General features: G+C 39.3%; 1 protein-coding gene and 1 long non-coding RNA gene across 4 annotated transcripts; one reads left to right on the forward strand and one right to left on the reverse strand.

Moving 5' to 3' along the window:
* Positions 1-9931: 9931 nt before the first annotated feature.
* Positions 9932-29615, forward strand: LOC138157168 (zinc finger protein 184-like). 2 transcript variants are annotated; one of them, XM_069082686.1, is made up of 6 exons: positions 9932-10021; positions 10391-10581; positions 12819-12907; positions 21536-21662; positions 21991-22086; positions 27206-29615. In XM_069082686.1, the coding sequence occupies exons 3-6, from the start codon at positions 12860-12862 to the stop codon at positions 28543-28545; spliced, it is 1611 nt and encodes a 536-aa protein (XP_068938787.1). In that variant the 5' UTR covers positions 9932-10021; positions 10391-10581; positions 12819-12859; the 3' UTR covers positions 28546-29615. The 2 variants fall into 2 exon arrangements, with proteins under 2 accessions (XP_068938787.1, XP_068938786.1); XM_069082685.1 differs by having other exon boundaries at positions 10391-10792; positions 27206-29614.
* A 6839-nt stretch (positions 29616-36454) lies between these two features.
* On the reverse strand, positions 36455-44844 carry LOC138157172 (uncharacterized). 2 transcript variants are annotated; one of them, XR_011167326.1, is made up of 3 exons: positions 44550-44844; positions 37502-37706; positions 36455-37302 (listed from the first exon to the last, which is right to left on the reverse strand). It is a non-coding gene; the product is annotated as an uncharacterized lncRNA (long non-coding RNA). The 2 variants fall into 2 exon arrangements; XR_011167325.1 differs by having other exon boundaries at positions 44624-44838.
* Positions 44845-54480: the final 9636 nt, after the last annotated feature.

The raw sequence follows: 54480 nt of genomic DNA on the forward strand, positions 1-54480 counted from the left end.
GGAGGGGGTGGAGTGCGTGGGTGGTGGGGGGGGGGGGGGGGGGGGGAGGTTGAGAAAGAATGCTAATTGGAGAGAATGAGTGTTTTGGGTTGGGGGGGGGGGGGGGGGGGGGGGGGGGGCCGGAATGACCAACCAATCAACTGGAGATCCTGAGGGATAAGGAGAAGCTGTGTAATGTAAAAATTCCCAAAAGCAGCCAAAATAATCTCCCTTAAATACAGGTCTAATTTTGTCACTCTCCTAAAGAAATACTTAGAATAAAACATAAATTCCTCAGCAATCCAGGCACCATGCTAAGCACTGAGGATACAAAGAAATGTCAAAAACATTCACTACTCTCAAGGTCCTTCCTTCCCTTTCCTGATTTTTTTTCCTTCTATTGCTCTTCTTGTACTCTACATTCCAACCAAAGTGGATTTCAGCTGTTTCTCCAAACTCGGTACTCCAAATTTCCTTGCCATATGAGTGTCTTTTTCCACTCACAGCAACAACACAGTAGGCTTGTAATCCCCTGCCTGGAATTCACTCTCTTCATAGCTCCACCTCCCAGAATCCTTGTCCTTTGCCAAAGTTCAGCTCAAATTCCACTTTCTTTGTGAAATCTTCCCTCTTCCTCTCCCCCACCCCTTAGTGTTCTCTATTTACCTTGTATTATATTTGTTTCTGTATATGTTGAAATATGCAGAAATATTAGCATCTAAGATGCCAATTTGTACCAATAGAATTTTCTAAACCAATGAAATCACAGGCAAGGTTTAAAAAATGGTGGATAATAATGGGGGTAGGAATGTTAGCAACAATTGTGTTGTTAGCAACAATTATTTCAGTAGCTGTTACTAGACAACAAGGAAGTCCCTTCCCCCCCCCTCCAATATCCCAGCTTCCTCATATGTCTCACTAGAACAGTAGACATGTCCATGCCCTTAACCACATCAATCTAGTTTTAGACATAGACCTAAACCAAACCTTCTGGTATTAGACATCCCATAAGAGGCAGTCAAAAGAAAGCAGCACCAACAGGATACTGAGCAGGATGTTTGACCACAAAAAAATAGAAGAGACTTTCTTTCCCTAAGTGGATGCCTGTGTTTTAATAGCAAAAACTGTCCTTTAGGTGAACTTATGATATAGAGAGGCTTATTATAATATCATTGTCATATATTAATGCCTCCCAATGGTCTTTTCTTTATGCATTCTGGGTAGCCACATGCACAGTTCCACCAAGGCTAGGACCCCTCTCTGTAAGTAGAAGCAAGGTGGGATTTTTGGAGTTGTTTTCCAGGCTAAATTGTAAACATGAAGGATTAATCTCCTTTGAACCCTGGTAATTCACAGCTACAGCTGTGCTGAGTCTTGGAGGTTTGTGCCTTCTGGCTCTGATCCAATCAGGGACTGAGTCTTTTTTATATATTCTGGAAGGTTGGCATTTTGCTTTAGGGGCTCAAACATGAGAAGGACCTTTTGATTCCCTTGATAGGGCTCTGAATAGTCGAATTAAGAACTCCTCCTACCCTCCCCCCCACTATTCAGATGTTGGTGTTCTCTAGTCTGGTAATATATGTACATGGTTATATTACTTTGTTCACACAGTTGGAGCCCTGTCTATTGGATCCCTGTACTAATTTCTCAGCTAGTATTTTCTGTTTATATATGTTTAATTAAATTAAGATTGTTGACCCCTTTAAAGGTATCTTTCCTTTAGAAAAACAGACCAAAGAACCTGTACCATCAAGCCATCCTGGGTGTGCTAGGGTGTGTGCTAATGTACTCCCCAATTAGCAAAATTCTCCTATGTTTTAATATTCATATACTCTGTTATGCTAGTAGGATAACTTATTCTATAAAAATCCCCATTTTTCTTTGCTAATTTCTGGTTCTTCTAAGGAACTCAATCCTCTATTGAGAGTGTAATCCTCAATAAATGCCTTTACTTGGATTGGAGATGATCTGAGTCTGTGAATTCTTTTGAGATATTACCTTGCCACCTCAACAGATTTAGGAACTAATTCAGAGACAGGAAACAAAGGATTAGTGGGAAAAGAGATATCTCTTAGAATAGGAAGGTGGAAAATGCTGGGGTATACAGGATTCAGGGTTAAACTTGATGTCTAATATTTTTATAAATTATCTTGAAGAAAGAATAAACAGTGAAATCTCCAAGTCTGAAGCAGTGATAGAGATGCCAAATAATGGAGAATAAAATTCAGGAGAGTATATAGTCTGTGAGTGAACAGAAAGGTAGAAATTGAGTTTTGAAGTGGGTGAGTTGGTTAGTCAACAAGCATTTATTAAGCACCTACTATGAGCCAATCACTATCTTAAGTCCTGGGATACAAAGAAAGGCAAAAACAAACAAACAGCACCAACAACAAAAAACCCAGTTCCTGCTGCCATGGAATTCAAGTCTAATGGGAGAAACAAAATAATGCAAATGTAAATTTTGAAGATCTTCCCTGCCCCTAGGCTAAAGTGCACCTGAAGCCTGGGGTGGGAGGCTGTAGCAGCAAGCACCCCAAGCACGTCCTCAGGGTTTGCTGCTACCACAGGTTCTTGGATCTGCTTTGTTAAAGGAAAGCAACTCAAAATGGGTGAACAACCTTACTTTAATCAGTCAGACACATATCGTTTACCTTGTTCAGGGGAAAAAGGTCAGCACCCTGAACTTCAAAGCATACAGGCAGAATTATCAAGACAGAAACAGATCAAGTAGACAGATTTCCAAACTGTCCAACCATTACATCCATACCCAATCAGCATCTGGGTTTTTCAAAGCCGGGGAACTCTCAACAACAGCTTCCCAGAATCCAGATCAAATCACAGAACACTTCTCAAAGTGAGCCCCCAAAACAAAGCCTCACATCAGGGCTTCTCCTGGCTCAGAAAATGTAACAACCTTTTGGACCCATTGGCCAATCAAAAAGTATCTACTGAAAAACAAGCCTCCCACGCCAGGCTTCAGGTGCACTTTAACCTAGGGGCAGGGAAGATCTTCCAAATTCGCATTCCCATTACAGAGGCTTGTTTTTCAGTAGATACTTTTTGATTGGCCAGTGGGTCAATAAGGTTGTTACATTCTCTGAGCCAGGAGAAGGCTATATAAGCCCTGATGTGAGGCTTTGTTTTGGGGGCTCACTTTGAGAAGTGTTCTGTGATTTGATCTGGATTCTGGGAAGCTGTTGTCCAGGGCCCCCCCCGGCTTTGAAAAACCCAGATGTGGAAACCCAGATGTTGACTGGGTATGGATGTAATGGTTGGACAGTTTGAAATCTGTCCACTTGATCTGTTTCTGTCTTGATAATTCTGCCTGTATACTTTGAAGTTCGGGGTGCTGACCTTTTTCCCCTGAACAAGGTAAAAGATATATGTCTGACTGATTAAAGTAAGCTTGTTAACCCATTTTGAGTTGCTTTCCTTTATCAAAGCAGATCCAAGAACCTGTGCTGGCAGCAAACCCTGAGGACACTTGGGGTGCTTGCTGCTACACTGTACAAAAAAAAGACATATATACAGGATAAACTGGAGATAATTGCAGAAGAAAGGCACTAAGATTGATGACTTGGAAAGGCTTCTTAAAAGAAAGTAGGGCTTTAGCTGGAATTTGAAAGAACCTAGGGAAACTAAGAGGCAGAAAAAAGGGGAGAGAAGATTGGTTCCAGGTATGGGGGATAGCCAGTTGGGAGATTGTAGTGTCTTCTTCAAAGAACAGCAAGAAGCCCAGTGTCACTGGATCACAGAATAGCTGTAGAAGAGTAAGACATAAAAAGACCAAGAAGGTTGGAAAGGCTTTAAGGGCCTTTTAAAGCAAAACAGAGGATTTTATATTTGATTCTAGTGGCAATTAAGAGCCACTGTACTTTATTGAATGGAGTGTGAGGGGAGAATGGCATGGTTAGACATATGTTGAGGAAGAGTAATCTGTCAGATTAATGGAGGAAATACTGGAGTGAGAAGATATACAAAGCTGTGATACCAGCAGACTATTGCAATAGTTCAGGCATGAGATGTTGAGAGCCTGAAGCAGGATGGAGGTAGTGTCAAAGGAGAGAAGGGAGTGAGTATGCAAGAGATCTTCATAGTACCAGATATTGATTACATTGAGGGGAAAATAAACTCTCATAATAGGGTAATAGTTCTCTGGTGCAACCTGAGGAAAGGACCAAGTAGTTATGGTGAATGCTGTCTGAAGACATTGACCGCCAAATCCTATATCTTTTGGTAAGGCATGGAAATAAAACAAAATATCTCACTACAATTATACAAATATTTGGACTGTGTCAAGATGTTAAGAGAAACCCTGTTTTCCACAGCTAAGGCCCAGCAAACAAGCTGTGCCCTGAGCTTGGCATAACAACAATCCTTTATACTCATCCTCTGAATGAGCTCATACTCTGGCAAAATCATATAATTATTGTATTGCTTTGACCAGCACCAGGTGTTCTCTGAGCTCTGACAAGCATCGAACAAGCTCAGATAAGTATTACACAAGCTCAGATAAGTATCAAACAAGCTTAGATAAGTACCCATTTTCCAGTCATGAAGCTATGAATCAAACTCGTCTCATTGATGCTGTTACCACTCACTGTCAGGGCTCACTGCATAGCCATTGATGTAAGTATTGAGATCTACCAACAATGCTTTGGGTCCCCCACTAGGGGAAGAGCCCTAGCACATGTGTCTAATCTGCCTCCTTGTTTGCAAGCTGTTTCCCTCACTTAAATCAAACTTCTGTTTGATTCCGGACTCTCCAATCTTTAGCCTGCTCTGTTTGGCTCTGGCCATCCTTATGTTAGAGGCCAGTTCAGTCCCAGTTGACAACAGAGTATAAAACTACAAACAACTTATTAGAGTCCTTCATCATGGAAAGACATGTGGCTGAGAAAGGTGTGTGTTAATGTCAATAAGCTTTTGTGATAGGTTATGGATATATCAAAAATTAACTTGTTCATATTATACAATAGCATTGTAAAGAAAAACAATGTTAGGGGTGGCCAGGTGGCTCATCGAGTAAGAGCAGCGGTTCCAGTGTTGGGATGACCTGGGGATCAAATCCAGGCTCCAACACTTAGCACCTCACCCAGAAATAACTGGCCATGTAATCTTTAGCAAGTTACTTAACCCTGATTGCTTTTAAAAAAAAAGAAAAACAATGTTGAAAGACTTGAAGATTATGATTAATGAAATTACTAACCATAATTCCAGATATCAATACTCCTCCTGAGAATGAGATATATAAATTTTATGTGTAAATAAATATAATATTAATTATACATAAATTAAAATATAAATTTTTTTGATGAGGCCAATGTAGGACTTTGCATTGCTTTGTGATGCATATTTTTATAAAGGTTTTGCTTTTCTTTTTTTCCTACCTTTTTTGAAGGGAAAATATCAATAAGGTTGGCCAAAAAAAGGGGGAAGAAAAAGAGGGTCACTGAAAGTCTTTAAAATGAATGAAAGAAAATAGAAGAAAGCACAAAAAGGACAGCTTTATAAGTCATGTGTTTAATTTATTATATACTTGAAAAGCAAAAATTTTGTACATAAAAGAGACTTGCAGTTTTGTATATAATCTTGTCCCATTTTACTTTGCATAAAGAAACACTCAATTTGTTTATGGTTGGTTAAATTCTGAATAAAAAATAAAAATAAAGATATGATGGAGGGAATGAAAAGAACTTGTTCATTGAACCTTGGTGAGCTAAGGGTTCTTTGAAAGAGAGAGAAAAGTCTTTTTTGAGCAAATAAAAAGTCCTAATTCATAAAACATCTATTACTTTTAAAAGATTGAAGATAGCTGTAGTGTCAAGACAGATTTGGATAAAATGTACAGTTTTTACATACCAACATATACTCAATTTTTATATTCTTATAAACCCAAACTTCAGCAAATCCCTTAAGATCATCAGAACAATTTTATTTCATAGATTGGGTTTGTGGTTTTATTAAAGTTTGGATAAATTTTGATGAAAGAACAAGGATTAATTCATCTTTCCTTCATAGAAACACAATTTTTAAAAACATGTTTGTTGTTCCACAGTTTCAGAGTATTTCAAATTATATGGAGAAAGATACTAAGGTGCTACTTCAGTTATTAGAAGCTATCAGCACCATGGTCAGGGGCAGCAGCACCACAAAACAGCAACTGGCTAAGTGAAACCTTAAGGCTTAAGGAAAAGCAACGGAACTGGCATAGCTGAACTTAATTGAATTGAACCGTCATTTCTTCAAGATATATGAGACATTTTCAATTTTTTTTGGAGGGGGGAGGGCAGGGCAATTGGGGTTAAGTGACTTGCCCAAGGTCACACAGCTAGTTTTTTGTGTGTGTGTTAAGAGTCTGAGGCCGAATTTAAACTCAGGTCCTCCTGACTCCAGGGCCGGTGTTCTATTCACTGCGACACCTAGCCGCCTCTATTTTCAATGATTTTTAAGAATGGGAAGAGCTGTCACTGGTTGTGAATATACTAATCAAGTTCACTGATTATGGCTACTTCAGGCATTTTGGATTATTTGCAGAGTGAGATGCAGAACCAGATAACACTATAGACTCACAGGGGTGTGGTTCCATCATTTGGATTTACTGAGAAGAAAATTCCCACATGTAGTCATTTCTCTACTTGACTCTCCAGGTATACTAATTGATATGGAAACAACAGGGAGAGGGGGAATGTATGTGTATATCACTTCCCCAGATGCCTAGTGTTCATATGTCAATGCATGGCACTTTCCTTGGATGGCAAGGGTTTAATTTTTATGTAAGGTTTGATGCTGCTATGAGATGTCTTTCAGAGACAGATTCAAGTACATTTTTTTATATGACACTTATTCTGAGACTCTGCTTCATCACCCTAAGATTGTGTTAGCAAGCCAACATGAAACACAAGTGCAGGATATAAAGGTAGAGTGGATCAAGGGATGACATAATCATAGCATTGTACACTTCAATTCCATCTAGTCCAGCTCCATTTTCAGTGATGTCATATAATTGACCTCCCATCTCAAAACCCACAAACACAACCTGTGAGAGTAGCTATAAAGGACCGGGAATTATATGGACTGAACTTAACATTGCTCTGTTTTACCTTGGAGTCCTAAAGTTCTTTCACAGTCTTTATGCTTGGCATTTAATATTTACTTAGTACCTATACTATGCTAATTTCAGAATTTAATGTGTCCCTGACTCTTCCTCCTATTCTCTTTTTTTCTTTGTATAGAACCACTTAATTGATTTTTTCATCCAGTGATCAAAAATACTTATGATTAGCCATAGAGTAATAATAATAATAATAATAATAACTGTTATGTAATAATTTAAGATAGCTCTCAAACTTTTTGTTCTCCAAATTCCTTTATACACTCAAAATTAAAATATATAAAAAACCTTTTGGTTATGTCAATTATATCAACTGATATTTACTACATTAAAAAATTTCAGTATTTTTATGGAAATAGTTCTGATCTTCTGGATTCCCTTAAAGAGGAGTTCCTAAACCCAGTGGTGATATTGTAAATGTTTAACAGCTGGCACTCCAAAATGGCTATTACCAGAAAGAAGGAAAAAAGAGCCTTATCAAACAAATATCTGACTTATTTGCTAGATGCCTAGCAAAGGCAACTAGGCCAGAATATGAACTCATGTAAAACCTTATGAAGAAGGATGAAGGGTGCTTGTAATCAATGTCATCTTATAAAATAGAGCAGCAGTGGAGAATAAAACCTTTGAAAAGGAAATTTGGCAAGATAGCCAAGTAAGTAAAGTTATCCCAAGGTCATTTAATGATGAAATAGTAAGAGGATTACAGAAGAAGAAAAATGAAAAAGATTCACCAAAAAAAGTAATTATAACAAATTTTTCACCATGAATAACAATGAAATCATTTGATGAAGTTTGTTATTATTTCAATCATTTTTAGTTGACTCTTTAGAGTGCCTTTCTAGGGTATATCATCATATCAGTTGTAAAAGTGATAGTTTTCTTTCTTCTTTACCTATACTTATTCCCTTCATTTCTTTTTCTTATCCCTATAGATAATATTTCTAGAGTTATGTTAAATAAAAGTGTCAACAACTGATATCATTGTTTTATCTTTGATCTTATAGGAAAGGATTCTGGTTTTTCTCCATTACATAAAATTCTGGCTCTTGGTTTTAGATAAATACTATTTGCCATGTTAAGAAAATGTTCATTTATTCCTATGTTTTCTAGTGGGTTGTTTGTTTAAGTAAAAATAGGTATTGTATTTTATCAAAAGCTTTTTCTGCATCTATTTATACAATCATATAGTTTATTTTGTTATTGTTAATAATATGATCGATTATGTTTATAGTTTTCTTAATATTAAACTAACACTGCATTCCTGTTATAAATCCAACTTGGTTATAATGTATAATCTTTTATTTTTTGCTATAGCCTTTGTACTAATATTTCATTTAAAATTTTTGTGTCAATGTTCATCAAAACTGTTGATTAATAGTTTTCTTTCTGTATTTTGATTCTCCCTAGTTTAGGTATCAGAAGAATATTTGTGTGATAGAAGAAATTTGATAGAATACATAATTTTTTTTTTCAGTTTGTGTAATATTGGATTTAATTCTGCTTTGAACTTTTGATAGTTCTTGCAAATCCATCTGGTCTTGGCTTTTTTTTTCTTTTAGAGTTCATTAACAACTTGTTCAATATCTTTTTCTGGGATTGAGATAGCTTCTATTTTTTCTTGTTATTTGGGGGTATTTTTGCTTTTGTAAAATATTCCTTTATTATACTTGTTTTTTTATTTTATTGGCATTGAGTTGGGCAAAATGATTACTAACAATATGCCCTTTTTTGTCTTCATTTGTTGTGAATTCAATTTTTTCATTTTTGATCTAGGTGATTTGGATTTCTTTTTCATCAAATTAGCTAATAGTTAATTTTTAAAGAGCTTTATTAATGGTTTGTTTTTTTTTTTGCTTTCGCTTTTGTTAATCTCTTCTTCGATTTTCAGGATTTCTATTTTAGTGTTTAATTGGGATTTTAAAATTTGTTGACTTTTTAGGGTTTTTAAATGCATGCCCAATTCATCGACCTGTTCTGTCTTTTGTTGATCAAAGTGTTTAGAGATAGAAAATTTCTCCTCACTACTGCTTTGACTTCATCACAAAATTTTGGTATATTTTCCATTATCTGTTGTTTCTACGTTTTGTTCTTTGACTCAACAAAGCTTCTTTAGCTGAAAAGTTAGCTTTTCACTCTTAACTCCTGACGCCAGAGTGCACTCTACTGCACTCACATCCTCCCTCCCATCGCCTACCTTCCCCCCACAGTACTGCTTACTGAATCTTTCCGAAGCTGGAGATAAACCAACCTCACCTGCCCTTTCCTTTTCTGTTTTGCCCCCTTCCTCCTGCCCTGGCAGCCCAGGGCTGTGGCGGACCCCAAGAAAGAAGTGTTAGCAAGCACCACTCCTCCAAAGTCCCTGACAGGGGCCCCGCCCTCCACTGGCAACTCCTTATTCAGCGTTCCCTTAGGGTAAACCTAGGTGGAAGCTTCTCTGTCAGAAATCGACCCCACGACTTGGAAGGAGCAGCCAAAGAAATTGTCTTTCAGGTCCCGAGACAGGTGAGGGGAGGGGGAGAAAAAAAAACTTGGGCAGTTCCTATGGAAACCGACTATGGTGGTGGATTTTTGAAAGGTGGAGAAGTCGCGCCTTCCCTCTTCTCTAACCTAGCCAATGGAAATCAGAGGCTAGATGCTCCGCAGGTATTAAATGTCAATTCAAGAATCATCAGGAACTTTAGGAAATGAGAACCTTTATAGAGGTTGGGGATTGGGGGAGGGGGTTGGGGAGATAAGAGGATGAGGGGAAGGAGGGAGGCGAGCACTAAGCCCCTAGCATTCTGGGAATTGTAGTCCCCAGGCCCCTCTGCGCAGCTGTGCTGCAGGCTTGCGCCTAGAGATGCGCATGCTCGCCGCCATGACTGGAAAAGATGGTTGTCTCTGAGTCGCATCTGTGTCAGTCCAGGCCCCGCATCCGGTGACCAGGTATTTAGAGGGTCGGTCCCCGATACCCACTCGCACTCTCGCCCTAATAAGGAGAAGGTCCGGGAGGGGAAGAAAGCCTGTTGTGCTCCTTGGGCGTGACCGCTTGGGCCCTCCCTCCGCGCCCTGGATGTGCGCGGCGGGGCCTGCCCTGGGGGTGCCGGGGGCTGTGTGGCCGAGGCGTGTGGACGTGTGGCCGCTCCCAGCAGCTTCGCTTATCCCGTCTGACCACAATTCCACGTGCTGCCAGTAGAGTGTGAGCTCCTTGAGGGCAGGGACTGTTTCGGTTTTTATCTTAGGCACTTAATAAATTCTCGTTGCCCGAATGAATGAGTGATGGAAACTCACCTTGTGTCCATTTTGTGTATCCAGGGTTTCTGGCCATCTCCGCAGGTCTCTGAGGGCCTACTCTGACTGAGGCTGCTGGGGCCCTCCTGCTGACTCCTTCCCGACTCTGGCTAATCGGCCCTGGGTAGCCCCAGGGGCAACAGAGGGAGGACTCATTCCTGGGGAGACAGATCAGAGAGCCCCAGAGTGAAGGAAGGTCCAAGCTCTGCAAGAAGGTGAATGTGGAGGAAGATATCACATCTGACTTGAGATCTTTGACTAGAGCTTTGGGGCAGAAAGGAGCAGGTCCTGGAGCTGCTGGTGCTTTAGCAATTTTTTCTGATCCACCTGCCTGGTTAGATAGCAATTGGGTGACAGCAGAACACCCAGAAGCCATTGAGAAGTGGGTGACCATGGAAGAACTGACCCAAATGCTTGGGGAGAGAGGTGAGAATTACACAAGGGGAGGGAAGGTGACATATACCCCAGGATGGGAAGAGGAGAACATATCTAAAAAGGTGTGTGAGTGAGAGAATGGACCAGGAGGGAATTAATCAACATTTAATAATTATTCCTACTTTGTTTAACTTTTTTTTTCTACTATGCCCCTTTCTGTCTTCCCAGTACACACATGGAGATTCTTATCTTTCCAAGTTCAAAGGCCCTGAACTTGTTTGCTTCCACAGAGGTCATGAGGATTCCAATTCTGTTTCCTCTTAGATCAATTTGCAATTTTTCCACAAAGAACTTTCACTAGGAACCTAAGAGAAAACATAAGGAAAAAACTTGGACTCAAATAGCAAGTTTCTAGTATGCAGTTATCTGAATAATATTCAAGTCTTTTCCAGACCAGATTCTTTGGTTAGCAAAAGCTATTATGTTTAGCCAACTTTTGCAGGGCTTCTAACCTTGGTTCCTCTTTATCTTAAATCCTGTATGGAGAACCTTGCTGCACATCTCCCCTTTGTAAACTTTGTGTGTTCCCTCTCCACTCCCTCTTGTGTTTCCTCCTTCACTCCAGGGAGGGGCAGAGTTTGGTGCTTGGATCTCAGATAATGGGAATTATATATACATATATACATACATATAAATTGTTTTTATATCACCTACATTTCCCAACATATTCATTCTTACTACTCCCAGAGAACCATAAAGAAGAAAAAGAAAGTTCAGGAATATTGACCACCATATTGAAAAAGTCTGACATACATAGTATTCCATACCCTTAGTCCTCCACTTTTGCAAAGAAGTAAGGGGAAGTTGCATTCTTTTACCTCTCTTTGGAGCTAGACTTCATTTTTAGGGAAAATATTCTTTTAATTAGTTAATGGGTCAGGTTTCATTAGAAAGAGAAACCTTCATTATATATCAATAATTACACATTATATTAAAGTCATGACCAAGATTGTCATGTTGATATTACCATAATATGGCATATATTATGCTTTTTAAACAGTACAGAGATAATTTTTTTTTTAATGAACTGACCAGACATCAGGAAACATGAACATTTTGGGACTTCAAAGATCACTTTTCCAGTGGGTATTCTTGGATTAGAGAGTAGGGGAGAGGTAGATCTCTCTTGTGGGCTCAGTGAGTGAGAATGTTTGGAATCTCAATATGGATCCTCTATGTTTGTCCTCCAGCCATATCTTTGCTTTGCTTTATAACATGCCCTTTCAAGTCAAGGTTCTTTCCAACATTCACTATTAGATGTTCTCAGTGGTATCTAGTGGGATAGGTGGAATAGAGGAGGGAGAGAAGGACTATCTAACCATACTTTCTTTTAAGCCATTTTCTCCACAGGTTTCTACCATCTTAGCCATATATCAAATAGTACAGTTAGCCTTTTACTTCTCAGGAAATTTTCTCATTAGTTAACTCATTTGGTCCTCCCAAGGACCTTATGAGTCAGGTAAGAGATATTATCATTTTTCCTGTTTGCAAATTTGCAGACTGACTCAGATAGGTTAGGTGAAATTATCTGCAATATCATAGTGAGAGAACCAGGACTTCAATCCAGGTCTTCTGACTTTGGTCCTGTGTTTATTTCAGTAAGTGATATTTCTCCCTTATTGAAAACCTCATGTTTTATATCCATAAAGCAAAAGATTCTGAATTGGGGGAAAGACACAGCAGAATGTTTTGATGAGCTTCACATTAATAAAGTCTTTCAGAACTCCTTTATTTGTCTGGCTGTCTTTGAAAGTGTACTTTCACCGGGGCTGTAGGCATTAGGTCATTACACCTTGAAACTATTAGGAGCACAAGGATAGACTCTGGGTCCTACATGGCAATGCCTATAGTTCTCTCATTGGGAATGGGGCTACTCATGGTCTCCCTTGGTCTTCCCTCCTTCATAAGGAGTGTGGGGAATCACACTCAACTGGCATGTTAGTCTAGCATGTGGTCTGATGAGTCTGGGAACCACAAAGCAGGAGGGTTTCCCTCATGGCTCCTTTCTCTTCCCCAGCTCTGCTTTCTCAGGACTCTACCCTTCCCCAAGAGGGGAGCATGGAGGAAGAGAGAATTAACTCTGGGCTCCTGACAGCCAAATCCCAGGTGAGTTGGGGTTGCTTCTCTCTTTTGAAATGCCGTCTCAGGTGTCAGAGGTTAAAAACATTTCCTCTCTATCTTTTTGCTTTTCTGCCCAAGGACATGAGCTCCAATTCTTCTTTTTAGAGTTTTTGGTGTTTGAATTTCTCAATTTGCCTTTCTTAGTGTCTTCCTCGGTATTCTTGTTCTCCTTGCCCAGCATCCATTCAACCACTAAATGAGTGAGTCAGAGCTACTATATTAAAGAAGAAATATATAAAGCAGTCTTCACTCTCAAGAAGCTTATTTTCTCTTAGACTCGTAGTTTCCTTATCTGTAAAAATAAAGAAACTAAATAAACTAAATGATCTTTAAGGCTCCTATTACCTTTAAGAGACCAAGGGAGTTTGTGTGTTTTATCCAATACTAGAATGAGAGACTCATTCTTTGACTCCTTATCTAGTACCCTTTCAGCTGGCTTCAGCTCACTTGGGAAAAAAGACATAGAAAATTAATATTTTTATTACAAATAAAAATACAAATATATGAGGAAATGTTAAAATAAATGGCATAAACAATAGATAAAGTAATTCAGATCAATATGAGCAAGATCAGCAAAAGTAGGCTTCCTGTCAGAGTTGGAATCTGAGCTGGCCCTGAAGTTGGATAGATTTTTGTATAATTGGAAAGGATTGGAGAGGACATTTCCATATAAATGGCACTCAAGTTTAAATAACTTCCATTGTTGTACCTGGGGAAAATAAAAAATGATATACATAGCTGATTATTAATACAAGGTAGAGTGAGATGAGTGCATAGGGGAGATCCATAATTTAAGTCTAAGAAAATTTGAGATGGATAACACTGATTTGTCTGGAAGAAGCTTGCTTCATGCAGGAGAGGGCCACTGAAAAAAGCTTTTGAATAAAAATAAGGATTTTTAAGCCAGAAATGAGTGAGTACCTTCCAGGCATGGGGAGCAGCCTACACTGATACTTGGAGGTAAGTAAAGTCTTAGAAGTGAGGAAGTGAAATTGGGGAAAGCTACAGTCTAGTTTGGAACGTAGGAAGAGGAATAATGTAAAATGAGGTTGGACAAATGAGTCAGAACCAGATTGTGGAGGGCTTTAAATGTTAAATTAAGGACTTGATTTTTATCTAAGAGCCAGTAGGGAGCCCCTGATAATATTTGAGCAGGGGAGTGACACTACCACCACCACTGTCATCATCATCATCATAGTTTAGAACAGGTGTCAGGAACCTGTTGCCTCGAGACCTCATGTAGCTTTCTAGGTCCTTGGGCTTTTGATTGAGTACAAGTTTTACAGAACAAATCCTTTTATTAAGGGGATTTGTTCTGTGAAGTTTGTATTGGTCAAAGGGCCTCACTAGAGGACCATGTACAGCCTCAAGGGTGCAGGTTCCCCAACAGGAGAACAAGTGCCAAAAGTAGGGATTTCATTGTCATTTATCTAGGTTTCTTGGGGTCATATAATGTAACACATGGTAAATCTACATCTCATTTACAATTAAGAGTCCTCTGCAAGCATTAACATTAACGTAGCACTTTAATGTTTGCAAAGCATTTCATATACATTATCTCATTTGGGCCTCAATAGTCTTATGAAATAGGTAAGAGTATTATCACCCCCCTTTTATAGATGAGGAAGCTGAGCCTCAAAAGTATATGACTCTCCCATGACCTCTAACACTACTGGTAAGTGTTAGTGGTAAGATTTGAATTTCAAGGCTTCCTGCGTATAGGTACAGCATTCTTCTAAAGCATGTTGCCTACTCCACTGTATGAAGCCAACATGTTCATATCTGTGCCTTAGAACGATTAACTGGCTGCTTTGTGAAATACAGTTTGGAAAGGGAAAAGACTCCAGGCAGAGAGGCCAGTTATGGTGCTTTAAAAAGTCACCTGGGCAAGAGAAGCTGAGGATCTGAACTAGAATATTGGCAGCGTGAGTGAAGGGAGATGTATGGGAAAGATGCTATAGAGATAAAATTTCCAAGATTTGACAATGAATTGGGTGTAGGGGCTGACATGGAGAGAAGAAGCAAAGATGACTTTTATAAACAAACATACACACAAATATGTCTATAGACCTAGCATGATATTTGAGGCAACAAAAAGAGAAGACAGTTTATATGCATATATAGACACATGTACTGTATATATGTGTGTATGATTTATAGTGTAGTACATACACAAGTATATATATATGCACACACACACACACACACACACACACACATATATATATATATATATATATATATATATATATATGATTGTGTGTTTCTATGTGTATATACAGGCAGTCTCTACTACCCTGCTTTTTGTTAAGTTGTGCTTTTGGAAATGACTTTGTAAAATGATCACTATAAAGTAGATCATAATATTCCTGTAAGTGTAGTGTTATAATCAGGGATTCTGTTGCTGACCCATAACTCAGAATCATAGAGCACTAGAATTGGAGGGGACCTCAGATATCATGTAGTCCACAACTCTTATTTTATAGGTAAGGAAACCGAGATCAAAAGAGATGAAGTTAAAAGGCCACATGTTAATGGCAGAACTGGCACAAGAATTCTAAAGTTCACAAAGCATATTCTTTATAACCCTGTGAAATAGTGTAATTATTATTATTATTCCCATTTTACAAATGAGGAAACTGACGCTTAGAGAGGAAACTTGTCCATAGCCAGGATATGTCAGTTAGTTGGACCCAGTTCTTCTGACTCCAGGAGCTCCTTTGGTTGTTTGATGAGGTAAATGACCATATTAATAAAGCTAAGTTACAATTCCATTTTTGCTTTTCCTAATTGCTAGGTCTTTTACATTCCACATACACAGAACTGATAGTTAAGTGTCAACTTATCATTAGAACTTAAATTTCCCTTATGGGCTGCAACCTTAGTGTCATCCTTGTCTTCTTCACTGCCTGCCCCCCACCTCTCACCCCCAATATCCAGTCAATTGCCAAGTCTTCAATTCTTCCTGCCCATGTCTCATATTCATCCCCATCTCTCCCCTCATACTGCTTACTACCCTAATTAAGACCTTCATCATTTCCTGGATTATTGCAGTAGCCTCTTAATATTCCTAAATCAGAGATTTAATCATATCATTCCCTTGGTTTCTTATTGGTTAGTAGATAGAAAAGCACCACCACCCATTTCCCCACCAGGGGATGGCATTTACTTTCCACAATCTGACTCTAATCTGCCTTTTCACACTTATGTTATTCTTTTTCACATACTTTGTGTTCCTGCTAAACTAGCCAAGAACTATTTCTAGAAGTGTTCTATCTCCTTTCTCTGTACATTTGCAAGGCTGTCTTCCATTCCTTCCTCATCTCTGCCTTTTAACATCTTTAGCTTCACTCCCCAGCTCAAGTGCTACCTCTTATGAAAACTACATCTCCTTTTTAGCTCACCACATCCACTTTCCCCTTCACTGTTCACCCCTCTCCAGTTAATGTCCTTTCCCTTGCTACATTATCTAGTATTTACTTAATTTTGTGCTGTTAGATTGATAGCAGGTAAGCTTCTTGAGGTAAGAGATGTGTGTATATGTATGTGTATGTATCCATCCCCAGTGCCTTGCATAGCGCTTTGCACAGAGTGGGTGCTTAATAAATATTTGTTAAATGGTCAAAATGATTGAAAAAATCCACATTACCAATCCAAATCTTTTGACCATATTCATAAATTACAGTGGATTTCAGGTTTATTTTGTTATCCTTGGCTTAGAATTTGGGATAAAACAAACATTAGATCATTTAACCCAAACCACTTATTTTCCAGAGACTAAAATTGAGACCCATGGAGGAAAAATTACTTGTTTTAGGTTCCATGGCTAGTTCAGGGGAGAGGCAAGGATAAAAGATTATCTGACTACTAGTGTAGCATTCTTTACTCTATGCCACAGCCACCTAATTGTTGGAAAGAATGGTCCTTTCTGGGTGGCTAGGTGGTGCAGTGAGTAAAGAGCCAGCCCTAGAGTCAGGAGGACCTGAGTTCGTTTCTGGCCTCAGACACTTAACACAAAAAAACTAGCCGTGTAACCTTGGGCAAGTTACTTAACCCCAATTGCCCTCCAAAAGGCAAAAAAAAAAAAGGAGTGGTCCTTTCTTTACTTCAATTCAAATTATAAAAATAATTGTGAATGATAATTAACCTTGAATTGTAGTTGCAGGTATCCAGAAGCTATGGAAACTTGTGATAATAGTGTCTAGGATTTTTTTTAAATAGTTCAGAAATTATGGCATATTTATACTGACTTACAGGAAAATCCTGTTTTTAAAAATTATTTTAAATTTTAACTTAACTGAGGACTCATCTTCCTGAGTTTAAATCCAGTCTTAGACACTTACTGGCTTGTGACCCTGGGGAAGTCACTTAACCCTGTTTGCCTCAGTTTACACATGTGTAAAATTAGCTGAAGAAGGAAATAGCAAACCCTCCAAGATCCTTGCCAAGAAAACCCCAGACAGCTCTTGGAAGGATGGAGCCATGCTTTTTATATCACCCTCATCAACTAACATAATATTTTCCACTGAATAGATGATCAACAGTAGAATTATAAGATTTTAAAACTGTAAGACATCTAAAATCTAAAGTAGTACTTGTTGAATAAATGCGATCATAGGATGTCACTTTTTAAAAAAACAAATTGAATTAATTGTGAACTCTCATAATGGTGTTCCAAGCATGAATCTTAAAAAAGGTGTATATTTCAACCTCTGTATAACAAAAATCTGAACTTTCAACCTATCAGATTTTATTCTTAAAGCAAGACTAAAAAGTTGAAGAAAATTTCAAATTCTTGAGCCATCCGTGTTGTACAAAATTTTGTTTTTGAGGCAAAAGATCCATATTTCGTGTATTAAAATAAAAATTTTTTGCTTGAAAATTCCCTAACCTTTCTATCTCTAAGCACTGGGGATTCCCAATTAGAACTATTAATGTTCAGGTTCATTAAAAAAAAAAAAAAACCTTTAAAACTATTCTTCTTTTTCTTCCAAGTTCATTGAAAGTGTGCCCTTGGGGCAGCTAGGTGGCGCAGTAAGAGCGCTGGCCTCAGAGTCAGGAGGACCGGGGATCGGTTCCGACCTCAGATACTTAACACCCACAAAATAAAAACAAAAACTGGCCGTGTAACCTTGGGCAAGTTACTTAACCCCAATTGCTTTAAAAAAAAAAAAAGAAAGTGTGCCCTTATCTTAGTGGAGATGAGCATCCTTACATATCTCTGGATTTAGAATCATAATTGTATTAAAGTTGTATTTAAAAACTTACAAAATGCATCTCAATTACATGCAAGATCATAAATTTCCTGGAGAGATACATCCAGTGAATTTTTTGTGCAATAATTCTCTCAATCTCAATATTGAAAAATAAAAAAGGATGATATGTGCCTGTAACTATCATGGAGGGTCTCCTCCACAAAACTCATATGTAAGACAGATCCTTTATACTATTGGTTAGGTACTCTTGTTTGTTTGCTGTTTGTAGTAAGGTCTGAAACACTTCAGGCTCTCTTCAGAGAAATGCTTGTCCACATATAAGATCTTAACTAATACTACACCCATTCTTGATGAAGAATGCATATTGCCCAGATTATTATATGGATAGACAGCCCATTCAGTTATTGTATCAGTATATATATTTTGCACAAGTACTATAAATAGACATGAAGTGGGCCCAGATTTGAACATGAATAAGAGAATTGGATAAGTTGCCACTTAGGAAATCACACATTGCTTTCAAAAACCTTAAGATGCTCACCAACATGTCTTTTCAGTGCCAATATTTTTCCAATGATGCTACATGACTGAATCATTAAATTCCATCATCTTCAAAGAATCGAATTTGTGGGTGACCCAAAGAAAACTAGAGAAATATAAGGTTACTTTGAATAGTGGTAGCACTTTGCTGATGACTTGTATGCAAGATATTATATAAAAGACAAAATGCTTGTGACAGAAGGCAATGGGCTGGTCATATAGCAAGAGCAAGGGAAAATGGATGGCCCAAATGTACTGGAATCCATGAAATAAAAAAAACCCAAAGGAAGCCCTCTAGCACATTGGGTAGATCTTCCATGGATGGAAGGATGATTTATGACAGGACATAGACCTATATTGTATATATTGAGAAGGCATATTTTGGTTCCACATTGCACTAGGAGAAGGGGCATTAGCATTAACACTCGTGTTATTACAAATCCATCAGAGTTTCAAAACATTAGATGAAATAAATCAGGTTATGTTGAGTAACACATTTGAAATGGCTTCTTAAGTTCTCATTATACAGAGAATGGAGGGATGTGGGCTCTGAGATGTAGATTAGGTAGTTTAGATAGATAGATAGATAGATAGATAGATAGATAGATAGATAGATAGATAGATAGATAGATAGATAGATAGAGCTATAGATAGATAGCTCAGGTAGTTTTTAATTTGGTCGAATGATCCAAATTGGTCAGTGTCATCTTGGAAGCAGGTGTTGTTGAGTGTCCTAGGGATCTATTCTTGGCCCTGTGCTGTTCAACATTTTTATTAATTTTGCTTATCTAACTAGGTATAGAAGGTGTATCTGTAATAAACAATTGAAAAGTTGAATAAAAATTTATATTCTCTCATATCATGTGTGTCCTTACACTCTGAACAAAAAAGTATAAGATCCTTAAAGGCAAAGACCATGTTTCATATTTTTAAAATACTAGTTACATAGTAAAAACAAACAATTTTTGAGTTGATATGGAATGCTTAGCATCCTATATGTTTATAGATCTCAGAGTTTGAAGGGACCTCAGGTCATCTAAGACAAACCCTCTCTAAAACATTAAATTTCTATTCACCATCCCCACCAGGTAGGTATCTTGGTTTTTCTAGAAGACCTACAATGATGAGGAATCCACTTCTCATAAGCCCAATCTTCTTTTGGACAGCTCCAATTATTAGAAAGTTTTTCCTTATATTGAGAAGAAATTCACCCATTGATCCTACTTATAATCTTCTAGGACAAGCATAATGAATCCAATACCATCTTTCACATGAAAAACCTTCAGATATTTCTGTGCTACAAGTCAACAAGCATTTACTACATGCTTACCCTTCCAGGCACTGTACTAGGTACTAGGGATACAGTCACAAAAATAAGTCCCTATTCTCAAGGAACTTACATTCTAATAGAAGTATACAACATTCACAAATAAGTGAATACAGGATATATGCAAAATTTATAGCGATAGGGGACTACTAGCAGGGAAATTAGTAAAGACCTCTTCAGTGAGGTAGCATTTAAACTGAGCCTTGACAGGAAGTTTCCAAAAAGTGGAGGTGAGAATTCTAGGTATATGGAACTGCTTGTGCAAAGTCACAGATGTGGGCTATGGAACACTATGTGGAGATAAGAACAAGTAGGCCAGTGTGACCGGAGCATAGTGTGTGAAGAGCAGTAATGCATAACCAGCCTGTAAAAAGAGGCTGGACACAGAAGATTTTGTATTTTATTCTAAAGGGTAATAAACAAGTGAAGTTTCTCTAGCAGGGAATTTGACAGTGTTATATCTGCCAATCTGGCAACTGGGTAGAGGACAGATTGCAGAGGTAATAAAGATCCAAACTAGGGTGGTTTTGGTGAAGAGAGAGTAATGTGAGAGATGTTGAAAAGAAGAAATTGATACAAATTGGCAGCTGATTGATAGTAAACATTCCCATATCCTTTTACAGATCCTGATTCCCTTCCCCTGAATGCACTCCACTATGTTAGTATCTTTCAAAATGTGATACTTGGATCTGAATACAACACTCCAGATGTATATGACCAGAACAGAGTACAGTGAGACTGTCGCCTTTGTTCTATGCACTAAATTTCCATTAATGCAGACAAAATTTGCATTCTTTTTTTTTTTTTACTTTCTGTTGTACTGTTGGCTCATAATCGACTTGCAGTCCTATAAAATCCCCAGGCCTTTTTTAAGATGAATTTTATCATGCCATATTCTCATCCTTATACATATAGTTGATTCTTGAAAGAATATTATTCATCCCTATTTGGCCCATTTGTTCAGTCTATCAAAATGTCTCAAATTCCTATTTTTGCTTCTAACATATTAGTTATCCTTCCCAGCTTCATGTCATCTGCAAATTAGATAAAAATTCTATCTCTGTCTTCATTGAAATTATTGGTAAAAATGTTGAACAGAAGAGATCCAAGACCGGGTGCTGCAGTACTCACCTGAAGATTTCCTTCTAGCTTGATATCAACTCATTAGCTACTACTTTTAGGGTCCAAATTCAACTAATTTTGAATGCACCTAACTGTATTATCATCCAATCTGCATCTTTCTATCTTGTCTTCAGTGATATAATGAAAGACCGAGAAGGCCTTGCTGAAATTGAGGTATATGTTATGCCTATGGCACTCACTCAGTCTACCAGTCTAATAATCCTATTTTTTTTAAATAAATTAATTTATTATAAAATGATTTGGATTTGTTTAATTCATATTGGTTCATATATCCTTACTAAGACCACTTCCTATAAAGCCTGCCCTAATCCTCTAATACTCCCAGCTTTCCCCAAAGCCACATTGCTGATGGTTCTAGGTTCAGCAGGAATGTCTTTGGAATTTCAGGAGTCGTTGACGTTCAAGGATGTGGCTGTGGACTTCACCCCGGAAGAATGGGGGCAGCTGTACCCTGCTCAGAGAGACCTGTACAGGGAAGTAATGCTGGAAAATTATAGGAACCTGGTCTCATTGGGTAAGGGTGGCTTCCCCGTATGATTCAGAATCTGCTCTATGGAATATCTTTGTTTCATTGATTGTTAAATGCTATGGGGCCTCTGAAGTGTTAGCAGAATTTGGGCTTGGACTTCAGGGTTCAGAGAAACAGGGTGTCCTGACTCCCTCTAAGTAAAAGGGCTATACTTCATAGCATTAGAAATGGGCATCTTCAATATGTTGCTCATTATGCTATACCTTTCTCACCCTTCAGCGGACTTGAAGAGCAAGTCACTGAGACTGAATTCTGGGATTGTTCTTTGTCCCTAGCACAACCACCCAAATCCTTTGTCTTTACCCACGAGCAGGGCATCAAGTTTCCAAACCATATTTGATCTCCCAGTTGGAGCAAAGAAAAGAACCTTGGATGATGGAGAGAAAAATCCCAAGAGGGAACTGCCCAGGTGAGTGATGAGAGCAAGGCAAATAGAAGTCACTGTAAGTAAGAGTCATGACGGGGTGAAATTTTGGAAATGTGTGGGTGGCCCTCTGCAAAAATCCCAGTACCTGTGGAGAAGACTGGGGCCATTTGATAAAAGCTACCTTGGATACCCCGACTTCTCCTTGCTATGTCATAGAAGAGACATGTCATCTCATAATCCCGCTTTATACAGGATTTTTTTTCCTATAACATCCCTGAAAGATAGCTTGCTCTCTAGCCTCTACTTGAACATTTCCAGTGGCAACAAAATAGCTTGTTCTATTTTGGGTAATTAATTTTTAGAAAGATCTAACTTATATTAAGCTAATTTCCTTCAACTTCCTGATTTCCTGCAACTTGCGCTCATTGGTTCTAGTTCTGGTGTTTGTAGTAAAGTAGAATAATCCTGCTCATTTTTCTACATGCCAGCCCTTCAAACATTTGAAGTCAGTTTCCATATGTCTCCTAAATTTTTTCTATCTATGCTCCAATCTCTGAAGAAGAGTTGTCCTTCTTGTTAAATAAAGCTAAACTCTCCCTCAAACTCAGGATTTTGTTCTTTATAGCATCTTCTAGGACCTAGATCCTATAATTCTCTTTCTAACATCATTATTCTATATTATTCATAGGCTCCCTATATTTTCATTCTTCTGTTTTGTTATCAATACCCACTGCCTCAATTTCCATTCTGATGATGGTATTTGCAATTATAACACTTTAATGCTTACAGAGCACTTAACCCCTATAATCTGGTGTCTATTCTCCCTCCATTGCTACCATCATTTCCACCCACCACTCCCACACACATACCTCACACTTTCCTAATAGCCTTTTCTTAGTCTCCATCTTCTTCATCTTCATAGTGATGACTTATATTTGATAGCAATTCTTGAATTTCCTCCAGTGGTTTATATGATGTTCTACTATGCTGCTCTTTTTCACTGACTTTTCTTCCTCTCTCTTTCCCTTTATTATAGGACTTGGTTTCTTCAACTCTCTATTCCTCCTTTTCTGTAGTTGGTCCCTTGGAGAACTTAATCATTGTGATTATTTCAGCTATCCTTTTTATACTTATGACTCTCAAATCTATACTTCCAAGTTAGATGTGTTATATATGTACTAGTTACATTTTCACCTGCTTCTATGATAATCTATTTGGATATCCCACTGTTCACTTCAAACTCAACATATTTCAAACTGAATTTGCCATATTTTATCCAAAATACTTTATCAGATCCTGCATTTTTTCCCAATAATACTACTACTGCTCTTCTAATCTAGAGATTATGTAGTTATATTAAATAATCCATCTCCTTCATATCTAATCTATTACCAAGTCTAGTTCTTTTAAAATCTCTTAAGACTCAGTTCTTATTCTCCATCATTCTAGGCCAGGTCTATGTTACCTTGCAGCTGGATTTGTGATATGATGGAAAGAACATTGAATCCAAAGTCAGAAGATCTAAGTTCATACCCTAGGAGATCTTAGGCAAGTCACTTCCCTCCTAAGGGTTTCAGTTTTTTAGTGCAAAAAATGAGAGGGTTGAAATTTTAGTTCTCTTCTATTTCTAAGTTGTATGAGTCCGTGGTTAATGTTAATTGTACCTGACCATTGCAATGGTAGGCTCTTTCTCCCCTCTAATCCATTTTGTATGTGATTATTAAATTAGTCTATGATCATCAGCACATTGAAGCTGCTGACTGTTGACGCCACAAAGAGAAGACATTTCTGAGAAGTAATGTGGTATAATGGATAGGAGTCAGAAAGGCCTGGATTCAAATCCCATCTTCAAATATTTATTAGTTGTGTGATCTGGGCAAGTCCTTTAATTTCTCCCCCAATTTCCTCAACTGTAAAATGCAGGAGTTTGTATTCATTGGCCCCTAAGGTCCATTCTAGCTCTAAACCTATGATTCTATGGACTTCTAGAAAAGGGAGGGGAAAATAGCTTGTCTCTGTGTGCTAATGAAATCCTAAATATTGGACAACAATCTTGCCTGAATATCTCTGAGGTTCTATGGCTTTTAATCTTTAAGGAAACAGACCCTCAAATGGAACAAAATTAATATAAGAAAGTCATTACCCTGTCAGGATGCTGCTCAGAGTTTAGTGATAGTCTCTTTCTCAACCAATAGACTTTGCTTCATATTTCTTATATATGATATCCTTTTCAATAACTGTGGCTTTGGATATATTCTGCCCTATCTTAAACACCATCCAGTTTTCTTTTTGTCAACTAAATCCTAAGCACAAAGCCTTTAATGTCCACTGAGGTTCCTCTCCTCTAAGAAACGTTCCTTGATTACTATGTTATGTTGATCTTTTTTTTTTATAAAATTCTAAAACACATATAGTATATGCCATATAGACCTACCATTTATTTATATGGGTTTTTATTTTCAATTTTTCATATGTGTTAGTCTTCTTATTTAGCTAGTAAGGTCTTTGAAGGGAATGACTTTTATCTCACTCTTCCCTTTCATCTCCAGTCCTGCTCAATAGTAAACGCTTAATAAATAATTGAGTGTTGGCCACTATGGAGCCATGTGATGGGATCCCAAAGTATTGACCCTGGAGTCCTGTGACCTCTGATACAGGTGGACCAGAGATAATTGGGAAGGGATCACATAGTGTTATAAGAAAGACATTGTTGATGTCCTTATGATACAAAGTCATCCTTGCTCTGCCTTTTGGTATAGGCCTTATGCTTCAGGCAGCTTGGAGCACTGTAGCCCAGTGCACAAGATTTTCCCAGAGAAATACAGATACAAGGAAAGTCACCCAGTCACCAGACTGCCCAGAGCTGTCTGTCATTGTCTTCTGCCATGAAGAGGTCTTATCCAGCTTTTTTGCCTACCTTCTTTCCAAAATAATAAACTACATTGTTGTTGTTTTTTAAAGACCAATTTGGGGACACCAGACCATAGACTAATTTCTCCTTTCTTATATATGTTACCTTTAAGCATTTTCAGAGAGAGAAATAGACTCACGATAGACAGCTTATATAGTAGATGGCATATTGGACTTGAGTTGAATCCCACTCTTGTTACATAGTAACTATCTGAGCAAGAGCAAGTGCCTTAACCTTTCTGAGCCTCAATTTCCTCATGTGTAAAATGATAATAACATTATCTATGGTATTTACCTCACAGGATTGTTAAGAGGCTGCAATGAGATAGTATGTAAAGTGCATGGCAAATTTTAAAGTGTTATGTAAATGGCGGTTATGATGATGACAATGATGATGATGTTTCTGCAAGTGCTGTTGGCAGCTTCTGCTGTCCGTATTCCCACATCTTCACTGCCCTGCCTCTCTGATTGTGATAACACCACAAGGGAATTTTTCTATTCATTCATTCACCCAGAAACATTTGTTGAATATCTATGGAGAAAGATACAGAAGAAGTAAGTGATGTGTTTACCTGCACACAAAACCTTAGAATGTGTTTGGAAAGGCACAGTAGACCCCACATGAAATATTACATATCTGAATATAAAACATATGAGTAAAAAATTCAAGAAGTATTGATTGTGGCCCTACTTGGCTGCAAAGCCCATATTATAATATGCATAGACCCTGCATAGCAGATCTAAAAAGAATAAATATGCCATGAAGCTTGCAATCTAATAGTGAGGATAAGACACTTATCTAATAGTGAGGATAAGACACTTATGTTTAAAAAAAAAACTAATATTCGCTATGAATTTCATGAAAGGAGAACATCAGTATGGGCCAAATGTCTTTGGAAACTTTTTTAAAGAAGTGTAACATAAACTGGTCCCTAGAGGATGCTTAGGATTTGATCCCAAAGGGGCTTTAGAGGTATATTGAACAACAATATGATCAAGGCTTGAAATTTTGAGTGAGTATGGCATATATCAGAGACAGGAGCTTGGATGGTGCTTACTAGACAGAAGTAGTAGAAGTTGGAATAGGTGAGAACATGCCAAATTGTGATGATATCTGATCAACCAGTTAAAGACCACAGACTTCATCCTATGGGGTTGGTAGAGGCATTGGAATTTTTTTCAACAAAAGAGTAACATTGTCATATTGGGATGTGGAGGCAACTTTAGAAAGGCAGAGAGGCTGATACTCTTAGGAAGTCAATTGAAAATAGCTGCAACGTTATTTCATTAGAGCACTGATGGTCAGATAGGTACCAGGATTAGAAGATGCTTGAACAGGAGCTCAGTACTAGGAATACAAGGTTTAAGACCTCAGTACTTGACATGGAGCATTCAAAGGTCTGGGAATCAGAAAGTTAAAATAGTGAATAGGAAGTGTTATCAGTAATCAGACAAAATAGGTTCTAATTATCAAGTGAGGATTTCCATCTAGGAAATACAGGAGAATAAGACAACAAATAAATTCTATTGATTAGAATATAGGAATATCCTAATCCTGGGGTAATTATCGATGGTTTTTCTTCTTGCTCTTTTTTACTTCATGTTGAATATATGTTCTCGGGTTTCTGCATGTGGGTTCAAGAAGTGATTGAAGCTAGATGATAATAGGATACTACAGAATTCCTCTGATCGTGACACCCAAGAGTATAGAAGACCTCGGCTTCATGAGTATTCTTAAAGTTATGAAATTATCATTAGTGAAATATTTCTTTGGTAGTTGTGCACCAGATGGATTAAAAAATTAGAAGATTGTAGGGATATAGATTAGTTAATAGTTATGATGATATCACAGTAATCCAGGCCTGAGATGACAAAGACCCATATACTATTACCAGACTATATCCCCTAACTTATTCCTACATTCCCTCCACTTGGCCTTTTTCCTGGTTACCCTTCTTCACATCCATTATGTTTTGATACACTCTATTTGTTCTCTGTGTGTTCAACTCTCATGCTAGATTAACTCTCCTAATCATTTGTGTCCCTTTCTCATTGTTTACTCTTTCTACAATTATTTGTGTCCCTTCCTTACTGTTTACTCTCTATTTTCCATTCTTCCCAGATTGAAAGGCCATATTTGAGAGTTTTCGAAGCCATACATGCCTTCAGTTCCTCAGTTCCATGCATAACAAGCTACAGCAATTTCCCTGCTCTCAGCACAGGAGACATTTTTATGTTTTATTTCTTACAGATTGGGAAGGTAGACCTGAATTTAAAGAATCGGTTCCAAAGCAGGATGTTGCTGAAGAAGAATTATCCCAGGAGGTGATAATGAAAAGACTTCCAAGGGCTGGTCTTTGGTGTTCTACATTTGGAGAGGCCTTGGAATGTGATGGCCAGTTAGGGAGGCAGCAAAGAATCAAGGAGAGAATGTTAAAACAAATGTCAGTCACCCGCAAGAAAAACTTCAGTGGTAAGAATCATTCTGAAATTAATGAACTTGGAATAAGCCTTAGTCTGAGATCAATATTTGTTACCCAACAGAGAAGTTCTGTAGGAAGGAGATGTAATAAATGTGATACATGTGGAAAGGTCTTCAAACATAATTTAGACCTAGTTAAGCATCAGCAGATCTGTGCAGGGAAGAAACCCTATGAATGTGATGATTGTGGAAAAACCTTCAGTCAGATTTCATACCTTACCCAACATCGGAGAATCCATACTGGAGAGAAACCCTATGAATGTAGTGAATGTGAGAAAGCCTTTAGCCAGATTTCATACCTTACTCAACATCGGAGAATCCATACTGGAGAAAAACCCTATGAGTGTAATGAATGTGGGAAAACTTTCAGCCAACGTACACATCTTACTTGGCATCAGAGAATTCATACTGGTGAGAAACCCTATAAATGTAATGAATGTGGGAAGGCCTTCAGTATCACCTCATCACTTAATAAACATTGGAGAATCCATACTGGAGAGAAACCCTATGAATGTATTGAATGTGGAAAAGCCTTTAGCCGAAGTACAGCCCTTACTCAACATCAGAGAATTCATACTGGAGAAAAACCTTGTCATTGTAATGAATGTGGAAAAGCCTTTAGCAGAAGAACAGCCCTTACTCAGCATCAGAGAGTTCATTCAGGAGAGAAACCCTATCATTGTAATGAATGTGGAAAAGCCTTCAGGCAGCACAGAGCCCTTACTCAACATCAGAGAATTCATACAGGAGAAAAACCTTATCAGTGTAGTGAATGTGGAAAAGCCTTCAGCAACAGATCATCCCTTATTCAACATCAGAGAATTCACAGTGGAGAGAAACCCTATGAATGTAATGAATGTGGGAAAGCCTTTAGTTGGAGAACACACCTTACTCAGCATCTAAGAATTCATACCGGAGAGAAACCTTATCAGTGTAATGAATGTGGGAAAGCTTTCAGTGACAGGTCATCTCTTACTCAACACCAGAGAATTCATACAGGAGAGAAACCCTATCAATGTAATGAATGTGGGAGAGCCTTCAGCCGCAACTCATCTCTTACTAAACATCAGAGAATTCATATTGGAGAAGAACCCTACGAATTTAATTAATTTAGAAAGTTATTAATTAATTTGTTCTGAAAAGGAACCCTATGTATGAGGGAGACCTTTCTTGTACAAACTCAGACCTCAGTGGACAATCACTGCAAAGTCTCTGAAGAACAACACTGAAAATGAAGTGGATTTAGTGAAATTTCTTTCAAACTCATAAATATCCTTGAATTATAGAATCATATCATTTGAGTTAAAAGAGACATCAGAGATAATTTAGTCCAGCTCATTCCTAAGCAGAAATTTCTCTAAAACATCTCTGCCAAGTGTTCACCCAGCCTCAGTTTGAAAGTTCCCAGTGTGGAGGAAATTCGCTACCCCTCCCCCACCCAAGACAGTCCATTCTACTTTTGAACAGTTTCAATTGTTAGGAACTTTTCCCTTAAAACAAACTGAAATCCACTTTTTCCCATACTTCTAACTCTTTTATATGTTGTTTTCTGCCATTAGAATGTAAGCTCCTTGAGGGTAGGAACTGTCTTTTTTTGCTTATATTTTTACCCCTAGTGCTTAGCACAGTGCCTGGCACATGGTAAGCACTTAATAAATTCTTTATCTATCCTTATTTGTTGTTCTTAATTTTGTCTTCTAATTGAAGGCAACTATTATGTCTTTTCTAGTCTTCTCCAGGCTAAACATGACCACTTCCTTTGACTGATTCTTATATGACAGGTTCTCTAGTTCCCCTCACCATTCTCATGTTCCGCCTCTGGGCAAACTCTTGCCTTGCAAATATCCTTGCTAAAATGTGGTTCCTAGAAGGGAACACCATCCTCCAAATGTGGCCTAAGCAGACCAACAATAACTTAATATGCAACAGTTTGTCACCAGCCATGAGTTTGTTTATAGTGCTACATTTTTCCGTTATTTCTTTTTCTCCTACTATATCTGCTGGTTCCTCTCAGGATTTCTATCACAATTGAAGTCTGAATGTAAAGTGTGCTGGTTTCAGTTTTCAGATGACATTTAGTTGTCTTCCAGTTTTTCTAAATATGTACATATGTGTGGATATATACGTATGTGTATATACACATACACACATACATATTTTTAAAACTTATGTATTTACGTATATAAGCTTTTTAAAATAAAGAAAATAATGTAAAAATCTTTTAGAGTAATTGAACTAAACCAATGCAAATAGCAGGTTACATTAATAAGAGCTGAAGTTGAAATAATGAAAGTTGAATCTGATTTTCCAATAGAAATGATGTTAGATTTCACGTTCCTTACCAAGGATCTGATGACTGATTTGCCTTTATATATAAAAAAGATAACACATAATACTATGTTTAATCCATTTTGAAGGAGCTTTTTGTAGTTCATGTAAATCAACCAGTTAGGGAAACAATAATAGGTCACTTAAATTGCCTTTAAAGCCAAACAGAGGATTTTGTCTTTTAACCTAGAGGTGACTTCTTAAGCAGAGCAGTGACAATAAGACCTGTACTTTAGAAATATTAATTTGAAACTTATGGAGATAAATTGGACAGGGGAGAGACTAGAGGCAGGATCAGTTAGTAGAGTATTAAAATAGTCTAAGTGAAAGGTGATGAAGGCCTAAATTGGAGGGGTTGTGTGAATGGAGAGATTAAGTCAAGACATTGTGGTAGAATTGACAAAACGTGGGAACTGATTCTATATGAAGAATGAGCATGAAGACAGAGTTAAGAATTTTGTGATTGTGAACTTGGGTAAGTGGGAGATAGTACTCTCAACTGTATTAGGGAAGTTAGGAAAACGGGAATATTTGGGGGAAAAGATAAATGAGTTTTTATATTGGATGTGTTGAGATTGAGAAGCCTTTAGGATGTCCATTCAGAAATGTCTTTTAAGGAGTTAGTGATGCAGGCCTGAGGTTCAGGAGAGAATGGGGCAAGCTATATAGATCTTGGAGTTATCTGCATGAAGTCAAGTCCACAAGCATTTAAGTGCCTACTCTGTGCCAATCTGTAGTAATCACTGGGGATACAAGTAAAAGCAAAAATAACCCCTGACCTCATGGAGCTTTCAATCTAATGAGAGAGGCAACATGAAAACAACTATGTACAAAGAATAAATTGGGGACAATCTCAGAAGGTGATTGGGGAAAGTTTCTTGCAAAGCACAGAATTTTAGCTGAGATTTGAAGGAAGCAAGGAGGCAGAGATAGAGGGAATTTCAGGCCTAGGGAAGAGCCAGTGAAAAGACCCAGAGTCAGGAGATGGAATGTCATGTGCCAGGAACAGCTGGGAGGCTAGTGTCACTGGATAGTAGAGTAGGTGGAGGGGAGTAAGGTATAAGAAGACTGGAAAGGTAGGAAGAGGCCAGGTTATGAAAGGATTTAAAAACCAAACAGAAGACTTTATATTTGATCTTGGACATAATAGAGAGCCACTGGAGTTTATTGAGGGGGGGGGGGGCAGAGGGGATGATACAGTCAGACCTGTGCTTTAAGATCACTTTGATAACTTGAATGGAGGATGAACTAGAATGGGAGAAAGATTTGAGGCCAGAGGGTCAACCAGAAGACTACTACAGTAGTTTAGGTATAGGATAATGAGGGCCTATAACAAAGTAGTGACAGTGATAGAAGAGAGAAGGGGATTTATACAAGAGATGCTGCAAAGTAGAATCAACAGGACTTAGTAAAACATTAGATGGAGGAAAGGGGCAGTAAGAGAAAGTGAAAAATAAAGGATGACACCTAGATTGCCATCCTGGGTAACTAGAGGATGGGGGTTGCCCTATTCAGTAGCAGAGAAGTTAAGAATAAGGTAGGGTTTGGGGAGAAAGATAATGAATTCATTTTTGGACATGTTGAGTTTAAGATGTCTATGGGACAGTTAGTTCAAGATATCTGGATTTTTTGAAATGCAAGGATATAGGAAATCCTAGTTATTGGAGGCTGACATCTATTATCTTTTTCTTTTAATATGCATTCACTGAGTAAAGGAGGGGCAAAGAAATAAAGATTAAATTGCAGATGATGTTGGGTAAATATAGATGAAATACCTTTTTGTGGTACCTACTCCATCCAGAATTTCTGATAATTTTTTCTAGCTAGAAGTTCAGTTACCCAAGATCTCACAAAGACCGTCGTGGTTGGAGGAAGGGAGGAAAAAGATATTCCTTCCCAGGAATTAGTAGGTAATACAATGCTCTGAGATTTGATGCATTAAGTGTCACCAGCAGCTTATGTCCAGCTGGGTACTTTTCCATCAGAATATCCTCTCTGAGTAGGAATAGGGAAGTGTCTGGTACATCAGAGAAGGAAGCTGCTGTGTGGCAGGGAGAAGGCCATGAGAGTGTTTGGGGTGTGAGATTCCATAACAGAACCCTTGTAACAGGATAAGACTCTATTATCTGATAAGCAGCAATATATGCCCTCCCATGCCAATGAACTCTGTACTTATTATCTCTCTATATGTCACTAATGGTAAACAGTTATATTTAGGGTCTGGAAACAAATGCCTACCTATGTATGTAGTCCTTAGTGGTTTTCATTTGTGGCATATCACTGATCATACCAACCCATCTCTGTGGTCAGTCCTCTGACCTAGCCTTAAGATCCTAAAGACCTTAAAGTTCCATTAAGGTCTTCAGGTTCCATTCAAGGGCAGGGACCATATAATTAAAATCCTGGAATGGCATTCCCACTTTCACTGCCTGGTGATCCATTTTTCTTTTTAATTTTCAGCATTTCATTTCTTTTACTTTCAGTTCTGAATTCTTTCCCTCCCACCACCGGTGTCCCATTGGGAAGCCAAAAAAACAAAACGTGTTACAAATATGTATAGTCAAGCGAAACAGATTCCAAATGAAGTGCCTGCTGATCTGGAAAGGTGTCCCCAAGAAGCCTACCTGAAGATTAGAATAAGGCTACTAGAGAAAGAGCCAGCCTTGTGATTTCCAGTAGGCTCGACTGTGTGCTATGGTGCAGACTCTGAGAAAGATGCCTTGACATGAGTAGCAGGATGGAAGGACCATTACATTTGTCAGGGGAAAAGCAAAGCTAAGTTTGGGGAAAGGAGAGTCCCTGTTACATTGAGGGAGAAGTGGGTTCTGTATACATACACTAATATTTTCATGTCTTCTCTGCCAATACAGAAGAAACATGTGGGGTGAGGTAAAGATTAATTGTAATTGTTAATTATTAAATCAAGGCAGTTAGGTGGCTCAGTAGATAGAATGCTGGGAGTGGAGTCAGGAAGACCTAATTTCAAATACAGCCTTAAAAACTTACTAGTTGTGTGACTCTAGGCAAGTCATTTAATCTCTGTCTTAATCCACCGAAGAAGGAAATGGCAACCACTCTAGTATTTTTTGCCAAGAAAACCCTATGGACAGTATTTGCATACTATGGTCCATGGAGTCATGATGAACTGAACAACAGGCTAATTGTATTAGCAATTCTGCTCAAGTCTGCAGTTATCCTGGTATATTCCTGATCAAACTTAGCCAACATCCAGCATATCTGCAACTGGAGGAGAGATAGTGATGAAAGATGGCATGTTTAATTCCTGAAAATTCTGTTTCATTGATCTTTAAAGCCCTGTTGTTCATTGAGGGTTGGGGTATCCAATCCGGCTCCTGATTAGCATAGAATTGGCTTACACTTCCCTGTCACATTGATTATTTGGTAGAGAGGTGGTACAAAGGCTGTAGGAATAAATTGTGTTAAGGGCCTATTCTTGCCTTCCCTTCCCAAGTGCTTTATTGGCCCTTCCCATAGGTGGAAGACATCTCAGAAGTAATGAATGAGAGCCCTGAATGAATTTACTATACCTGGTTAGATAACATGCTTTAGTTCCTGGGTACTGACTGAGGATAGCTGAGTTAAGTCAGCTGATGGAGAACTAATTCAAGATGCATGCTTGAAGAACCATTGCACCCCCATATCTAAACCCACCAAGACTTCAGACGGTAAAGGATAACTTTACATATACAATAAATCTCTTTTGGATATATAAATTCAGTGTGTGTGCTTTTTCTCTTGGGTATAATGGGTAGCTTACCACATAATTCATAAAAGGATCATTCACTGCTGAATGACAAGGGAAAATAGGTAGTATTACTTGAATAATTCTTTTCATTTACCCCCTATGGGCCCAAAATAGCACTAATTTTTATGGTGCAGTGGATAGGCCTCTGGGCGTGGAGTCAGGAATACCAGAGTTCAAATGCAGCCTGAGACACTGTGATCCTGGGCAAGTCATTTAAACTCTGTTTGCCTCAGTTTTCTCATCTGTAAAATGGTGATAATAGTGCCCACCTTCCAGGATTATTGTGAGGATCAAAGGAGATAATAATTGTCAAGAGTTTGGCACAGTGCCTCACACATAGCATGCTCTATATAAATGCTTATTATTACTACATGGGCAGCAATTATAAGCACTGACTCTAAGGATTATAATTTAACAGAAACACCCTGAGCAGATAGATTATGCTCAAAACCACTTCCATGTCTTCCACAGCAGTTGCTCTGTTGCCATATGAGTCTATGATTATGACGCTGTTCCAGGGATAGGGTAGTATAGTAGAAAGAACACAGGGTTTGTAGTCAGAGGACCCATCTCGGCTCAAACGCTTATTATCTATATGATACTGGGAATCACTTAACTTTTAAAGCCCTTGGTTTCCTCATCTGTAAAATGGAGGGGGTTGAATCAGACGTTATCTAAGCCCACTGACGGTCTAAAACTATACTCCTATGACAGAGGGAAGAAAGAGTTTCCTAAGCCTTGGCAGATTGTGTACACTTATCTCTCAGACAGACCCATATTCCTTCATCAGATCAGGTATGGGTAATATTCATCAAAAGGAAATTGGGAGGAGTTTGAAGTGATTGAATAGTGACTTTGATAGAAGAGTGCCTTTACTTGTAGGTTCTTAAAAAAGAGTTTTGCAGATTGGGTAGTATTCATCATCACAAAATCGGGAGGGGTTTCCTGTGATTGGATAGTAACCTTGACAGAAGAGTGTCTAGACCTATTGTGGGAACTTAAAAAAGAGTTTTGCAGATTTCTTGCCAACATGGCTTCCTGTTGGGGAGGCAAATTGCCCACCTCCCATATAATGACTTCAGCAAAGTCCCAAAGTTTGTACCAGACAGAATAATGATAAAAAAATCCAATGAAAAAATGACAGTAAATGACTTCTTCCAGCCAAGAAATTCACAAAAAGTCATCCAGAAATATATAGGCCAATAGGAAAGGGAACTTCTCCATCAGAGCAAGTGCCAACGTGACCAGAGAGAGATACATATAACCTCCAAAGACCTGTCTCCAGAGAGAGCAAGAGTAGAATGAGAAAAAACACCTGAAGGGGCGGCAATGTGACCAGAGAGAGACACATATAACCTCCAAAGCCCTGTCTCCAGAGAGAGCAAGAGTAGAATGAGAAAAAACACCTGAAGGGGCGGCCAGGTGGCTCAGCAAGTAAGAGCACTGGCTCCAGTGTCGGGATGACCTGGGATCAAATCCGGGCTCAGACACTTAGCACCACACCCAGAAATAACTGGCCATGTAACCTTGAGCAAGTTATTTAACCCGATTGCTTTAAAATAAAAAAAGAAAAGAAAAGAAAAAACCTGAGAAATTCCCAGGGTGCTTAAAAATCCCAGGTTGAGGACCTTAGAAGCCCCAGGGGACAGCAACTGGCATGGACACAGTAACCAGCCTAATATCTCAAACTAGCAGTACTCTGACCCAGATAATCCACGCCCAGACACTGTCATCTCAGGATGACAGAAAGGGCTCTTGAGATCCAGCACTCTGAATCTCAGAGATCCAGAGAGAACTAATCCCAGAAGATAGAAGTCAGTACAGACCCAGAAGGAGACAAAGCAGGGTTAACCCCTCACCCAAAAGTGCAGCAGGGATCTGGATATGGCACAAAGCCATATAGTTCAGCAATTAAAAGTGGAAAATGATGACTATTCAAAACCATTGCAAATCTAGACATTCCCAAAAAGGGGAGAGTAATTCTGCAATCATAAAAAGAAAATCAAAAGGGGTGGCTAGGTGGCGCAGTGAATAGAGCACTGGCCCTGGCGTCAGGAGGACCTGAGTTCAAATGTGACCTCAGACACTTGACATACTTACAAGCTGTGTGACTTTGGGCAAGTCACTTAACCCCAATTGCCCTCCAAAAAAAAAAAGAAAGAAGAAAATCAAAAGAAAACTTAGATTTTCCACACTATATTAATATCCAGAAGAGATTAAAAATAATGGAATAAAATCTCAAGAATTAGAAACAGAATAAGTAGCCTGGAAGCCAAAGTGGTAAACTATACCCAAGAAATGGACTCCATGAAAACTAGACTAGATCAAATAGAAAACAATGAGACAGCAAGAAATATTATAACAAAATAAAAATATATTAAGAAAATGCAAGTTAGCTGATATTAAAAACAGCTGACCTAGGAAACAGATTAAGGAGAGGTAATTTAAGAATCATAGGATTCTGAAAACCATGATTTAAAAAAGGCCTAAGAAGCTGTATTTCAAGAAATTATAAATGAAAACTGCCTAGATTTACTAGAACCAGAGAACAACATAAAGATAGCGAAAAAAAATCCATTGATCATCTGCTAAAAGAAACCCCAAAAGGAAAAGAACCAAGATTGTCACAGCCAAAATCCAGAGCTTCTACATCTAAGAGAAAACACTGTGAGCATCCAGAAAAAGGAAGTTCAGTCAGGATTACACAAGAGCTAACTACTTCTATATTTATAAATGAGAAGAGATCTTGGAATACAATATTCCAAAAGGCAAAAGAGATAGGTTTGTGAGGAAGAATAATACTGTGCAGAGCTGAATACAATTCTGCCAGAGGAAAAATAATATTTAATGAAAAGAGGACTTTCAAGCATTTCTGATGGAAACGACCAGAGCTGAGTAGGAATTTTGAAACACAAGCGCAAGAATCCAAAAAGACCTAGAAAGGCAAATTTATTTGAGAAATTGGAAGGAGCAGTATGATTTTTCATAATTGGGGTGCATGAATAGAAAAGTATACAAAGATGAATGAAGAATGTGGGAACTGGAAATCAGATGACTCTTACTCATCTGAAATAGACAAAGGAGGGTGGAAAATATGCTTGTCTGGTGCAGAAATACATGAATCAACAGAGAAACAAGCAATAATAAGGGAGGAAAATATTGGGAAGAGAATATGCCACAAGCAAAACAAACTTCCTGATCCTGAAAGGGAGATTAAAAGGAAGGGGGAAAGACCTAGAATCTAAAGAGGTGCTTTAACTGACCTCTTAGATCATTGGGGAATGGCTGAACAAATTGTGGCATTTGCATGTAAAGGTATATTAATAAGTAAGTAAGAGTGAAACCAGGAGAACAATTTATATGACAGAAATACTGAAAAGCAAAACAACTTTGAAAGACTTAAGAATTCTGATCAATTCCATGACTAAGCATGTTACCTGCCTCCTGACAAAGATGATAGACACAAGGTCAGGAAGAGAGTCCACACTTTTTTGGACGTGGATGCTGTGTGAATTTCTTGGACTTGATTTTGCTTATTTGTTATTGAAACAAACGAAGCAGGTTACTGAGGCTCTTAGAGCTTAGTCAGACATCAAAGATGCCCAGGTCATCCACGGCATCCTGAGCCATCATCAGGAATCTTAACTTTTGTCTTTCCACTGGACTTCAATGACTCTGGAAGAGAGAGTGAGGCTGACAACTTTGCACAGCTCTGCCTCACTTAAATCCAATTCATGCATGTTGAGACATCATCCATGATGTTATTGGTTCTCTGGAAAATGAAGAATAAAGAAAAACAAGGGTTTATTTTCTCTTTATCTCCATTTTTTAAATGAGGGAAATAGGATTGGATGAGGTAAGGTTAACAGCGAGAGAGAGAGAGAGAGAGAGAGAGAGAGAGAGAGAGAGAGAGAGAGAGAACACCTGTAAAACCCAGGGCAGGGTTTTATATAGTAGTTGTTAGTAAGTACCTCGCCTTCCATTTCCTGGGAAGAGGAAGAGGAAAGTCAGTGGGGAGCAGGACCTCTTTTTGTGGTGCAAGTTTAATTTCCATCTCCTGCAGCACCATTTCCGGCCTGGTCTCCAGTCTTTGAAAAGAGGAATCTTCCCATCCGACCATCCGACTGTGTACCTTCATCTCATGCTACACTTCTCTCTAGCCCAATCTCTAGCCTCCTGTGGGAATAGTGTCCTCCACTCAGTGATGAACATTCATACATCTGGTCATACCCTACACATCCCAGTGATTTTGAACCCTGGTAGGTCATCATTCAAACCCCATCCTCCATCCCCCACTACCCAATTTCTTATTCCCATCTCCCTCAATCTTCTCACCCCAAAATTCCAACCAAATGCCACCCACTCCTTCCAATGTGCCCCCTGACTGCCTGTTCTATAGGCAACAAATTTCTCTTCATCCTAAATATTTTTTTCTCTCTCATTCCTCTCTTCTAAATGTTATAGAAACCTGGTTTGCCTCAATGACATGAGTCTCAAAGCTGTAACAGAGCTGCTTGCTTTTCTAAAAATACTCCAGCAGGGGGCGCCAAAGACCGTGTCTCAGGCATCTGAAAAAGCCCTACTACAAGGAGCATTTCAGAGAAAGTCTGTCAATTTCTATCTCAGATATGAGTTGGGGTGCAGAGCCCCTAACCTTCGCACCTGTAGTTAACTAGACATCTTTTTAAATGGCGGACAGAAGACTTTAGAAGGTTCCAAGACTAGTGCAAATTACATATGGATGTCTATCCCAAGGATCCACCATGAACAGAGCCAAGGCAGCCTTCTGTCCCACCTGACTTGACACAGACATACCTCATAATTCCTCCTACTAAGAAATCTGTAAGGGTTTCTCTAGCAGATCAAGGGGACTTTTGGCAAACCTCATTCACTTGAGGTTGCTAATCAATTGGTTTGTTAATTGCCATAGTGGGAAGAAACTATGATACAGTGCTAGCTTTTTTAAAATTCTAAATAAAATTTAGCATGAAATACCTTTATTTGGGTCTCTCAGTTCTGTCTATTTCCATCTGGAATAAATTAGCCCAATAGGACAGAGCTACTGACCAGCCTGCACTTATGTATGTACCTTGAGTCACCACTTCAGTTATGGTCACCCTCGTGATGGTCACTGTAGAACTGTCAAGTCTACTTGCTTGGGTCCGGTTGCACTGGGAGAACTAGCATATCACAACTCCTGAACCACAATGTATATTGTACAGCCTACCCACAATGCTTGGGCAAGTATTTCCACTGAAAGGAACTACCTAAGAACTACTCTGTCACTATGGGAAGGAGTCTGTAAGATTTCCACTTACTTCTCAACTGACCAACCTTTCAGCCTTTTACCTTATATCTGATAACCTATCTCTTTATGACACTTGAGCTCAAACTTTCAGGTTTTATTGTAAATTTCTAATCTTCTGTGAGCTTTCTGGATTTAGTTCTGACCCAGAGAGAGCAAATATCCCAGAGATTTCATGTCCTACTTGTATTTGAAGTATAAAGGTCAGTGCCCACATACAGTGACAGCTGCTTTACATTGGCACAGAGTGGGAATAGGTTTGTAGGTAATCTAAGTGCAGAATCCACAAAGGCCAACAGATGGTGTTCAAACCTAATATGTGCTCAATACCACAAAACAGGCTCAAACTACTCCCTGTTTTCTTAGCCCAAGTTTCCACCTAATCTAGGACTGTGATTAATTCTCAACAACAATTCATAATGTATCAAGACCAGTACAGGGGTCACTTTTTGGATGAGGAGAGCTAAGATGTGGCGACTGGTTTGGTGTGATCATGGAAGGTAGACTTCATGGGAATTAAGGAGGGAAATGGACTGGAAAGCAAGCATATTTGAAGGGACATCAACATGAATACTGAAATCATACCAAAAATGAGATGAGAATAGGGTGAAGAAAAACACTGGGAGACATGTACTGAATTCCTTGAGAAAGAAGAGTAATCTGGAGAATAGGAGATGGCAGCAACAGGATCTGGATAGCGTGATGTATACACAGGTAGGCCTCAAAGGAAGAGAGATTGCTGAGAGGGGCAGATGGAGAGGAGGTGGTAGTGAAGAGCAAAGAAAATCCAGATTCTTCCTCTTGATCCAGTTTGTTGGGCAAAGAAAAGAAACAGGTAGCTCTTGAGAGAGTGACAAAGGATGAGACATTTTCCACAAAAAGTTATGTTTCTGTTTCAACAGTCATTCTGGCAAGGCTGGACTGCCTCATAGGAGGCCTAAGTGACTAAAGATCCAGGAAATTGTATTTATTTCAAGCTAGAAAAGAGAAGATCCTCATGATGGGATCAGGACAGTAGGAAGGAATTTCTGGTATAGGAGGAGTTTGAAAAAATGCTCTGGAAAAGGAGAGGAATGGAGTCAGAGAGACAGCACAGTGACAGACTACTCTTCTCAGGACACTTTCTTTAAACCTGGTAATGACTGGAGCCTTTTCCTTTCCCTGACTTGACACTTGGCTTATTATTATTCCATTATCCAGCAGAAAATGACTGGAACAACAGGGAATCTATTCCACTTTTTCCTTTTGTTTTCTTGTTCCAGGGACTGGCAGCAAGGTTAATTACTAAATGTTTCTCTGCTATTCAAACATTTTGCCTCCTGGTTATTTTTTTAATGGCTTAATAGATTAAGTTGAAATTTTCCCAGCTTGCTGAGTTAATGATCTTATTTATTTGTTTGTTTGTTTTGCTAAAGAATGTGTGAGTAGGAAGGCAAGCCTGTGAATATTTGATTGGGCTGAATTTCAACTGGTTGAGAGATCACCATCCCAGCTTTGCAATCAAGAGATTGCTTGTGGGTTCAAAATATTTTATGAATCCAATTTGTATTTTTAAGGGTTCCTTTCTTTTTAAGCTCTGCTGAGAAGGAAGGAAACAAGCCTTTATTTAGCACCTACATTGTACTAGGTGATGTGCTAAGCACTTGACAAATTCACAACAACTATGAAGGGTAGGTTCTATTGTTATCAACATTTTACAGTTGAGGAAGCTAAGACAAACAGAGGTTTAAGTGACTTTCTCAGCCAGGGTCATGCAGCTAATAAGTGCATGAGGTTGGATTTGAATTCAGGTCTTCCTGACGTCAGGTCTAACGTTGTCCATTGTGCCAACACCTAGCCATGTGGAACTGAGACTTTTGCCATTGACTAATACCCTCTTAAGCTAATCTCATTGTCTTTGCTTTACACCAAGAGTTTTTGGGTTTTTCTCCATCCACTAGAGAGATGAGGGAAGTAGAGGTCTCCAGAAAGACAAATCCTGACTGAACTATAGTAACCTTTGCTGGGCAACACTGTTAATGCTAAAAGATGGAAAGAGTATGAGACGAAAACATTTAAGATGGAAGGGAGTTTGTTAATAATAGAAAAGGTTTCCAGAGTGTACACTGGAAGGAAAGGGTAGAGATGGAAAGGAACATGGGTGGGGGAATGCTGAACTAGAAAGAGATGAAAGTGCTGGGTTTTTGACTGTATCTCTAAAATCACAGGGCTTGGGGGATGTGATAGTAATGGCAATTAAAGATTCCCCTGTATTGGCTTGGTTTTCAAATTGATTGTGTTAAACCCCAGAGCTTGTTAATCCCACCTGTGGGATGGACTTGTTGATGTGAAAAGAGAGTCCTGAACTGGGAGGAGCTGGTGACATAGATTTGGAGAGACAAGAGAGAGGCAGAAGAACTTTTTGGAAGCAGCACCCACGTGGAGGCAGAGAGAGAGACTGAGAAGGATTGCTGGGGGCCACTTTGAATTGCCCTGGACTTTTGAGACCTGCCCCCTGAGCTGCCAAGGACTGAGGAGACATGGCTGCTTTGCTGGTACTTTGTCTGTTTTGATGTCGTTTTGCCAGATTTGTCCACCGATGAAAGACAGTCCTGTTGAAGAAGTCCTGGAACCTGGCTGTTGGCTAAGAGCTCCTGAGACTGTCCTGCAGACAGAGAGTGAATACTGTCCACTGGTGAAGGACAGTGCTGTTGTTGCAGGGGTCTGGAGACTGTCCTGCAGACAGAGTCAATACTGTCCACTGGTGAAGGGCAGTGCTGTTGTTGCAGGGGTCTGGGAACCTTTCTGTTGGTTCAGAAACCCTGAAGAAGGATTTTCTTGTTGTATGTTTACAGAAATCCTGGGAGAGGGTTTTGCTAATGTTTTCAGGGGTTCTAGGACCATTCTACAGACAGAGGATGAATTAATGAAGGGACTGGCAATGTTATCTTGTGGCCTTGCTAAGCCTTGTAATGTAATATAATGCCAAGGAAAGGCAACTTCCCAGGGTTCAAAATACCAGCATAGGTGCTCTCCATTTTATTCAGTGACAAACCAAGAACAGAGAAGATCAAAACATGACATCATTCCAAATACAGCATTTACTAAGTGTGATTAAATAATCTCCAAGTTCTACTCCACCCCAGGACCTTCTAATCATTCAATCAATTACAAAGTCCCTGTTCTAAATACTTCTCCACCCCTAGGCTCTACCTTCATTTAGTCCACCACAAAGCCCCTCTTCTCAAATGGAGATTAGTTTCCAAACATAAGTAAAGTTTATTCACTTGTTCAACCATAGAACACAAAAAGGTCCAAAGTTCCCCACCCCTGGATCACAGTTGAATCTACCCCAGAGTAACATCAAATTTAAGCACAGCACTTAATACCCAAATGGAGGTCTTTTCTTCATCTTGACAGGAGGCAAGTTCTCAGCAATCTTAGTTCCTGGGGAGACAAGGCTTAGCAAGGCCATAAGATACATTGCCAGTCCCTTCATTAATTCATCCTCTGTCTGTAGAACAGTCCTAGAACCCCTGAAAACATTAGCAAAACCCTCTCCCAGGATTTCTGTAAACATACAACAAGAAAATCCTTCTTCAGGGCTTCTGAACCAACAGAAAGGTTCCCAGACCCCTGCAATAAAACAGCACTGTCCTTCACCAGTGGACAGTATTCACTCTCTGTCTGCAGGACAGTCTCAGGGCTTCTTCACCAAAAGCCAGGTTCCAGGACTTCCTCAACAACAGGACAGTCTTTCACCAGTGGACAAATCTGGCAAAACAACATCAAAACAGACAAAGTACCAGCAAAACAGCCATGTCTCCTCAGTCCTTGGCAGCTCAGGGGGCAGGTCTCAAAAGTCCAGGGCAATTCAAAGTGGCCCCCAGCAATCCTTCTCAGTCTCTCTCTCTGCCTCCACGTGGGTGCTGCTTCCAAAAAGTTCTTCTGCCTCTCTCTTGTCTCTCCAAATCTATGTCACCAGCTCCTCCCAGTTCAGGACTCTCTTTTCACATCAACAAGTCCATCCCACAGGTGGGATTAACAAGCTCTGGGGTTTAACACAATCAATTTGAAAACCAAGCCAATACAGGGGAATCTTTAATTGCCATTACTATCACAGGGGAGCAGGAAGTAATTATTTACAAGTCATCAGATTCTTGCAATCCATCAGCCAATTAGAGGATTTTCATGAAGTCATTCAGAGTTAGAAGTTGACTCCCCACAGCTTAAGAGTGATGATGCAAGGGGCAGCTAGGTGGACAACTCTGGAATGAGGAGAACCTGAGTTCAAATCCCATCTCAGACACTGAACCCAGGGCAAATCAGTTAACTAACTCCACTTCCACTGAAAAGGGAAAAGAATGACGATGAAGAAAGCTACTCACTTAAAATTTACACATTTTCAGATATAGCCAATATAGAAATTTGTTTTGGTTGACCATGAATATTTGTCAAAAGTTTTGTTTTTATTCTAAGTTGCAAAGACAAAAAAAGCTTGATAATTTGACAAAAACCCAAATTTTATTTTTAAAAAGGATTTAAAGCATACTTATTCCAATTACAGGGCCCTGAGTTTTTTATTTTTATTTTTTGTCACCACCTTTCTGAGTGGAGAGTTTGCCTGCTTTTTGCTTTTTCTCAGGCTTATCTCACAACTTCAACTCTGATTCCTGCCACCCGTGGTCACCATGGTAGGCTTCACAGAGAGAAAAAGATGCCACGAACATGCAAACCTACAGTCCAAGAACCAAGTAAAATAAAGGGCAATTTAAAAAGTAAACCTCCCGACACATCTGGGCTCTAGCACTTGATGAGGAAGTTGTAGAGAGGATGGGTTTTTCTTTCAGCCTGCATTAGATCAGCTGACCCCTGAGGTCCCTCGTGACTTTGAGGTTCTTCGATTTTTAAGTGAAATTAATCTTCCTGATCCTTGGCTTCCTCGTCTGTTAAATGGGAATAATAATATTTCAGTACCTACCTAATGATTGTGGGGAAAGCGCTTTGTATCCTATACGCACTATATAAATGTAATTCATTATCATTGATAATATTTTTGATTGACAATATTATTGATAAGTTATTTTCGATTGAGCCGTGTTTGACAGAGGCCCTAAAATGAATTTCACCGACTGCTTCCAGGGGCGGCTAGTTCCTGGAGCCAGGCTGCTGGCAGCCTCTGCGGGCTCTCTGCGCCTCTGGAATATGTCCTGGGGAGCCTTGAGAGATAGAAATGTCTAAGAGGTAGGAAACAGATCAGCCCGGAAAGACACCCCCCCCCCTCCAAGTGCGAGGCTCAATCTGCGCAGGCGCGGTAATCACTTGTCCGAGAACTTTATCCCCTTCTGGACAAGTTCTCCGCGCGGTGGTTAAGTGCAGCCCCGAACTCAGGGTCCCTCACGCTGCTCCCCGCATAGCTCCGTGTCCACTGCCCCGCTTTCTGAATGCCCCAAGCTCCACATGCCCCCCTCTAAGTCTTCCCTCTCCTCTCCTCTTCCTCACTGCTTTGTCCCGAATACTTCTCTGCCATCCCCTTAGTGATCCTCTCTTCGGTGGCACCGCGCCCATCACGTCCATACCGCGCCCATCACGTCCATACCGCATCTCCGCACCTCTTCCCTCCGCAACTCCTGAGCTGCTCCAAGTTCCTTCTCTGTGCCTTTCGCACCTCCTCCCATCCGCACCCAAGATCCTCAGCCCTTCTTTTGTGATTCTCCCTTCCCACGCACCCCTACCTCCTGGTAGCTTCTCCTTAGGCCTCCGCACTTAGCCCCGCATGCCCTTCCATCACTATCCCCTTCGAAGGTACCGTCTCCTCTAGTTCTGCCATGTTCCTCGCACTCTCCGGGCCTCCTCGTCCTGTGCAACTTCAAGCTCTGCCTGATCCTGTGCTTCCCATTCTGCCTCTCGTCCCGCCCGCGACTATTCTCTAGCCTTGATCTGGGCGCCTCTATAGTGACTGATCAGATGAGTGGGTGGGAAGAAAAAGGAGGCGAGGAATTCAAGGGAAGTCTGGTTGAGACGGTCAGGAGAAGGGAACTATGCAAGAAGTTACATACGCATACACGGATAAAGAGCTGAAGAGTCGCTTTGGCGTGAGGGTGTGCTTAACTATCGATATGGGGGGCCTCAGCTTCCCTTTCCTACTCTCTATGTGGGTGGCTTTAGCAATCAGACTGAGGTTTCAGGTTCTTGCTGAGCATATTCAAGCCTGAGTGGAGGAGCTGACACCTCCTGAGCCCAGAGGCACATTCAATGCCTTATATTATGAAGTTAGGATGGGGAACTAGATGTTTGTCTCTTTGGGCCTCTCAGTGCCAGAGAAACAGTAGTGTGATAGGATTGAGGGCTTTTTGTCATAAGATCCTTGCATGTGTGGCTATGTGTACCTCAGAAGACCCCCAGCATATGTCTTTGTGTCAGAAAAAAGCCATATGCATAGGTAGGTCTCCTTGGATAACTCAATGAATAACCCTCTGAAGAGATATCAGAAAAAGAACCCTGTGAGTCAGAGATCATTGTGTAGATAGGTATCTTTATGCATCAGAACTGTTTCTCTGACTATTTCAGAAGTTCTTGTGAATGTCTCTGTATCAGAGAAAAATCCCTCTGTCTTTCTGTATCAGAGAATAACCCTGTTATTCTAATACCAATCTGTTGGAGCCCTACTCTTTGACTCCAACCATTTAATCAATTATGAATCCATCTGCTTATGCTATCATCTTAATTCATATCTTCCCATCTTCTCCAAAAGAATATTATGAGATAGTATGAGATACTTTATCAAAATTTGCCAAAATCTAAGAAAACGAAGCATTCCCCTCATCTATTAGTCTAGAAATTTTGTCAATAAAGGACATAAAGTTAGTCTGGCATGCTCTTGATGAAGCCATGCTGGCTTTTAAATCACTGCTTTCCCTTCTGAATATCCAACCAAATATTCTTTCTTGAACCTTTACAGAATTTTCTCAGAAATTGAAGTCAAGCTCACTGGTTTATATTTTCCAGTTTTTGTTCTCTTTTTTTTAAACATTTATTTTTATTTTTTTGCCTTTTTTTTTGGAGGGGGAAGGAAGGACAATTGGGGTTAAGTGACTTGCCCAAGGTCACATGGCTAGTTTTGTGTTAAGTGTCTGAGGCCGAATTTGAACTCAGGTCCTCCTGACTCCAGGGCTGGTACTCTATTCACTACACCACCTAGCCACCCCTTGTTCTCTTTTTGAATATTAGAATAACATGTACCTTTCTCCAATCTTGTCTCTTTCTTGTTTCCCATGATCTCTCATATCACTGACAGTGGTTCTGCAGTCACCTCAGCCAATTCTCTCAGGACCCAAAGATGTCATTCACCTGAACATGGTGACTTGAATTTATGAAGGTAAGCTAGGTGTTCATTCCTTTTTATCTTATTTATTTTGGATATCAGCTTACTACTAGTCATTTTTCTTCTGTCATTTCCAGTAAAAGTTACTCTTCTTTGCTAAGAAAATAAATAAAATAAAGATCAAGCAGCTCTGCCTTCTTTCTCTTTTCAGTTATTGTTCCATCCACCCCCAAGCAAAGTTCTTATCCTTTCTTTGATCCCCCTTTTCCTCCCAATATAACTTTATAAAAACACCTTTTTATTGTCAGTTAACAAGCATTTATTTAGTATTTTCTTTGTGCCATCCCCAGTGCTAAGCACTGGGGTTCAAATAATGCAAAAAAGAGTCCCTGCCCTCAAGGAGCTCACGTTCTAACGGGGGAGACAATATGCAAACAATATGCACACACAACATATGTAGAGTAAATTGGAGGTAAACTCAGAGGGAAGGCGATAGCAATTAAGGGACACTGGGAAAGGCTTCTTACAAAAGGGAGGATTTTAGTTGTTACTTAAGGAGTTGGAGGTTAGGAGAGAGAGCATTCCAGGCATGGGGAACAGCCAGGGAAAATGCAGAGACCTGGGAAATGGGGTGTCATACATAAGGAACAGCAAAGAGGAGGCCAGCGACACTGGACCCTAGAGCATGTGAAGGGAAGTAAAGCATGAGAAGACAGGGAAGGTAAGAAGGGTCTCGGTTATAAAGGGCTTTAAAAGCCAAACAAGGGATTGTATATTTGAAGGGAAGTCATTGGAGTTTATTTAATAAGCCCATAGTGACATGGTTAAATCTATGCTTTAAGAAGATGGCTTTAATAGCTAAGAAGAAGATAGAATGTAATGGGGAAAGACTCGAGGCAGAAAGAGCAACTGAAAGGCTATTGAAATAATCTAGGCATGAGGTGATAAGGGCCCTGCACCAGGGTAATGAAAGTGTTAGAGGAGAGCATGTGTGAGAAATGTTACAAAGATAGAATAGGACTTGGCAAAAGATTGAAAAATTATATTGGGGGATAGGAGTGGGGTGAGAAAGAAAGGAGTGAAGGATGACACCTATGTTGCCAGCCTCCACTCATCCTGGGCGTTAGCAATCCTGACACTATTTTTACAAGACCATGCCACACTCAGATTTTCACCTTCTGTTACCTGGCCCTGCTTCCATATTCTTTACATTTCTTTTTAAAATCTAAGTTGGTCGGTAAGGTGGAGGCATAGATTTGGAAGACATCTGCATGGTGATGATTATTTGAAACTATAGGAATAGATGATTTAACAAATTAAAGGAATATAGATAGAGAGAAAAAGAGGGCAGAGAGCTGAACCTTGGAGAGCATCTATCTTAAAGGATTAAAAAGAAGATGCAGAACCAATGAAGGAAACAGAAGTAATAATTGAACATCTATGAGAAAACCAGAAGGGGGTGGTTTTTCAAAAGCTGAGAGAGGAGGAGGCTGGTAATAGTGACAATTGCTGTAGAAAGGTCAAGATGAATGACAAGTAAAACAAGCTCTGGAACCACACCCCCAGTTGCCATCCCCTCCTGGAGATCCTACTGCCTCCTGAAGTTCAACATGCTCCAGACCCAGGTTAGTCACTATTTTCTCCAAACAATATTCCCCCAGTTGCCTATGTTTGTTGTCTTTGATTCTCATTCTTCTCATATCCATCAGTTTCCAAGTCCTATCACAGAATTTAGAGCTGGAAGAAACTTTAGATATCAAGTCCAACTTCTCCCCTTTATAGGTGAAGAAACTGAGGTACAGAGAGGTTAAGTAACTTGTGCAGGGTCACAAAACTAGTAAATATCTAAGGAAGAATCTGCCTCTAGTCTCTATCCTCTATGACACCCAACTGCCTCAAGAAATCATGTCAGGGGTGGCTAGGTGGCACAGTGAATAGAGCACCAGCCCTGGAGTCAGGAGGACCTGAGTTCAAATCTGGCCTCAGACACTTAATTAACACTTACTAGCTGTGTGGTCTTGGGCAAGTCACTTAACCCCAACTGCCCTGCCTGACCCCCTCTGAAAAAAAAAAGAGAGAAAGGAAGGAAGAAATCATGTTAGACTATCCCCATGCCTGGAATACTCTCCTTCCTCACCTCTACCTCTCCCACCTATGAAACATATTTCAAATCCATCTCTTCTTCTCTATTACCAATCTCCTCATCTTCCTTCAAGTTCTTCCTACCACTTATGTGGTATTATAAAATTAGTCAGTCTTCTCATCTTTATTCAATTCATCTTTTATACTATTACACAAAAAAATAATCTTTCTGAAACATGCATTGCTCTGCTTAAAAAGCTTCAGAAGCTCCATGTTACCTCAAATAAAGGTCAGACTCCTTTGCTTAGCTTTCAGTCTTCTGTAAAGGGATGGGAAGCCTCTCTAGCCTTATCTTGTATAATTCTTCTCCATGCAGCCCATGCCCTAGTAAGACTGTACTCACTACTCTCCATCTTCATTTTATTTTATGACTCTCTTAAGCATTTATCATGTAACGTTGTTTATTATATTTCTGTTTATGTTTATGAATGGTTGGTATAAAGAAAAGGAAGAGATTGCCACAAAGAGCCAGAATTACTTCATTAAGAAAAGGTCATAATCTTAGTTTTTTTTTTTGACAGGGTTACTAAACTGGTAAATCAAGGGATTGCTATAGTTAGAGTTTACCTAGATTTTAACAAAGCATTTAATGAACCCTCTCATGCTATTCTAGTGAGAAGGAAGGACAGATGTGGGCTAGATAGTATAATTAGGTAGATTTGGAAAGGTTGAATGATGACCAGATCCAAAGAGTTAGTCATTAATGATTGTATGTTATCTTAAAATTTTTGGCTGGCTAGAATGTTGGACCAAATCAAAGAAGATCACATTTAAGAGGGACAAATGTAAAGATGGTTACTTGGGTTAAAAAGAATTAACTTCACAGTTACAAGGTGGGGCTATGTGGTTTTTAGTAGACCACAAAGTTATTGAATCAGCTGTGCAATATGAGAGCCAAAAGAGTTAATAAGATTGTAGGGCACCTTGGAAGGAGTAGAGAGTGTCCAGGAATAATCCTAGTGAGAGTCCTACTGGACTCTGCCTTGTTCAGACCACACGTAGTCAGTTCCAAGAACCACATTTTAGGACAGACATTTATAAACTGAAAAATGACCCAGAGGAAGGTAACCATGAGAGAAAAGGGTCTCAAGGGGCAGCTAAGTGGCACAATGAATAGCGAGTCGGCCCTTAAGTCAGAAGGACCTGAGTTCAAATTTGGCTTCTGACACTTAACTAGCTATGTGACCTTGGGCAAGCCACTTAACCCCAATCAATTGCCTTGCCTTCCCCTCTCCATAAAAAATAAAAGCCTCAAGTTCATGACCTGTGGGGATCAAGTGAAGGAGCTGGAGATATTTAGCCTGGAGATGAGAAGACTAAAGGGGGTCTAGGGTGTCTTTGCAAATATTTGAAAGGTTGTCACATGGAAGAAGAATTAGATTTATTCTGTTTGACCCAAGAAGACAGGGCTAGAAAAATGAATAGAAGATTAAGAAAGATAAATATAGGCTGAATATAAAGAAAAGGGTCCAAGAATTATGGCCACATACAAATACAGCGGGCTATCTTGGGAGGTAGTTATTTCCCCTTCTCTTGAGTTCTTTCAGCAAAACCTAGATGACCTATTTCAAGAAGAGATTATCGGAGAGAGAAGGAGAGATGCATTGGAGTAAATCACCTGAGCTCTTTACTAGTCTTGGGTCAGGCACATGGAAAAATAGGAAGCAAAAACCAAATAAGTGAAAAGAAGAAGCAGCTCAGAGCTGAGGTATATAATAGGCAAACATAAGCAATTCTTTCAATGATTCTATGCCATCTTTGCCATTTATTTCACTGTTCGGCCTTCCTCAACCCATTTTGATAATGTGGTCTCCATATTTGTCCTCCACACTGACTACTGGGTATGTTGGTAGCTCCACCCTTCTTCAAATACTCTTCCCATTGTAGCAACACTTTTGGAAGTTAAATTTTGATTTTCCTCTTTATTATAATCTATAGAGCTTTTCTCCCATTCATACAGGACAAATGGGCAGCATTAACAGATGTAGGAACAAGAAGCAAAGATTTGAAATCCATATCCTCATGAACCCTCTTGCTTACTCTTCCCAGTTTCTGCCCACAATGGCCCTGAATAGAGTCTATAACCACTTATCAAAGGAGGATTTTCTGTATTTTGCCTCAGAGACTCAAGGCCCCAGTTTCTCAATAAGACAAAAGTGATGAAGTTAAAGAAAGATGCCTGACCTAAGGCCTTTTTACAGATCGTCATTTCAGCTCGACCAAGATAGCTCATTCTCATTTGTATAGCTATAATTCTTAGAGGTTTTTCTTTATATCAAGTCTATATTTTTCTTTTAAAGCTTCTACTCACTGGTCTAGTTCTGCCTTCTGGGGCTGAGCAGAATAAATAAATCTAATTCTTCTTCCATGTGATAATCCTTCAAATATTTGAAAAGACAGTTACCTAGGGCCACTTTTAGATTTCAGATCTTAGTGTCTGACAGAAAGGAGCAGGCCCTGGGATAACTGGTGCTAGGGAAATTCTTGCCCATCCTGCCAGGGACCACAGAATCATAGATTTAGAACAGAATACAGTCCCATAATTTTACAAATGAGGAAATTGAAGTAAATAGATGTTAATTGACTTGCCCAGGGTAACACAACTCATTAGTAAGTGCCTGAGGCTGGTTTTGAACCTGGATCTTTCTTACTCCAAATCCAGTGCTCCATAAGCTCCTCCATGCTGCCTCTCCAGTAATCAGGACATAGGTGAAGTTGCCATATCCAGAAAACAGGAAGGAATCAGGATGATTACGGAGAATTGAAATCAAATATTTGAGAGTCATGAGCTATATGAGAGAATGGTTCAGATGGGAAATGAACATTTGTAGCTAACTGAAATACCCTTCTGTTGCACAGTCCAGTCTCTTACCCTACACTTTATCTGGTTTGTTCTGGGCTCTTAACTATTCACAATTTCCATTATACCTAGTCCCATAACTACCACCACAGCTGGTATCTTGGGACATGCTGATCCTTGTCAAAGTTGCAGAATTGGGTAATTTAAATGTCTTAAAAAATTATAAACTTAATCATATCTCAACAACTACAAACAAAACCATGCAATATTCAATATTTTGAAAGAAAAAATTATAAACTTTAACAAAATAACAACAGCTTACTTTCTGTGTCTGACCAAAGCTGTACATACATAGTTACCAGAGAGAGAAGCACCAACACGTGGGTTTTCTAAGGGGAGGGGGGTGGTCTCCTTAATGGCTATTCAGAGTCTTGTCTGGCCAAATCACCTGAATATTCTTCCAATGAGTGAGGCTTTTGAGCAAAACCATACCTTTCTTCAGAGCCAGAGGGCATCACAACCCTGCTGACCCACTGCCTAATTACAAAGTAACAAAAGGAATAGGTCTTCCTGAAAAACAAGCCTTCCCTAATCAAGCTTCTCTTGTTGAGCTCTATGTGAGGTCTATTAATGGGTAGAGAAGATCTTCAACTCCCATTAACATTACATACGGCCCCAGCACTAACATCTGATTTCTTTTCTATTTCTGTACTTAAAAAGTGTGTGTTGTTCTCATTCTAGTGTCTTGGCTTTGTATCACTTTCCATATTTCTTTGTAATTCTCACATATTTTTTTCTTTTTGTAGGGGGAAGGTAGGGCAATTGGGGTTAAGTGACTTGCCCAAGGTCACATGGCAATTTTTTTTTTTTTGTGTTACGTGTCTGAGGCCTATTTTGAACTCAGGTCCTCCTGACTCCAGGGCTGGTGCTCTATTCACTGAGCCATCTAGCCACCCTGTAATTCTCATATTTTTATGTTAATGAAGCAATAATATTTGATATACTGATATACTCCAGTATGTTCACCATTTTCTATTGTTAGACTATACATGAATTTCAGGTCTTCACTATGACAAGGGAAGCAGTTATGACTATTTTTGTATGAAGTTTTTTCCTCTTTTTAACAATATTCTTAGGATATAGCCCTCACAGTTGATCTATTAGATCAGAATATAATCCTTTTATGCAATACACAATAAGAGTATTCTGTATCACAAATGGCTTAGTAAAAAGTTTGTATCAGTTTCCAATTCCATTAGTGATGCAATGGAGAGTCTATTTCCCCATAACTCCACCGACATTGAATTTTGGCCTTTTTAGGTAATGTTTTATTTTTTAAGCAATCAGGGTTAAGTAACTTGCTCAAGGTTACATGGCCAGGTGTTTCTGGGTGGGTGCTAAGTGTCTGAGCCTGGGTTTCGATCTCCAGGTCATCCTGACACTGGAGCCAATGCTCTTACTCGCTGTGCTACCTAGGTAATGTTTTTCTAAATATATACTTTTTATTTGATTTGATTCTACAAAGTATTTTTGTTAATATTACACTAAATTGTAAGTTAATTTGGGAAATATTAGCCCTCCACTAAAATTCTCCAAAGCCCTGCCTTGGTGTAGAGATAATTGTGGATTCTTTTACTTTTTCCAGAAAGTCTCTAAATTGGTAGATAAAACTCTCTCTGTTACTGTTACTGTTGAAGATAGAAATTATTTCAAGAAAGCATTGTATTGGGATAACGAACATTTTCGGTTGTAGCTAAATGGTGGGCTAGATTACATTTTCCTTATTCCTTATGCTTACTAAAGAAGAAGTTGGGGTTGTTTGCCCAGTGAGAAACTCAAAACATTAGCAAAAAATGTTGGAATACTATAGCATGTCATTAGGGAGAATAATTTTTGGGGAATTGGATGAATGCCTTCAAACCTGTTCTAAAACACTTAGTTTCAAGAACATACATTTACTATTATTCTCTGCCCCATGATAGCACTAGGAAAGCCAATGTAAACAAAGGGGTGAAGCAAAGAGTTGAAACTAAACCAATGACTCTCTGTGGACTCTAGTAAGAGATAGAATTGAAAGGAAGTAGAATGGACTTCTCACTGCTGGACAATTCAACACATCCTTCTAATGTATCAATAACTAGTGCTTAAGAGTCAGGTTGGCATAGTAAACACAGAGACAGTCTCAAAGGTAGAACAACCCAGCTTTAAGTTCTGCTTCTAACACTTACCAACTTTGGAACCCTGAACAGGTCACTTTAACTCTCAGTACCTTAGACCTGTGGTGTCAAACTCAAATAGAAATGGTGGCCACTAGCCCATACATAAGGAACGCTTTGGGCTGCATATTGACTTAGAAAACCACATGTTTGTATATATATATATATTTTAAATTAATATCTCAACACATGAAAATCAAATAGGCACTATTTTTTTTTTTTTGCTTTTCGGAGGGGGAAGGTAGGGCGATTGGGGTTAAGTGACTTGCCAAAGGTCACACGGCTAGTTTTTTTGTGTGTTGTGTGAGGGTGGATTTGAACTCAGGTCCTCCTGACTCCAGGGCCAGTGCTCTATTCACTGTGCCACCTAGCCACCACTGGGCACTATTTTAAAATCTGATTCTGGCCACACTTGGAAGTCTTGTGGGTTGCACAAGGTTTGCTTGTTTGACACCTCAGCTTTAGGTCTCTCTAAGACCATAAATTGCTGAGACATGTCTCCTTCCACTGGTAGAAGGAACTTCCTTACCTGGAAAGTTCTTTATACGAATGAAATTACAGGTCCAGTCCCTATTCTTAACCTTTCTTCTGTACCTTACACTTTATAGGTACTTAATAAATATATTTGTTGTTGTTTCAGTCATGCCCAACTTTTCATGACCCCTGGGTTTTCTTGGCAGAGACCCTGGAGTGGTAATTCACTTTATTAGTTGATATACTATCTCCCTTCCCATAATGTCTGTTCCAAACCTTTTCTTCTCAAGCTACCATAATTTCAGCAGAACACTTCACCTGCTATTTTACTGAGAAAATAGAGGACATTTGCTGTATTCTCTCTCTATTCCAAGATGTCTTAACACCCTTGATATTTCATCCCCCCAGGCTCCTCCTTTCTCTAGTCACTGATGAAGAGATAGACTTTCTTTTTGCCTAGGCCAGCTCCCCTTCTTGAACCCTTCATCCCATCTCCTCTGGAAGATTGCCTGTGATAATCCTTCCCACCTCTCTAATTTTCAGTCTCTATGTATTGATTCATTCCTTACTACCTATGAACCCTCTCAAGTCTCCTCTGTCCTCACAAATCTTCATTTGACCCTACCATCCCCTCTAGGACTAGCACCCTAGAGCTTCCCTCCCTGTCTTTGAGGTAGCCACATGGGGTAGTGGATATAGTCTCTTTAATA

Source organism: Petaurus breviceps, unplaced genomic scaffold, assembly GCF_028583685.1.
Source record: "Petaurus breviceps papuanus isolate PSGF00001 unplaced genomic scaffold, PetGlider_PUasm1.0 171, whole genome shotgun sequence".
NCBI classification, from domain to species: domain Eukaryota; kingdom Metazoa; phylum Chordata; class Mammalia; order Diprotodontia; family Petauridae; genus Petaurus; species Petaurus breviceps.

What these genes read in the sequence shown, in the direction of transcription:
- LOC138157168 (XM_069082685.1), top strand. Translation starts at nt 10,759, where the DNA reads ATGGAAGAACTGACCCAAATGCTTGGGGAGAGAG. An exon ending in CCAAATGCTTGGGGAGAGAG is followed by an intron (nt 10,793 to 12,818) that starts GTGAGAATTACA and finishes TCTCTTCCCCAG; the next exon opens with CTCTGCTTTCTCAGGACTCT. An exon ending in TCCTGACAGCCAAATCCCAG is followed by an intron (nt 12,908 to 21,535) that starts GTGAGTTGGGGT and finishes TTGGAATTTCAG; the next exon opens with GAGTCGTTGACGTTCAAGGA.